At 50.6% G+C, this 70,979-nt stretch overlaps 4 protein-coding genes across 7 annotated transcripts in view; 2 read left to right on the top strand and 2 right to left on the bottom strand.

Annotated features, from left to right (window-relative positions):
• Window positions 1–755: 755 nt before the first annotated feature.
• On the top strand, window positions 756–3,243 carry LOC133362767 (serine-aspartate repeat-containing protein I-like). 2 transcript variants are annotated; one of them, XM_061581707.1, is made up of 2 exons: window positions 756–893; window positions 2,497–3,243. In XM_061581707.1, the coding sequence occupies exons 1-2, from the start codon at window positions 809–811 to the stop codon at window positions 2,886–2,888; spliced, it is 477 nt and encodes a 158-aa protein (XP_061437691.1). In that variant the 5' UTR covers window positions 756–808; the 3' UTR covers window positions 2,889–3,243. The 2 variants fall into 2 exon arrangements, with proteins under 2 accessions (XP_061437691.1, XP_061437689.1); XM_061581705.1 differs by having other exon boundaries at window positions 801–1,029.
• A 10,344-nt stretch (window positions 3,244–13,587) lies between these two features.
• On the bottom strand, window positions 13,588–30,027 carry LOC133362768 (protein Wnt-5a-like). Its single transcript, XM_061581708.1, has 7 exons — window positions 29,903–30,027; window positions 18,349–18,445; window positions 17,731–17,963; window positions 16,646–16,920; window positions 15,737–15,865; window positions 15,310–15,577; window positions 13,588–14,028 (listed from the first exon to the last, which is right to left on the bottom strand). The coding sequence occupies exons 2-7, from the start codon at window positions 18,432–18,434 to the stop codon at window positions 13,931–13,933; spliced, it is 1,089 nt and encodes a 362-aa protein (XP_061437692.1). The 5' UTR covers window positions 18,435–18,445; window positions 29,903–30,027; the 3' UTR covers window positions 13,588–13,930.
• A 19,927-nt stretch (window positions 30,028–49,954) lies between these two features.
• LOC133362765 (uncharacterized) lies at window positions 49,955–69,431 on the bottom strand. Of its 3 annotated transcripts, none has more exons than XM_061581701.1 (8): window positions 69,335–69,361; window positions 66,331–66,502; window positions 62,036–62,095; window positions 61,711–61,808; window positions 60,256–60,344; window positions 59,267–59,416; window positions 58,525–58,638; window positions 49,955–50,786 (listed from the first exon to the last, which is right to left on the bottom strand). In XM_061581701.1, exons 2-8 carry the CDS (start codon window positions 66,465–66,467, stop codon window positions 50,691–50,693), a joined length of 744 nt encoding a protein of 247 aa, XP_061437685.1. In that variant the 5' UTR covers window positions 66,468–66,502; window positions 69,335–69,361; the 3' UTR covers window positions 49,955–50,690. The 3 variants fall into 3 exon arrangements, with proteins under 3 accessions (XP_061437685.1, XP_061437686.1, XP_061437687.1); XM_061581702.1 differs by having other exon boundaries at window positions 49,957–50,786; window positions 66,331–66,479; window positions 69,335–69,431; XM_061581703.1 differs by lacking the exon at window positions 49,955–50,786 and adding an exon at window positions 57,332–57,463 and having other exon boundaries at window positions 69,335–69,360.
• The window catches only part of LOC133362764 (zinc finger protein 664-like), a 9,904-nt gene continuing 6,407 nt past the window's right edge, over window positions 67,483–70,979 (top strand). The window contains exon 1 of the mRNA XM_061581700.1: window positions 67,483–67,532. The gene's annotated coding sequence lies outside the window, so the exon portion shown is untranslated. The remainder of the gene's footprint in view (window positions 67,533–70,979) is intronic.

Genomic DNA, 70,979 nt, shown 5'->3' on the forward strand with positions numbered 1-70,979 from the left:
CCCCCCCCCCTCAAGCCAATGAGCGAGTCACGTGACGTCACTTCATCACCCGTCACCCCCCCCCTCAAGCCAATGAGCGAGCACGTGACGTCACTTCATCACCCGTCACCCCCCCCCCTCAAGCCAATGAGCGAGCCGCGTGACGTCACTTCATCACCCGTCACCCCCCCCCTCAAGCCAATGAGCGAGCACGTGACGTCACTTCATCACCCGTCACCCCCCCCCTCAAGCCAATGAGCGAGTCACGTGACGTCACTTCATCACCCGTCACCCCCCCCCTCAAGCCAATGAGCGAGTCGCGTGACGTCACTTCATCACCCGTCACCCCCCCCTCAAGCCAATGAGCGAGCCGCGTGACGTCACTTCATCACCCGTCACCCCCCCCTCAAGCCAATGAGCGAGCCGCGTGACGTCACTTCATCACCCGTCACCCCCCCCTCAAGCAATGAGCGAGCCGCGTGACGTCACTTCATCACCCGTCACCCCCCCCTCAAGCCAATGAGCGAGTCACGTGACGTCACTTCATCACCCGTCACCCCCCCCTCAAGCCAATGAGCGAGCCGCGTGACGTCACTTCATCACCCGTCACCCCCCCCCTCAAGCCAATGAGCGAGTCACGTGACGTCACTTCATCACCCGTCACCCCCCCCCTCAAGCCAATGAGCGAGCCGCGTGACGTCACTTCATCACCCGTCACCCCCCCCTCAAGCCAATGAGCGAGCCGCGTGACGTCACTTCATCACCCGTCACCCCCCCCTGAAGCCAATGAGCGAGTCACGTGACAGCGATAAAGAGCGAGGCGAGGGCGATGGGCGCACAGCGGGAGGGAGGAGAGTTGGATGGTGAAGAAGAAGATGACGACGATGAAGATGACGACGACGATGCTGATGACGGTGACGTTGATGACGATGATGATGGTGGTGGTGGTGGTGGCGTTGTTTATGTTGTTGCCTGGCGGCCTCTGCTTCCTCGGTCTCGCCGCCTGTGCAGAGAACGGCGCAGCGGGTCCAGCAGCAGCAGCAGCAGGAGGCGAGTGATGTTGGAGTCTAACCACTCGCCCTCACCACTCACCCTCACCACTCGCCCTGGTGGGGAGGGTGGAGGGGCTGGGTTGGGAGGGTGGGGAGGGCTGGGTGGGGAGGGGGGGAGGGGCTGGGTGGGGAGGGTGGGGAGGGGATGGGTGGGGAGGGTGGGGAGGGGCTGGGTGGGGAGGGTGGGGAGGGGCTGGGTGGGGAGGTGGGGAGGGGATGGGTGGGGAGGGTGGGGAGGGTGGGGGGGTGGGGAGGGTGGGGAGGGTGGGGCTGGGTGGGGAGGGTGGGAGGGTGGGGCTGGGTGGGGAGGGTGGGGAGGGTGGGCTGGGTGGGAGGGTGGGGGGGTGGGGCTGGGTGGGGAGGGTGGGGGAGGGTGGGGCTGGGTGGGGCTGGGTGGGGAGGGTGGGGAGGGTGGGGCTGGGTGGGGCTGGGTGGGGAGGGGTGGGGAGGGTGGGCTGGGGGGGGAGGGTGGGGAGGTGGGATGGAGGCTGGGATGGTGGGAGGGTGGGAGGGTGGGGCTGGGTGGCGGCTGGGTGGGGAGGGGCTGGTCACCCGTGGTGCCCTTATAAAACTCAAACGTTTCACCTACTCCATCGCCTGGCTTGTGCCCGCCCTCACAGTCGGGCATATTTGCGGATTACACCACGTAACCGTTGACCCTGCAGGCCATTGACCGAGCAACCCGACGTTTCTACCAGCTCCCTCCGCAGGACAATGTGTTCCCTGGTGGGCAGTGTGGAGCCTGTTGTTCCTACCTGTAATATTCCGATCGACTCGTGTGGGCGGCGGTGGGGGGGTGGGGGGGGGAGATCATTGTAATTGTTACAGGACCAATGATTGTGGAGCGATGTGTCCTGTTGCTTGTTAGTTTGTCTGTGTCGCTACCCCGGGCCGCTTTATTTACCCGACTGCTAGAGAGGAGATGTGGATGGTCAGGGCGGTGCACTACCCTGCCGCTGAATGTATTTGTGCTGTTCGTACTATTATTTCACAGCTAACTGGAAGGTTTTCATGATGATGGAATTTTGCTTGTAATTTCATTCATCTTTCAAGAAGCTTTTTTCACCACTAGTTTATTTACGTCCCTAAACAGAGGGTTTTTGTTGTTGTTTTCACCACGCCTACGGTGGTTTCAATTTTTGTTTTTACATCGTTGGAATTGTAAGGCTCCCGCTTTTGCTTTTTGTTAGGACCCAGCGCGGTCGTGGGAGTCCAATCTTCGTGCTAATTGAAAGTGCACAGTCACTAATTGAAGGCGTCTCCTTAACAAAACAAGTTGAGCCCCCCCCTCCCCACACACACACAACTGCAGCAAGAGTCATTGACTAGCTTGTATTTTTCACCCCCTGGATTATTCTCATCGTTTTCATGTTGCAGTGGTTTCTGACGTTTCTCCCAATTACCACGACTCACGGTGACACCCCCCCTCCGCCCGTCACCTCCACAATCCCAACCCGACCCACAGCCCCCTCCGCACCCCCACAAAACATCGTGTGCGTGGCCCTCAGCTCCAGCAGCCTGCTGGTCAGCTGGGAGCCGCCACCCGCACACGACGGCGGCAGCAGCAGCAGCATCACGGGGTACACGGTCGCATACAGGGAGCTGCCCAGCCAAGGCGCAGACGCAGCAGACGACCAACAAGGGGACACACTAGCTGACGCACCAGCTGACGCACCAGCTGACGCACTATGGGACGTACTAGCTGACGAACCAGCTGACACACTAGCTGACGCACTAGCTGACGAACCAGCTGACGCACTTGCTGATGAACCAGCTGACACACCAGCTGACGCACTAGGGGACGCACTAGCGGACGAACCAGCTGACAAACTAGCTGACGCACTATGGGACGCATAGCTGACGCACTAGCTGACAAACCAGCTGACACACTAGCTGACGCACTCGTGGACACACTAGCTGACGCACTATGGGACGTACTAGCTGACGAACCAGCTGACACACTAGCTGACACACTAGCTGACGAACCAGCTGACGCACCAGCTGACGCACCAGCTGACGCACTATGGGACGTACTAGCTGACGCACTAGCTGACGAACTAGCTGACGAATCAGCTGACGCACCAGCTGACGCACCAGCTGACGCACCAGCTGACGAACCAGCTGACGCACCAGCTGACGCACCAGCTGACGAACCAGCTGACGCACCAGCTGACGCACTATGGGACGTACTGGTGACGCACCAGCTGACGAACCAGCTGACGAACCAGCCGACGAACCAGCCGACGCACCAGCCGACGCACCAGCCGACGCACCAGCCGACGCACCAGCCGACGCACCAGGGGACGAAGCGAACGTCACGGGCGGGCGGCCGAGCGGGGAGGGGGTGGCTGGTGCCGGACGCGCGGCAGCCCGCGGAGTACGTGAGGAGCGTGCGCTGAGCGGGCTGCTGCCCGAGGGGGCCCTGTACGAGGTGCGGTGCGGGCCCACACGGCGGTTGGCCGGGGCTCTCGTCACTGCCGTCCAGGCGGCGCACACCACCACGGTACGTCAAGGGGGGGGGGGCCGCTGTGTTCCACGCCGTGGCCGTGCCGGCCGGACCGACACCCTGACGTGGCTCTTGAGTGTTTCCCCTCCTGGTGGTGGTGCCTCTGCAGCTACTGCTGACGGTTGTGTCTGGCCAGAGTTCCTCATCCTCTCTCGGCTTTCTGCGCTGCGGCTCTCGCGCGCCAGTTCTCCGCGGCGCTGCTCCCGCCGCTGCGCTGAGCCGCTTTGCGGGTTCCGTTTGTGTGTCTGGTCTGTCTGTGTGGTTGTCTGTTGTGTGGTTGTCGTGTGTGTGTGTGTTGTGTGTGTGTCTGTGTGTTGTGTGTGGTGTGTGGTTGTCTGTGTGTGTGTCTGTGTGTCTGTGTGTGTGGTTGTCTGTGGTGTGTGTGGTTGTCTGTGTGTGTGTGTGGTTGTCTGTGTGTGGTTGTCTGTGTGTGTGTGTGTGGTTGTCTGTGTGTGTGTTGGTTGTCTGTGTGTTGTGTGGTTGTCTGTGTGTGTGTGTTTGGTTATTGTCTGTGTGTGGGTGTGTATTTGGTGTGTGTGTGGTTGTCTGTGTGGTGGTTGTCTGTCTTCTCGTGTGTGCTGTGGTTGTCTGTGTGTGTGTAACGGGGAGTGGTGTGTGTCCGCCGGTTTCCCCTGTTGTATCCCCCAATCCCGTAGCTGCCACCCACGCTGCCCCACCGTCTCGTGGTCTCACTCCACACTCGTCCGTGATGTCTACGGGAGACGAGCCGACGTTCCCGCGCCAGCGGCATCAGCGCCTCCTCCTTCGGCTTTCCTGATTGCGTGGTGGTGGTGATTGCGCTGCCTTCCGTTGGTGGGGTGCCCTCGTGTGGGGCCGACAGCAGCGCCTCCAATGCGTCCCGGTTGAGTTTTTTTTTGGCGGGGGATTGCTGGTGCCTACGGCAACGTTGACTCCCTCGCCCGGTCAGCGGGAGGTCAAGGGTTCTATCCCGACCCTTGCGCTGCCCGCTGCTGTTTTGCGTCTCTCTCCCCGTGGATTTCTCTCGGGGCCTGCGGTCCCCCCACCCCCCCCTCCACGTTCGGAATCGACGTCTCCAAGCGTTCAGAGTCATTTGGTTGCTGCTGCTGCTGCTGCTGATGCTGCTGATGCTGCTGATGTTGATGCTGCTGATGCTGTTGCTGCTGATGCTGTTGCTGCTGCTGTTGTTGCTGCTGATGTTGTTGCTGTTGCTGCTGTTGCTGCTGCTGCTGTGTTGTTGCTGCTGCTGCTGTTGTTGTTGCTGCTGATGCTGTTGTTGTTGCTGCTGATGCTGTTGCTGATGCTGTTGCTGCTGATGTTGTTGCTGTTGCTGATGCTGTTGCTGCTGATGCTGTTGCTGCTGCTGTTGTTGTTGTTGCTGATGCTGTTGCTGCTGATGCTGCTGATGCTGTTGCTGCTGCTGTTGTTGTTGCTGCTGATGCTGTTGCTGCTGCTGCTGCTATACATTTGCCACCCGACGACGATGACGACAATAAGCCACCGAGTGGAGCTGTCACTTGTGATAGCCGGTGAAGCTTCTACAAAACAAGTTGTGACACAGCCACTTAGTCAGGCTTAGTGACACGTAGACAGAACGTGCCAACGACTTACTAGTTGATAGTGTGCAGCGTAGTGCATAGTGTAGTGTATATAGTAGTGTAGTGTATACTAGTGTGTTGTGTAGTGTATACTAGTGTAGTGTGTAGTGTAGTGTATACTAGTGTAGTGTGTAGTGTAGTGTATACTAGTGTGTTGTGTAGTGTATACTAGTGTAGTGTGTAGTGTATACTAGTGTAGTGTGTAGTGTATATTGTAGTGTATACTAGTGTAGTGTGTCGTGTAGTGTATACTAGTGTAGTGTGTAGTGTATATTGTAGTGTGTCGTGTAGTGTATACTAGTGTAGTGTGTAGTGTATATTGTAGTGTATACTAGTGTAGTGTGTAGTGTATATAGTAGTGTAGTGTATACTAGTGTAGTGTGTAGTGTATATAGTTAGTGTAGTGTATACTAGTGTAGTGTGTAGTGTATATAGTAGTGTAGTGTATACTAGTGTAGTGTGTAGTGTATATAGTAGTGTAGTGTATACTAGTGTAGTGTGTAGTGTATATAGTAGTGTAGTGTATACTAGTGTAGTGTGTGTATAGTAGGTAGTGTATACTAGGTAGGTGTAGTGTATATAGTAGGTAGTGTATACTAGTGTAGTGTGTAGTGTATATAGTAGTGTAGTGTATACTAGTGTAGTGTGTAGTGTATATAGTAGTGTAGTGTATACTAGTGTAGTGTGTAGTGTATATAGTAGTGTAGTGTATACTAGTGTAGTGTGTAGTGTATATAGTAGTGTAGTGTATACTAGTGTAGTGTGTAGTGTATATAGTTAGTGTAGTGTATACTAGTGTAGTGTGTAGTGTATATAGTAGTGTAGTGTATACTAGTGTAGTGTGTAGTGTATATAGTAGTGTAGTGTATACTAGTGTAGTGTGTAGTGTATATAGTAGTGTAGTGTATACTAGTGTAGTGTGTAGTGTATATAGTAGTGTAGTGTATACTAGTGTAGTGTGTAGTGTATATAGTAGTGTAGTGTATACTAGTGTAGTGTGTAGTGTATATAGTAGTGTAGTGTATACTAGTGTAGTGTGTAGTGTATATAGTAGTGTAGTGTATACTAGTGTAGTGTGTAGTGTATATAGTAGTGTAGTGTATATAGTAGTGTAGTGTATGTAGTGTGTAGTGTGTATACTAGTGTAGTGTAGTGTGTACTAGTGTATACTAGTGTAGTGTGTACTAGTGTATACTAGTGTAGTGTGTAGTGTTGGAGAGTAAACCCACCACAACATTCGTCAATTCGAGTACCTGGTGACACTTCACCGGCAATTACAACGACGACGACAACAACCACAACCGGCATCATCATCAATGCTGCTGCTGCTGGTTGTTGTTGTTGCATTTCGGGAAGCGTCGCAGAGTTCTGTGCGTCTGTGAGGTTTTTCTCGGCGTGGTCTTTCCCCAGCGGACGGGCGAGGAGGGAACGCCCAGAGCGTGGTCCCCAAGAGCGATGCCGAGTGCAGGTAGCCAACACAACTACCACCAACACCAATACCACCGCCACCAATACCAACACCACCACCAACACCGCCACCAACACCAATACCGCCACCGCCACCAATACCGCCACCGCCACCAACACCGCCACCAACACCGCCACCGCCACCAACACCACCAACACCACCTACGCCGCAACCACCACAGCCACCAACACCGCCAACAACGCCGCCGCCACCAACACCGCCACCTCCACCACCACCACCACGGTGGAGCAGAAACAATCAGAATTTTAGGACCTTGCCCCCCCCGGTTGACGGTTGACACCGCCGGATGAAAGCCGCTCCCCAAATCACCGCCGCCACACCACGTGGGGCGTGGCGGCGACGCCATCCGTCTGGCTCCTGCACCATCACTCCGCGGTGGCTCGGAGATGTTGACTACCTCGCCTGGCACGCAGGAGGTCGTGGGTTCGACCCCTGACGATGCCTGCCGCTTGATATTTGGAGTTTGCGGCGCCTTCAGAAGCGGCTCCTGTCGATGCGCTTCGTGCGTTCAGTTTGTCAACCTTCACCCGAACCTCCGAATTAGAAACGGTTTGTCTACGAGCGGTGCGGAATAACGAGTTCAACGTACGCGCACGCTCGTGCACTGGGTGCGTGCGTATCGCACTCGCGCGAGGTACGTGCGTCTCACCATCGCCTACTTTCTCCGCTCCCTCCAATGGCTACGGGCGCGGTGTGCTGGCCGGGGGTCGCCACAGCGGCGGCGTGGAGATGACGAAGCTGCAGCACGTGGTGGTGGTGGTGGTGGAGGAGGAGACGTGAGGGGAGGAGGCGATGGTGGTGTAATAAAAGACGGCGTCATTTACTGCTGGTCTCCGCTCGTCTTTTATTCAGGTTCTTCTCCGCACCCCACTGGTCTCCTCCGCGGACCAGCGTCGTCTCCTCTCGCGCGCCCCGCACATACTCCCTCCTCAACTCCGCCACTCGTCCTCACGCCCGCTGCTCCTGACAAGGGACCAGTGTCTCCTCTCGCGCGCCCCGCACGCGCTCTCCCGTCAGTCGCTCCGCTCCTCCCCGCTCCGCACACCGCTGGCCGACGGTGTGCGGAAGCCCCCTCAGTCACGTGGCTGATGGGGCGGCGGCCACCCCACGTGGTCCCGCTTCTTCACTCCATCGACTGGCCCCGATCTCTCCCGGGCTCCCCTCTATAACCTCTCTCCCACGTGACCCCGACTCCTCCGCTTCCTGATCGTTACATCCGGCCTTGCCATCCTGCCCTGCTGGCTCCACCCCCGTTCACCTCGCTTCCCATTGGAGCTGCCGAGGTGAACGGCGGCCCCTGCCACACGCCCCCCACACCGGGCTCCGCCCCCAACACCCCGGGCCGCGTGATTGGGCCAGAGTCCAGCAGCAACCCCATTTACGCCGCGTTACACATGTAACGTCAACTTTTGAAAGTTCACATTTATCACGAATATCACATTCTTGTTTATCTGTCTGCTTGAGAATGTCTTCAAAGTGTTTCGGTCGGAAATATTCCTCCCAGGCCAAGCCCCAGAGAGGGCGTGGTGTATTCCGCAAATATGCCGACTGTGTGGGCGGGCACAAGCCGGCGTGAGTAGGTTAAACGTTGAGTTTTATAAGGGCACCACGGGGTGACCAGCCCCTCCCCACCCAGCCCCACCCCACCCAGCCCCTCCCCTCCCTGCACGACGGACGGAAACAATAATCCCCTGTGGGCTGGTGTAACCAGTGGGTTCCTACCAGTACAAATACTATGACCCTGGCGCTGCATCTCTCTTCACGCCTCTGCCCAATGGCGGCGCTTTTGCTCAAACTTCCAAAATCCCTTTGGGTGTTGAGCCTTATTCTTCATTTCACCTCCTTCAAGTTGCCAAGTCGTGTCTTCAATTGTTTTTGCCTCGTGTCTTTTCCCCCCAACATCTCGTCCTCGCTAAACCTCACGGCAGCTCATTCATATTCCATCAGCCATTGTCCCCTTGACACGAGTTTGACATCGAACGAGAAGCGGGGCTGTGTGCAGTGAACCCTACACTTGTCTCCGTCTGTACGACGATGTGATCTTTCACCGTGACGACGACCTTTGTAAATGTCATCGCAACAAATGGATTTTATAAGATAACATGTACCCATGTTTATTGTGAAATGAGTCGACACAATAAAAAACATGGAAACACGATGATGATATGTTTGTTTAGGGATTGACTTGAATTGTTTTCTGACTGTATCAAATGTGTTACCTCTTTAATCTCATGATCTGGAGCTTGTATCACTCTCCATTGAGCTGTAGCAGGGATGAAACAAATAATACATCTTCCCTGCCCATCCTCAGCCTGCCGTGTCGATTACAGGAGCACAGCTGTCGGATTGTTTACATTGTTGCGATTTTATTCATAAATAAATAAAAAATTAACCCGTAAAAACAAAGTTTTTCACTATAAATCCTTTATATGCGTGGCATCGGGGCGGCTAGAGTCATCTCGTCCTCTGGCTTGAGATGGCTGCCACCTATGGGTCAGATGATTGTCTGGCAGCATTAAACAATTGGTAATTAAATATGTATTTTCCCCTAAACAGTGTAAAATTTTGCAGTCTCGAAGTCATCTTCTGCACGTGTCACTACTCTCACCTGTCTCCATGCTGCACGCACTTCTTCTGCCTCACGAGCTTCTCATCGTTCAACAGAAAGTGTGACAACGCGTACGATACTGAAGATAAAAACTCACATTGTGGAAGGTCAAATCCAGACGTGACTGAGCCAATGTCTATGGCAGCTGTGTCTCGCGATGAATCACTTCCAGTAGCTGATCGAGCTGCCCTGACTTGTGCACACAAAGGACTGCTCTTGTCAAGGACTCTCATGACTTAATTTGGAGCTTTCGTGACTGCAGGAATTATTCTTTGGTTCTTTCGGTAAAGTGACGTATAAAGATAAAATAATAAAATAAATTAAATACTAGCATACGACGTTTCGATTGCAACACAAGCAATCATCATCAGGTATAAATTAAATAGAAACACAAATCTAGTATACTTAGAAATGTAATGTAATACAACAGAGAGTCGGATAACATAACAGTCAACACCCTACCTGGTTGATTACGTTCTTCCTGAGAATGCTAAATTTGAGAGAGAGATTATGGTTCTGGTTCTGTGTTTGATCTCTCTCAAATTTGGCATTCTCAGGAAGAACGTAATCAACCAGATTGGGTGTTGACTGTTATGTTATCCGCCTCTCTGTTGTATTACATTACATTTCTAAGTATAATAGATTTGTGTTTCTATTTAATGTATACCTGATGATGATTGCTTGTGTTGCATTCGAAACGTCGTATGCTGGTATTTAATTTATTATTTTATCTTCATACGTGACTTTACCGAAAGAACCAAAGAGTACTCTCATGACGTGTAATGCCTGCGAGCTCATAGACATTGTGACAGCAGCAGAAGGTCGCTGTTCCTCTCGTGTCCTTGGGCAGCGATGTCGCAATGCCGGGATACGTTGCTGGCGAGCGTCTATTGCGCACACGGTGACACAGGCACCAGGTACCCAAAGCCAACGTGGACTTCTTCACATTTGAAGTCCCAAACAGCACGGAACACTCATTCATATGAGGCTGAGATGACCTTGAGAAGGAGCATGCCAGATACCAGAAGCCAAGAACGGCATCTGTTTTTTAATCCTTTATATTAAGTTCGCTTGCTTGCTTGCTGGCGTGCTTGCTTGCTTACGACCGTGCAAATCTTTCGGTCATTTTTTAACCCACTTCCCGTGATCCAATCGAGCTGACATTTTGCACACAGACTCGTTGTGCGTGACAATTAATTTTCGTGAAACAAATTTTCCCAAATTTTACACTGTTTAGGGATTTTTTTTAAATATTTAATGATCAATTGCTTAATAGTGGCAGACAATCATCTGACCCATAGGTGGTAGCCATCTCAAGCCAGAGTACGAGAGGACTCTAGCCGCCACGCATATAAAGGATTTATAGTGAAAAACTTTGTTTTCACGGGTTAATTTTTGCAAGGTTTGAATTACAATACTCTGTCCAACACACACTCGTACACCCTTACACTCGCTCACCCACATTAGCATTACACATTTTCAAAAGAACCCCTGTGCGGCCTATGCTGACTGTGCTGACTGTTGGGGCAATGCGATTTGCTGGTAGTCGTGAAGGCTGCAATGGTGGTGGGGTGGCCAGCACCACGTCTGTCTCCCCAACGCTGAAGCTGACGTCACACGCCGGCTACTTACTCACTTAAGGCTCAAAGCCAAGGGAATGCCCAGGAACGGTTCCTATATTTGCAACCGAGTTAGAAGTGGCTGCTGGACATTTGTATTCAGATCACCACGTTTGTAGCGCATTTCACTAACCAGCACGCCACATGTCTGCCCGCCCCACATACACAGAGGCACACTATCAGTATGCAACCGAGGAGGCAAAAGATGAGCCGGGCCAACTTGTATTGGCACACAGCGGGGTTAATCGAAAGAGCATCATCATCACGGTGCCTAGGAGATGTTAACTACCTCGCCTGGTATACAAGAGGTCGTGGGTTCGATCCCGACTAACGCCTGCTGCTGTATATTTGAAATCTGCGTGTCTCTCTCTCATCATCATCACGGTGGCTAGATGTTGACTACCTCGCCTGGTATACAGGAGGTCGTGGGTTCTATCCAGACCCTGATGCCTGCTGCTGTATATTTGGAGTTTGCGTGTCTCTCTCATCATCATCATCATCACGGTGGCTAGGAGATGTTGACTACCTCGCCTGGTATACAGGAGGTCGTGGGTTCGATCCCGATCCTAACGCCTGCTGCTGTATATTTGCAGCCTGCGTGTCTCTCTCCCCGTGGCCACGTGGATTTCTCTCCGGGTTTTCCCTCCACATTTAGAATCACAAGGCCCTCAAGAGTGTGTGCATGCTTTAATTTCACCGGTGGGGTAAAATGTGGGTGGTGGTGGTCAACATTTCCGACTGGATATCTGTGATGAAGAGCTTCACAGCTCATCGGATTCCTCCAAGATACATCATCACCGAGTCTGTGTAGTCCCACCTCTCCTAAAACAAAGTATCGGCCAGCGTGGAAGAGTAGGCCAAGTTACATCCCACGGAGGCTCTCTCTCCAGAGCTCCCTCGAGAAAACCTTCCGTCGCAGCGGTGACGCGAGCACTTGCAGGACTGCACCTTTACCCATCGGCATTAGCTGCTTGAAGTCTGCTCCTGTGACCGGGTTACACGTCCACATCGCTACGAGTGTATTTGGGTGAAGTTATTTTTATAACGGCCGAACGTACACACACGCAATGCGCATGCATCGTGTGCATGCGTGATCAACATACGTTGTGTGTGTCGATATAACCCAGTCAGTAACAGACACACGCTGTCATTCACGACGACATTCACTCTCCACCCCCCTTCTGGTCTGCACAACTGATTGCCGAGTTTGTGTTTCGCAATCAGAAGAGGTGTTTGGTTCGTTACTGGAGAAATCTGCCGAGCCACGCGGCTTATTTGTGTTTATTTACACAGATTTCCGGCAAGTTGCAACAAAGAAAGTGACACAAACAACAGCTTATGCTCTGTGTGTTGAACTTCTTTCGCACCGTACGTAGCCCAGCCGCGCTGATCCACTCGCTGTTCACTACTCACGATGTTTGTCGTTTGGATTTGCTGCCGTTTAGTTATTTGAGCGGCGCCTCAACGCTGAAGGTCACAGGCAGTCTCAGTCCAGGGCCGTTCAAATAAGTGACTTTCATAGTCTTAGTTCTTTCGGTAAAGTCACGTAGAAAGGGAATAATAAAATAATGTAAATATAAAACAATACAATTTCTCACGTTTCGACTGCAACACAAGCAATCATCATCATCATCAGGTGTGAAATCCACAGCAAGAACATTTTAAAAATGTTTTTTCTGTGGATTTCACACCTGATGATGATGATTGCTTGTGTTGCAGTCGAAACGTGAGAAATGTTATTGTTTTAATATTATATTATTTCCCTTCTACGTGACTTTACCGAAAGAACCAAGAATATGAATCCCTGCAGTCACGAAAGCTTTAAATCGAAATTTAAGTGACTTTCATTTGACCGACGTCGCACGTACAAACACACTGGGCTCGCAACGTGACGCCAATCATTGACTCAGAAGGTCAAACAACCCAGAGGTCACCGGTCCGTCACCCGCCGTCGCTACGGCAGCTGAACCAATGGACACGTTTCTCAAACGCGCCCAGCCACCACCCGGTCCAGTCGGTGGGGTAGAGTGTGGGCTACCCCCACTCTGGTGTGTTCTCCCACGGCGTCTGTAGACGTCAGCGTGGAAGAGTAGGCCAAGTAGCCCATCGAGGAGCTCTGTCCAGAGCTCCTCAGAGTGGGAAGGCCGTTCTGCCAACAAGAGCCTGAGTAGGGGAATTGCAGGGACCGCGCCTTTATCTTCTTTTATCAGCGGATGCTTTGAAGTGAATTGTCAGTGGCGGATCTACAATTCCTTACTGGCTGTCGTGTGTGGCGTAGTGTGTGTGGTGTGGTGTGTGTGTGGTGTGGTGTGTGGTGTAGTGTGTGTGGCGTAGTGTGTGTGTGTGGTGTGTGTGTGTGGCGTAGTGTGTGTGGCGTGGTGTGTGTGTGGTGTGTAGCGTGTGTGTAGTGTGTGTGTGGTATGTGTGTGGTGTGTGTGGTATGTGTGTGGTGTGTGTGGGTGGTGTGGTGTGTGTGGGTGGTGTGGTGTGTGTGGGTGGTGTGGTGTGTGTGTGTGGTTTATGTGTGTGGCGTGGGGTGTGTGGGTGGTGTGGTGTGTGTGTGACGTAGCGTGTGTGGGTACGTTAAACGTACACCCTGTGGTTCGTGAGCCAAATCCTTAGCCAGTTTCATCCACACACACACCACACATACACACACCACACACACAGATAAAGAGACAAAAATGACTTTTATAGGCGAGACACTGCATACAAGTGCAGTGCGAAGTCGTGTGAAGTAGTAGATTCAGTGTGACGCGGCTCGCAGGGAAGGGTGCGACGGACCTCGCTGTGAATCCTAACAAGCGCCGAGTGAACGTTGCCTAGATTTGGCAAACGCGGCGTTAACGAGAACAAAGGAATAAATGGAACAACGGCACTTGGTCGCTAAGCGCATTCAAGTGGCGACGTCACAAAACAACGGCGCTTCCACATCGTGAAGATGAAGCGCATGCAGAGTGTGTAGTAGGGTAGTGCATAGTGCAGTGTGTATAGTAGAACGCAGCTCGTAGTGAGGGGTACACGCTGGATGTCGATGCCCTAAACAGCTTTGTGGGGGTCGCGATCTCAGTCGAGGCCCCCCCTCCACTGGGGCTGGAGGCTACTTGCAAGCGAATTGATCGACGGTCCACGGGCAAAGCTTGCACTTGACGTTCTCCTTGAGCTGTTCCTTGCACCCGCACTGCATCTCCACCGTGACTGGGGAGGGAACAGCAGAGGGGAGAGAGCTAATGAGATCATCGCAATTGTGCAACCGCCATTAACGTCGAGGTGAACAAAATCTCCGCGCACTTCTCCTCCCGACGTTGTCAAACGACCAGAGGTCGCAACCGGGTACCCGATACCCGGCTACCCGTACCCGGCCGGGTACGGGTAGCCGTTTGCGATCCTGGTGCGGCCGGGTACGGGTAGACCGTGAGTCACTGGTGAGTCACCGTTTGTCACTCATTTCCCAACGTCTTGTCTCTTCTCACAATTCAAGTTCCTAGAATCAACCCACCCGCGCCTGCAACATGGCTTCGTCCCAGAGGTCGCAAGCGGGTACCCGAAACCCGTACCCTACCCGTACCCGGCCGGGTACGGGTAGGGTACGGGTACGGCCGGGTACCCGCTAGCGACCCTGGTGCGGCCGGATACGGGTACGAGGGGTAAGGAATCAAAACCCGTTTGCGACCTCTGCGAATGACCCGCGGGGAAGCGGCTGTCGCAGAGCCACTGCCGACGATATCCCTTCGAGCAACCTAAGGATCACGGAAAGCAGTTCTACAGAAATGCATTTTCGGTGTGATTGCGTGGTGTACGGTACTGTATAGTAGTGAAGACTAGTGCGTAGTGGCACAGGGTGTGATTGCGTGGTGTACGGTACTGTATAGTAGTGAAGTATAGTGCGTAGTGGCACAGGGTGTGATTGCGTGGTGTACGGTACTGTATAGTAGTGAAGACTAGTGCGTAGTGGTATAGGGACGGTGTGAATAGAGAGAGACGGTGGTGCGTGGCCAGGTGGTCATTACAGTAGTGTAGAGTCGTGGTGTAGAGTAGTGTATAGGATGTGATGTATAGTGTAGTGTGTAGTGTAGTGTATAGTTTGTACGTTGAACTTCTTGACACCGTACATAGCCAACCATGCGCTCAGGTGGTGCGGGCAGGGGAAAGACAAACTAAATACTAAAAGCAGTTCTAAAGAAAACAGTGTTCAATCTAGACTAATATCGCGCTTTATATTATCGGAAGAGCATTCCAGACGGCCGCAGACGCTCATCCGAGAGCGCTGCGCGCAATGATGCAGTGACCAGCGTCTCTGTCCGATGGCAGAGCTAGAAAGCCGCCGCTGCTGCTACCAAGATGACCGGGAGTTTGTGGAACGATTGACGCTCCTGGACGAGATCATGTTTACACGCTTTCATTGAACTCACTCCGTCTGTTGTCGTATCCTCAAATCTTGTAACTCAATTTCAACCGGGGTGGGGGGGGGGGGCCCACCTTGGGAGATGTCGTATCCTCTGTCGCAGCATGTGACGGTGCATTCCTCGGCTGCCTCGGTGTCGTTGCAGCGCTGCCTCCCCACCGCTCCGCTGGTGCTGCCACGGACGCAGTACTCCGGGCTGGCGCTCACGTGGACCAGGTCATACTCCGAGGGCGCCGTCAACCACTCGTTCACCGGCTCCAGACGCCAGCGGGCGGCGCCGCCACTTCCACCGCTCCTGTTGTCCCTCACCAGCCGCATGGCGGAACTTCTGTCGTACTTTCCCTGCAGCCATCATTGACATTATCGTCATCATCATCAGGGGGGGGGAGGATCCGCCATGTTTTCTTTTGAAGTGGTGGTGGTTGAGTGAATGCTGTTAGGGACCCCTCCCCCCGTTTGTAACCCGACTGTGGATTAATCCTCCGGGTGCAGTCTCATCACCGGCAGCCGTGAGCTCACGTTCAGAAAGTCGCCAACGTCGCGAAAGTCTTCGCGCAGCGGCAGGCAGACTCTGTCGCATTCACCGGTTCTGTTGTCGCAACCGCAGTAGTACAACAGTTCTTCCATCACCTGCAGCACCACCACCACGGTCATTGTTACTACCACAATCAGTTACCACCAACACCATCATCATTTGTCACTACCAACCGCCATTCGCCACTAAGTGGATTGTGCCAGGCCGTGTGCACGTTGAGGCCACGTGAAGTGTCCAACGCCCGCTGGCAGGAGGTCACGGGGCAGACCCAGGTGCCACGGGTCGACTGACTGAGATGACTGGCTGATGCACCACCTGTGCCCCCTACTATGCCAACATGCTGTGCTTTAGCCACCCGGCGCTCCGCTCGTTGTTGTGAGCGTCGCTCCTCCACCCTCCGTTGTTGTTGGAGGGCGACTGCCTCCAACTGCCCAGTAGCGTCCTTCACGAGCCTCCTCCACAGAGGCCGATCTTGACACCGCTGGTACCAGTCATCGGCAAGTCCACTCAGCTCCACGTCCTCCTGTACCACATCACTGCATCCCTTCTCCAGCCTGTGCCGCACCCAAGGGTAGTGGCGCAAAGCCAGGCTGCTACTCACAGGAGCAGCAGCGCAACGGCTAATGACGAACCATGAGCGTGCTGACTTGGGGGGTTAGATCGGTAAAGTCACGTAGATAGAAAAATAATAAATCACATTTCAACCTGCAACACAAGCAATCGGGTGGCTACAGCAGTAGAACTGCTGAACAAGACAACCCCTAGACAACGATGCCGATCCAAGTATATAAATGTGCAGCATTTCATAAACTGATACTTTTTTCCATAAAAAAACATTTCATACGACAATACCTACAACCCACCCGCCCACTCACCACGCGACCAACTTCGTAGTTGTGCAAATCCATCTGCACGAGTTTCGCCAAAGACTTGCGTTGTCCCCCTCGCCTCCAGCGGTCGTGGACACTCGCGTCCACAAACACCTTGGCGAAATGGGCTCCGTATTCGATGTTACCTCTGGGGTGCAGCAAGGGGTCATAGGTCCAGGTGCAGCTGTCGCGGATCACCTGCGGGGTGTAGCAGGCGCGCGCCACCGCGTGCACCACTCCCGCGGCGGCGAGGGCGGAGAAGAAGGCGGTCTCGCGAGAGCCTGGCCCCCCCCCCCCCCCCACAAAACAATTTCATCATTTGTCTATAATGGAGGTTGTTGTTTTTCTATCTAGCGTAGGTCGCCGAAATAGAAACGTCACGTCGTTAAAACAGCCGCCGCGTTCGACCGGCAAGGCTTCGGCACGTAGACAGAACGTGGCGAATTCTTGACTAGTGCAATGACAGGGCTCATGGAACCTGCTGGAAGGTTCTAGAAGGGGGCGTGTCTGGGCTAGAGGTAGAAGGTGGGTCAGTGGGGAAGCTCATGGAACCTGCTGGAAGGTTCTAGAAGGGGGCGTGTCTGGGCTAGAGGTAGAAGGTGGGTCAGTGGGGAAGCTCATGGAACCTGCTGGAAGGTTCTAGAAGGGGGCGTGTCTGGGCTAGAGGTAGAAGGTGGGTCAGTGGGGAAGCTCATGGAACCTGCTGGAAGGTTCTAGAAGGGGGCGTGTCTGGGCTAGAGGTAGAAGGTGGGTCAGTGGGGAAGCTCATGGAACCTGCTGGAAGGTTCTAGAAGGGGGCGTGTCTGGGCTAGAGGTAGAAGGTGGGTCAGTGGGGAAGCTCATGGAACCTGCTGGAAGGTTCTAGAAGGGGGCGTGGCCTAGCTACGCTCGCCGTGTTCCGGCCGCATGTCCGATCCTCTGCACGGCTCCCATCGTCGTCATCGCTGCATTAGTCAGCCAGCTGTGCAGTTAGAAGCCGACGATGGGGCCGTGTAGAAAGGTCGTCCGTGTGTAGCTGAACGTCGAGGGGAAACCCGCTTTGCCGGGAGAGGCTCGACACTGGCTCTGACCCGGGGAGACGATCTCCTTACCCGACCGAGGAATAGGGACGAGCCCATTCTCCGTGGTCCAGTTCGACCGCTTGGCCTGGAACTGGTGCCGATACTCGGCAATCGCCAGCTGGACACCCTCGGCCACGAGCTTCATGAAGTGCGGCTGCTTCTGGCATATTTGGCGCTGTGTGGGGGACAGCCCCGGCGACGTGCTGCACAACAGCAGCGGATGCGTGGAGGGGTCGACCCGGGGTGTCCACAATGCCAGCGACCTGCAGAGGGAAGGGGGTGGAGGGGGGTCACGGTGGCCAGGGGATGTTGACTACCTCGCCTGGTATGCAGTAGGTAGTAGGTTTGATCCCAACCCTGACGCCTGCTGCTGCTGTACATTTGGAGTCTGTGTGTCTCTATCATCATCACTGTGGCTAGATATATTTTTTATGACAACATTTATACATTTACGCGATGTAACCCCCCCCAAAAAAACTCCTGTGGATGATATTGGTCACGAGAGCCCTGCCCGCTACTCGGTGTTAAACAAAACACAAACAGCCGTATGGGGGGGGGGGGGGGGGGGGTGTGCAAGATATTAGACACTTGTGCGCCCATCGCAGAAGAAGAGTGAAGAGGAAATCAGCGGCGGCGTCTCGCGGTTACCACCAAGAGTCGCTGGCGACTGCCCCCAGCTGTGCCGTGGCGCAGAGTCCCAGCAGCAACGGGGAGAAGCCCATCGGAGTTCTCATGGCCAGCGACACTGTGCAGAAGAGAAGCAGAGCGGTGGTGACGATGTTCACACCCTCGCATGGTCTGCATATTTTGAGTTTTCATGTCTCACTCATCATCATCATCACGGTGGCTGGGAGATGTTAACTTCCTCGCCTGGTACACGGGATCGAACCCACGACCGCTTGTGTACCGGGCGAGGGAGTCAACATCTCCTAGCCACCGTGGTCGTGATGAACTCCAACTGCTGATGTCTGTATAACCACGACGTGCATTGAATGTGTGGGTGGCATCGTTTGGCGCGATGCGATATTCTTGGCCTGCAGTACCGGTCCCGTGTCAACAGGGGGCGCAAGGGCCGAACGAGATTTACTCGTCTTCCTGGTTCTTTCGGTAAAGTCACGTAGAAGGGAAGTAATAAAATAATAAAAATAAAACATAATAAAATAATTCTCACGACGTTTCGGCCACAACGCAAGCAGCCGTCCTCAGGTGAAGAACAGGTCTGTCGAGAAGACAGAGTCTGAATGACAACCCCAGGCTTGGAGCGTCTTTTTAAGCTGGGTTGGAGGGGGGGGGAAGAGCGCCTTGACAAAAGAATTTGCATTTCAAGAGAAATTTAGCATATTTATGGGAAATGTGTAGGAGGTGGGCTGGGGGTTTTCAAAGTCATATTATACCCATGCATTATGCAGGATTAGCAGCATCAAAGGGAGGGGGTAGGGGGTAGCATTAACAAAGGGAGGGAATGTTAATAGTATGTAGAAGCAGGAGACCCGCAACGGAGCAAATATTGCATTCCCTGTGGAGCACACAAGATAGTCAATGCCAGTGAGTGGACTGCGGTCTGAAAGTCACCGTAAACGTGAACAATCAGTTAAGATCCGAAATGGTTTATTACGTCCTTCCAATGATTGCCGAGCCAGAATCCATCTTCTCGGTTGAAATTGTCTCTGTGTTTGTATATGTGGATCGCCTCATGAACGAATCTCTCATGATAGCCAGATGGCTTGCAGAGAACCTCTGTCTTGGAGAAGTCAATGTCATGTGAGCCCACTGAATTGTAACAGTGATCTGCCACGGCTGAGGAGTTTGTCCTACCGTGTTTCAGGTCTGCTTTATGTTCACGGATGCGGTCCGAGACATGTCGTTTGGTTTCTCCAATGTAACTGCTACCACAGAGGCAACTGTGTTTGTAGACGCCAGGGAACTGTATGTCTGGAACCACATCTTTTACAGACGGGACCAGATCACGAATGTTATGTACTGTGTTGAATCGGACCTGGATCTTATGTTTAATCAGGATTTTGGAGATCTTTTTTGTGACCCCAGCAATGTAGGGTAGGGTGATAGTTTTGATAGGCTCCTCAACAGGATCCTTCTTGATGGTTGGAGTGATGGCCTTGCGGATTGTGTAGTCGGAGTAACCATTAGCCTTAAGAGCTTGGCGTACGTGTTTGAGTTCACCGGCAATGTGTTCCTGGTCGGAGATGCGTTGGGCTCTATGGTATAGAGTCTTAATGAGGGAGTTTTTTTCTGGGATGGATGGTGGTGGGAATCCGGTTTTAGGTAAGCATCCGTGTGGGTGGCTTTCCTGTAGACAGAATGGCTCATTGAACCATCAGGTCTCCTTTTAATTTAACATCCAAAAAGGGTAGCTTGCCTCCTTTTTCGACTTCCATGGTGAATCTGATGGCTGGGTGTATGGAATTGATGTGGTCGAGGAATTGGTCTAGAGCAGGCCGGCCATGTGGCCAGATGACAAAAGTGTCATCTACGTACCTCTTCCACAAGGTCGGGCATAGAGTGGCAGTCTGGATGGCGTCAGTCTCAAATTTCTCCATGAAAACGTTGGCTACAACCGGAGATAGGGGGGAGCCCATTGGGGTACCCTCAGTTTGTTTGTAGAAAGTTCCATTCCAGGTGAAGTATGTATTGATTAAGCAGTGTCTCACCAGGGGGGGGGTACCCCAGCATTCAGTCCTTGATGAATCAAGTCTTCAATGATTGCGATGGTGTCAGGTACAGGAACTTTGGTGAATAAGGAAACCACATCACTGACAAGCAGGTCGTCTGGGGACAGGGCAATCCCCTTGATTGTCGATACCAGGTCAGTAGAGTTTAGTACCCAGAAGGTGGTTTTTCCAGTGAAAGGCCGTAGGATTTCAGACAAAAAACGAGCCCTTCTACGCGACTTTACCGAAAGAACCAAGAAGATGAGTCCCTGCAGTCACGAAAGCTTGAGAGATTTCCTCGATTAAGTAGATAATTCAGTGTGTAACAAAAACATGTTTTATTGTTGTCCCTGTGTAGTAAAGTGTTAATACCTAATAGCTAGTGCCTCAAAAGTAGAGAAAGTGGGCTCTTAATACTCCACACAAACGTTGCTTGTGTGACCCAGGACACAAAAGCGAAGTGAATAATCCACTCCATTAATAACAGTGTGACAACAACATTGTCCCTTAGTAGTAAAGCTTTATTACCTAATAGCTTATGTCTCAAAAGTAGAGAAAGTGGCTATTGTTAATCTCCACAAATTCTAAATTTGAAGCTTTCGTGACTGCAAGGATTCATACTCTGATGTTTTTTTCGGTAAAGTCACGTAGGTAGAAATAAATAAAACGAAAATAAATTAAAAATGAATTAAAATAAAATCTCCTCACAAACGTTGCTTTTGTGACCCAGGACATTGATAAATTTAACTCTTTTAAATTTCGATTTAAAGCTTTCGTGACTGCAGGGATTCATCTTCTTGGTTCTTTCGGTAAAGTCACGTAGAAGGGAAGTAATAAAATAATAAAAATAAAACATAATAAAATAAAATAATTCTCACGACGTTTCTTCACCTGAAGACGGCTGCTTGCGTTGTAGCCGAAACGTCGTGAGATTTTATTTTATTATGTTTTATTTTTATTATTTTATTACTTCCCTTCTACGTGACTTTACCGAAAGAACCAAGAAGATTAACGATTTTAAATAAAAAAAACGTGGCGTGCATGTGTGTCATCCCTTCACGTAAAGTCCTGCTCACAAACGCAAAGTTTGTGTGGAATAATACTATCCATTAAACATACTTTGTAGGCATAACCAATTTAGCAACACACAACACTTTACTACGCAGGGTCAGACCTCGTATTAGGTAGTCACCCGGCAGCGGTGTTCTCGTTGTTGTTGTTGAACCAATAAATATAATCTAGATATGCAAGGAGACCCATGCATTGTATAGGTAAACCCACTAAAAGAAACTCCTTAAAAAATTTTTAAAAATGTTTTTTAATACAAATTTATTTTTTCTTTTAAAAAATTATAACTTTTTTTTAAAGAAGTCGAGCGGACAACGTGGAAGTGAACGACGTGTCGACCACGAGCCTTGAGCGCGCCACACACACAGAGAGAGAGGGACGAATGAAGTTGAATAATAAAACAACAAGTTTGAGTTGCGCAACACGCGCTCAGCGCTCACCACGTGTTGAGAAGCTTCGTGGGCGACGCGATTCCAGAGCTCAGGGGCCACGGCGTTCTCGATTCCCGGCGGGAAAATAGATATTTAATTAACAAGACGTCCACGCTTTTAAAGAGACGCTTAATTGATTGACGCCAATTTTTATTGATTGCTTTATCAATTAGGTGTTTTTTATTTAGAGTGATGCACGCACACGAAGCAGGTGAGCCTGAGGCACGTGGCGCCTGATTGGTGTGCGGGCAATACGTTGTCACAGTGAGCACACAGTCTCGTGGATTGGACAACAGGAAGTAGACTAAACATGTTGTTACAAGATATTGACCACGACAAATAGAGGAATATCACGTGAAGTGAAAGCGTTGAAAAATACAAAGGGGCAGAAATTACTTCATCAAGAAAACTAAATTTTTATTAAAACCCAGTACACATGCAACGTTGAGAAAATTTGGTTAACATAGGTGTTCACACACAGTGTGGTTAACATACAGTGAGGGAAAAAAGTATTTGATCCCCTGCTGATTTTGTACGTTTGCCCACTGACAAAGAAATGATCAGTCTGTAATTTTAAAGGTAGGTTTATTTGAACAGTGAGAGACAGAATAACAACAAAAATCCAGGAAAAAATGTTATAAATTGATTTGCATTTTAATGAGGGAAATAAGTATTTGACCCCCTCTCAATCAGAAAGATTTCTGGCTCCCAGGTGTCTTTTATACAGGTAACGAGCTGAGATTAGGAGCACACTCTTAAATGGAGTGCTCCTAATCTCAGCTTGTTAGCTGTATAAAAGACACCTGTTCACAGAAGCAATCAATCAGATTCCAAACTCTCCACCATGGCCAAGACCAAAGAGCTCTCCAAGGATGTCAGGGACAATATTGTAGACTTGCACAAGGCTGGAATGGGCTACAAGACCATCGCCAAGCAGCTTGGTGAAAAGGTGACAACAGTTGGTGCGATTATTCGCAAATGAAATAAACATAAAAGAACTGTCAATCTCCCTCGGCCTGGGGCTCCATGCAAGTGTAATGTAGTAACTTGGAAAACCTTACCCCTTTAGCCGTCAAAGCATGTAGGGGCCTGGCTATGGTGGCAAAATTTTCGACAAAACGGCGGTAGTAGGAGGCAAACCCTATAAAGCTGCGGACCTCAGTGACTGAGGTTGGCGTTGGCCACGAGCTGACGCAGTGCGTCTTAGCAGGATCTGTAGAGATCCCTGAACGGCCAACGATATGCCCCAAGTACCTCACCGATTCCCGAAGCAGGTGACATTTAGCTGGTTTAAATTTTAATTTTGCGGAACGCATCCTGAGGAACACCCCCCTCAATCGTTGGAGGTGCTCCTCGAAAGTCCGGCTTAAAACGATGATGTCATCGAGGTAAATCAAGCAGGTGTCCCATTGGAGTCCTGACAAAACCAATTCCATGAGCCTCTGGAACGTGGCGGGAGCGGAATGTAGCCCCATGGGCAATCGATTAAATTGAAATAGGCCTCCAGGTGTCCGGAAAGCGGTCTTTGGTTTCGATTCCTCATCGAGGGGCAATTGCCAAAATCCCGAAAGCAGGTCAAGCGTCGAAAAAAACCGTGCCCCCGCCAAGGCATCTAGCGACTCATCCATCCTGGGGAGTGGATACGCGTCGGCCATCGAGATTTTATTTAGGCGGCGGAAGTCCACACAAAACCGCAAGGACCCATCCTGTTTTTTAACAAGGACGATGGGAGCACCCCATGGACTGGAAGAGGGCGAAATGATGTCGGCAGTCAGCATGTCATTAACAGCCGACTGCACATGCTCCTTCTCGGCTGGGCTCAGCCGGAAGGGATTCTGCCGAATTGGGGCCGCATCACCCGTCGCTATGTGGTGGCGCAACAGGTCCGTACAGCCAATATCGTACTTGTGTCTGCTAAACACATCAGCGAATTCGAGTAGCAGGCCCCTCAACGCTTCCAACTGCACACTAGACAGGTTACTAGACCCAGCACACAACGAGTCCAACCATTCTGTATTCTCCTCTGATGGAGGGTGCGGATCGAGGTTAGAATCCACATGTGCAACGAGCTGCTCATCCACGGGTAACGGCGCTGCGTGAGCAAGCACAGTGCCCTGTGTAATAACAGCTGGTCGCGACCCCGTATTCAGAACCATAACGAATGGATCCCTGTCCGCCCGCACCATGGTCTGAGCTACCGCTAAATCGAGGCCCCGAACAGCTCTGTTTGACGGCCCCAACAGAACACCCTGTTCCGCCGCATCCACCCCGAAGGGTTTCCGCAACCGAAGGGGTACCAGCATCTGCGATCCCGGGGGCACTCGCACAGTCTGAGTTGCCAGCGCCTGGACCGTTGCACAAACCGTGCGTATTTTGGTAGGACTTGCCAAAAATGCAATACGCCGACCCGATGGAAGCTCAATACAGGCCTGATCGACGAGAATTTTAATGGGCATTTTAGCCAGAAAGTCCGTACCCAGTAAACAAGGAACTGCCAGGGACGATGAAACCAAAATAGGACCCGCCAATTTAATATCGCCAATACAAATTGTCGCCCGAATCTGTCCGACAATTCCCAAAGAGCCCCCGTTCGCCGCGTAACATGGTACGTCCACCGGGAGTAGGGGTCGACATTGGACGGGGAAGATGTTATAAATAAGGTCCGAAATGATAGTGGCCAACACACCCGTGTCCACCAGCACCCGGACCTCAACCCCGTCAATAAATCCCGTTACCACGGACGACCCGGCCGACGCAGCCACTATCCTGTGGGCCAACTCAGACCATTTGACTGCTCCCAGGCCGTATACGAACCCCCCTCGCCGAACCGAATCCCCGGCCCCAATGCGCGGTCCCTCCACCGCGAAGCGGCGACCCGAGTGTGCCGTGTATGTGGACCGAGCGTGTGTGGTGCCGCGACTTGCCGGGGGTAGCTGGGACGACTTTGGCCCTTGGTCGTCGTCCGGACGTGGTCCCGTGGCGCGCTGACGCGGGGCCCGGCACCCGGCCGCGACGTGACCCCGAAGGCCGCAGTTGTAACACATGACGAGAGACATCGCAGGTTTCGGTTGCTCCAGCTTGGGGGACGATCGCATGGGTGAACGACCTCCCGATCTCCACTCCCCCGGTCTCGCCACGGTGAAGGCCTCCTCCCAAGCCGGAACAGTCTGAGGCTCGGCGACCATCGAGGCAGGTGTCGCGATCCCCGCCGATGCACAGACGACCGTCCGCTTTCGCTTGAGGACCTCGTGTGCATGGATACTTGTAGCAACCCCCAAGGAGCAGATGTCCATTTCGTCAGCCGTATTGATGGGGACCCCCAGGTCGTGGGCCAACGCCAGCAGCTGCTCTGTCACCATGGCGTCCTTCCCCTCCTCGTCCATGCGGGGAAAGGCGGCATCCACCAGGGCGAGCAGCGACGTGCAGTAGGCGAGCGTAGTTTCCCCGTCCACTTTACGCCATTCATAAAACTGGTGGCGACAGGTCGAGGGCGGTCCAAACACCGTGGCCATGAGGTGTAGCGCGGCCTGGAGTGTGGAGCGGGACGATCTTGGGGCGGACCTGAAGGCCGCAAGTGCGTCGTCGTCCAGCGTCGCCGGCAGCGCACGTAAGGCAGTGGCGTCGGACCACCCCGACATTTCTTGATGTGCGAGAAACCTTCGCTGGAAGGCCCCCCAGTCGCCCCCCTCAGCCTTGAACGCCGTCAGCGCGGGAAGTCTTTGTTGGAAGACTTGGTCGTCCTCCTCCGATGGATGATTTTCCCGCGCGCCGCTGTGGTTGACGAGAATGGCGGCTCCCTCGGCAGGTGCATGGTGGAGACTTTTGGCGCGCGCTGATGACGCGGGCTGTGTAGAGTGGAGGTCCCCGACCACGTGGTGTCCACGCTTCCCGCCAATCGATGGTGGATCATCAAAATTGGCGCCAATTTCAAAATTTGAGGCGCGGAGCGCATTCTGGCGGGATCCTTCGGGCCGCGCTCCCTCCTCCAGCCTCGTCGTCGTCCTCCCGCCTCCAGAAGCGGTGATTTCCGCCAGGCGGGAGTGTGCATCCTGGAGGCCGGTGTCGGACCCGAGCGGAGCGTCGGGTATCGCCGCGAGGTGCTGCGACGTCGGCATCTCCTCGTCCTCCCCTCCCGAGGCTTGTAGTTCCGGTACGTCGTAGTCGTCTTCCCGATCTCGCTCGTGGGTACGGGTAGTCTTCCTAGTATCCATCCTTTTGAAGACAGGTTTACTTCTGACGCCAGTTGTAATGTAGTAACTTGGCGGGAAACGACTTAACAAGTAGCACACTTTTATTAACACCAAACTTATTTACACGTATGGCCAACTGTAGCCTAAGCTGCGCGGTTCCCCCGGCTACACACCCACGGGCTCTTCCGCCCCGTAGCTTCTCGGGAACCCACCCCGGCTGGGGTATGAGTCTCGACCCCTGGGTCCCACAGCCTCGCCCCACATGGACGTCAGACCGCGGGTCCCACAGTCTCGCCTCCGAGCCGCACAGGGCCCCGGCCCTTACAAGGACAGCGGGACTAGGGGTCTCAGGGCCCTATCTCTCCAACTCCATCTTCGATCTTCACTGGTTAACAACTCCTCGAGTGCTCCCGCGCGTCCCCCTTTATAGTCCTCCGCTCCCGGGGAGGCGGAGCCCATGAGGACATCACTGAGAGCACCCACCCCAGTTGACCAATCACCACGAGCTGCCCCACGATCCTTTTTCCCATCTTGTGTCAGCGCACACAACCACGCACCACGCGCTGCCACGTGATCCATCACTGTCAGCGCGTGTCACCACTATACCACGCGATATAGCCACACCCGGCGCGCTCACACACGCGCCCCCCTTGTCAGCGCGTACCGCCACTACACAAGATCTCACCTCGTGGAGTTGCAATGATCATGAGAACAGTGAGGAATCAGCCCAGAACTACACGGGAGGATCTTGTCAATGATCTTAAGGCAGCTGGGACCATAGTCACCAAGAAAACAGTTGGTAACACACTACGCCGAGAAGGACTGAAATCCTGCAGCGCCCGCAAGGTCCCCCTGCTCAAGAAAGCACATATACATGCCCGTCTGAAGTTTGCCAATGAACATCTGAATGATTCAGAGGACAACTGGGTGAAAGTGTTGTGGTCAGATGAGACCAAAATGGAGCTCTTTGGCATCAACTCAACTCGCCGTGTTTGGAGGAGGAGGAATGCTGCCTATGACCCCAAGAACACCATCCCCACCGTCAAACATGGAGGTGGAAACATTATGCTTTGGGGGTGTTTTTCTGCTAAGGGGACAGGACAACTCCATCGCATCAAAGGGACGATGGACGGAGCCATGTACCGTCAAATCTTGGGTGAGAACCTCCTTCCCTCAGCCAGGGCATTGAAAATGAGTCGTGGATGGGTATTCCAGCATGACAATGACCCAAAACACACGGCCAAGGAAACAAAGGAGTGGCTCAAGAAGACGAATATTAAGGTCCTGGAGTGGCCTAGCCAGTCTCCAGACCTTAATCCCATAGAAAATCTGTGGAGGGAGCTGAAGGTTCGAGTTGCCAAACGTCAGCCTCGAAACCTTAATGACTTTGAGAAGATCTGCAAAGAGGAGTGGGACAAAATCCCTCCTGAGATGTGTGCAAACCTGGTGGCCAACTACAAGAAACGTCTGACCTCTGTGATTGCCAACAAGGGTTTTGCCACCAAGTACTAAGTCATGTTTTGCAGAGGGGTCAAATACTTATTTCCCTCATTAAAATGCAAATCAATTTATAACATTTTTTCCTGGATTTTTGTTGTTATTCTGTCTCTCACTGTTCAAATAAACCTACCATTAAAATTATAGACTTATAATTTCTTTGTCAGTGGGCAAACGTACAACATCAGCAGGGGTTTAAATACTCGTTTCCGTCACTGTAGGTGAAGGACAAGCCGACTGTTATGGAGTGGGAGGGATGTGACCCCTTGGGCCTCCACACAATCATCCTGACTGACCCTGACGCGCCCAGCCGGGCCAAGCCCAAGTTCAGGTGAACAGCATCAGCAGCATCATCATCAGCAGCAGCAGCATCATCATCATCAGCAGCAGCAGCAGCAGCAGCAGCAGCAGCAGCATCATCATCATCATCAGCAGCAGCAGCATCATCATCAGCAGCAGCAGCAGCAGCATCATCATCATCAGCAGCAGCATCATCATCAGCAGCAACATTATCATCAGCAGCAGCATCATCAGCAGCAGCAACATCATCATCAGCAGCAACATCATCAGCAGCAGCAGCAACATCATCATCATCAGCAACATCATCATCATCAGCAGCATCATCATCAGCAGCAGCAACATCATCATCATCATCAGCAGCAGCAGCATCATCAGCAGCAGCAACATCATCATCAGCAGCCCCCCCCCCCCCAAGATGCCTTCAAAATAAACCGCGAGTATTACATCTGACACCGTGACGTCGAAGCGTGCCCCACGCCCCCCAAAGTGCGGGGCCTGGGGCGGGCGACCCCCCTCCCCCCTAAACATCTTGAAAGTTTTTCCTCACTAAACCAATTACAGTCACTGGTTTGCACCTGTTAGCCACGCCCCGTCACCCCCTCCTCCCCCACACATCTCATCCCCAGCCCCCACCTCACCCCCACACCCCCCAGACCTGTTAGCCCACGCCCTGTCACCCCCTCCCCCCACACATCTCATCCCCAGCCCCACCTCACCCCCACACCCTCCAGACCTGTTAGCCACGCCCCGTCACCCCCTCCCCCCCACACATCTCATCCCCAGCCCCCACCTCACCCCCACACCCCCCAGACCTGTTAGCCCACGCCCTGTCACCCCCTCCCCCCACACATCTCATCCCCAGCCCCCACCTCACCCCCACACCCTCCAGACCTGTTAGCCACGCCCCGTCACCCCCTCCCCCCCACACATCTCATCCCCAGCCCCCACCTCACCCCCCACACCCCCCACACCTGTTAGCCACGCCCCGTCACCCCCTCCCCCCACACATCTCATCCCCAGCCCCCACCTCACCCCCCACACCCCCCACACCTGTTAGCCACGCCCCGTCACCCCCTCCCCCCCACACATCTCATCCCCAGCCCCCACCTCACCCCCCGGGGTATAAATAGCGAGTAATTACGATTTTGTGGGGGAGATGTCGAGGCTTTGAAAGTAAATCTTGTTTTTTTCTCTAATATTACCACCGGTATTTTAGTGGGGCATCTATGAATGGATCGCCACGCACACTCTCTCCGACATGTAGTGATACTCTCTCTCTCTCAATGCTGCCCACAGTGACACTTACAAAACTGCTTTCGTTTCCATGACTCACAAGCCCCCAGGCCATGCTAGTGCTAGGCACTGTAATAGGTACACATACACATTAACTAAAGATTGACCGTAAGCTAACGAAGGCAATGAACTTGAGCAGAAAGTTAAAGGTGCAACCCTGCAATTGCTTGGTCACCGCCAGTGCTGGCAGAAGAGCCTCCACTACAGGGAGCTCGAGAGGAGCCCCTCTGGATAATCTTTGGCCTAATCTTCCGCAACGGTCAGAAGTCTTGTAACAGGTCGGCGTACCCACACTTCATCCCACCACTCGCGACCTGCCGATCGACTAACTGCGGCTGTGCCCATTCACACCGCCGGGTGACGGACGCGGTGGTCGGGGGATCTCAGCAACTTTGACCGTCGCTTCAACAGCTGCGCCAGGGGAGATGGAAGCGACGATGTCTGGGCCGCTAGCCCGGCGTGTGCCGACTATTAGAACCGCGGCAACGTCCCGAATGTGTCACGGAGCACACCGCTAGGGGGGGGAAAGCTGTCATCTAGCAGTGGATAAAGCATGGCTGGTTTTCGAGTTTCACTTCATTTTAATTGAGTGCAGTCAGTGTGAAAGCGGCTGATGACAGCAGCTGTGAAGACAACGACGACGATGATGATGATGACGACGACGACGATGATGATGATTATTTGTGAACCGTGACCCCCCCCCCCCCCCCCCCCCCCCCGTGCGAGAGATTATTGTCGAGCGTCTGAGCCTCACGTCTTTTTGCCGACCGTCTGCTCCGTGCTCTGTTGGTGCAGGCCCCGCTCGGGACCGCAAACTCCAGCTCAGTGAACACACCTGCAAGTGAGTGTCTGCGTGGGGCGCAGAGCAGTTTTTGTGAGCACCATCACCACGACCACCAACAACCACCTTAATTACCTCCTTCACTATCCACCCTCGACCACCACCACCACCAACCACCGAACCGCTATCCATCCGCAGTCGACTCCGAGAGCCAGGGACACGAGCAGGTGCTGGAGCTCGAGAAGGAGTTCCACTTCAACGGCTACCTCACGCGGCGGCGGCGCCACCTGGAGATCGCTCAGTCGCTGGCCCGGAGCGAGCGCCAGGTCAACATCTGGTTCCAGAACCGGAGGATGAAGTAGAAGAAAGACCACAAACTGCCCAACACCAAGATGAGGCCGGGTCCTCCCGGACTTCCCCCCCAGGGTCTGTCTCATCGCCCCGACTGCAGTAGAACATAAATAATTACAGGTGCAATGAAGACCGAGAGAGAGAGTTATAGAGAGATTATTCTGCGTGCGTTGTTCGCGAATGCTTGTTTTATTTTGAGGAGTTAGGCCTAGCCTAGTCCTATAGATCTTTGTCTTTGTGTGAGGGGTGCTCGCTAATAGCACTTGCCCCAACATTCTGTGCAGGCTACACAGGGGATCTTTGTCTTTGTGGGGTGGCCAGCAAGCACGCGCGACCACCTTTGTCTCCCCAGTGACGGTGTTTACACACCGCACCAGGTACTCATTTGAGGCTGAGTCGACCTAGGACCGGTTCAAATCATCGCCACCGTGAGCGGGAATCGAACTCGGGTCGCCGGGTCTCATAGCGCGGCGCGCTAACCGCTGCACCACCGCTCCTCGTGGAGGCCGTCTCTCCCACGCACGCCCACACATCTATTAGCAGCGCTGTCAGCAAGGGAGCCGTGGGGGGCATGCCGGAGTACACTACTCATAGTGGGGGGCATGCCGGAGTACACTACTCATAGTGGGGGGCATGCCGGAGTACACTACTCATAGTGGGGGGGGGGGGGCTGGGGGAGAAAGAGAAGGGGGGGTCGCAGCAGAGGTGGGACAAAGTCATTGTTATGCAAGTCCAAGTCGAGTCTGAAGTCATCAAATTCATGACTCGAGTCTGACTCGAGTCCAAGTCACATGACTCGAGTCCACACCTCTGGGTTGCAGTATGTGAGTCCACACAGCCGGCCACGCAAACCATCATCCCACGCCTCCTCGTCAAGACGGCAAAGATGGGGGGGGGAGGGGGTGGGAAACGACAACTTGTGAGGGCTGGTTTATCAATGTTTACGCCGGATCATTCTGCTTGTTTCGCGAAGTCATCGTGTTATGTTTATGGCTCTTTGCGGAGGCGAATTAAAGTTCGATCTTCTTGTGCAGCGCCCTTCAGTGCGGTGCGGTATTGCTTGACGGATATCGATGTGTCTTTTTAAATCCTTTATATTAAGTTCGCTTGCTTGCGTGCTTGCGTGCTTGCTTACGACCGTGCAAACCTTTCGGTCGTTTTTTAACCCACTTCCCGTGATCCAATCGAGCTGACATTTTGCACACAGACTCGTTGCGCGAGACAATTAATGTTCGTGAAAATTTTTTTCCAAAATTTTACACTGTTTAGGGAAAACAAATTAAATATTTAATTACCAATTGTTTAATACTGCAGACAATCATCTGACCCATAGGTGGCAGCCATCTCAAGCCAGAGGACGAGAGGACTCTAGCCGCCACGCTAGAGTCCTCTCGTGGCGGGGGGAGGGGGCGGGGGGATGGGGGGGCAGTGGGTGTTTGCGAGCTCCTATTAAGGCCGGAGCATCGCACTCCACGGAGGGATGCGAGTCAGTGTCGTGGCACGTGTATAGTCGCACGATTGTGTGACGCACGCATGCACGCACTCACCGTGCTAGAGTAATCATTTTAGGCCGAGTGGACCTAGGGGACGCCCACGTCAGGGCGGCCGGAATGTTGAACGCGTGCTCGTCTCTGGGATGGTGGCGCTCAGGAGCGCGGCGTGCGGCCGTGTGCGAGGCTGTTTGTGTACCCGTCTGTGTGTCGTGACGGGGAGCGGTGGTGCAGCGGTTAGCGCGTTGTGCTACGAACCCGGCGACCCGGGTTCGATTCCCTCTCACGGACAAACACCGGTGACGATTATCTGAAACGGTTCTGGGCCTCCCCTAGGTCGACTCAGACTCAAATGAGTACTTGGTGCGATGTATAAACATCGCCACTGAGGAGACAGGTGGCTTGGCGTGGTGTTGGCCACTCGCCCCCCTCGTGTGCCACAGTGCCGGTAGCCTTCATAGGTGCTACTCGCTAACAGCACTTGCCCCTACAGCCCGTTAAGCCTTTACGGGGCGCTTTGTATGCCCGTGTACCTGCGTTTACGCATGTGCGCTCGTACGTTCGCACGTACGTGTGTACGTATGCGCGGACACAAATGTATGCGTGGATGTACTTGTGTATGTGCCACGTACGTGTGCGTCTATAAATACGCATACGTACACGTACGCGCATTTATGTGCATATCAGAACGCAGGTTTGCGTGCGTATTTACCTCTGTGTGTAGTTTATAGAGACGCACGCGTTTCGAGCCAGCCTCAAACGAGAACCTGGTGCGGTGTGTCAACATCGGTCAGCAGCTTGCAGGCTTAACAGCAACTTGCCCCTACAGCCTGTCGAAGGCTACACGGGGGAACTTTGCCTCTGTGTCCCTATGAGTGAGTGTGTGTGGGGTAACGTGCAACTCGGAACTGTGAAATGTGGCGAGGTGGCTGGTGGGATTCTGGGGTGGTGGGTGGGTGGGTGGGGGGAGGCGGAGGGGACGCGGGATGAAGTGTAGCCCGCGCCCGTTATCCCTCATTCCCGGAGCGCCCGCACGCACACACACGGGTACACACACACAGTGACACACACACACAGGCACACAACAACAACAACCGCCATTCGCCACTAAGTGGCGGTGACGTCACCACGACGCTTGTGCCAGGCCAAGTGCACCTTGAGGCCACGTGAAGTGTCGAACGCCCGCTGGCAGGAGGTCACGGGGCAGACCCAGCAGGTGCCACGGGTTGACTGACTGAGATGACTGGCTGATGCACCACCTGTGCCCCATACTGTGCCAACTTGCTGTGTTTTAGCCACCCGGCGCTCCGCTCGTTGTTGTGAGCGTCGCTCCTCCGCCCTCCGTTGTTGTTGGAGGGCGACTGCCTCCAACTGCCCAGTAGCGTCCTTCACGAGCCTCCTCCACAGAGGCCGATCTTGACACCGCTGGTACCAGTCATCGGCAAGTCCACTCAGCTCCACGTCCTCCTGTACCACATCACTCCATCTCTTCTCTAGCCCGTGCCGAACAAAAGCTGTTTAGGCATGCGGTGGCTGGGCATGCGGGCTACATGACCCAGCCAACGCAGCCTTGCCTGCCGGAGGAGCTCACCAAAGGGACTTTGCCCAGATCTTTCAAGGATTTGTGAGCTCCTCACACAATCCAGCCTGCAGGTTAAACCCAGGATGGATCGTGCACAATACCCATGGCAAACATCACCCTTCACCACCCACCATCTCCTGCATGATATTCTCCCCGTGGAGTTGTCTCCGGGTCCTCCGGTTTTCCCCCTCCACATTTAGAATCAACATCACGCGTTCAGAGTGTTTGGCTGCTTTAAGTGTCCACGTCATCAGCCATTTCAATGTGGCTATCATTCGTGAAAGCCAGGTCGCTTCTGCAAGAGCGCTACATAGCTCAGTGGGCCATGCTTTGTGAACTAAAACAGATGTTTGAGTTTATAGACATTGCAGCAGTCAGAGACGCACACGTTTAGATTGCAGAGTGGATCGTACCAGTTTCTTTTGTTCAGGGGGCTGGGAATGCGTTTGCTTTATAAAAGTGCTCTCACTTTCAATCTGCCCTTGAAAGCAATCGTTAATCGAGTCCAGTCCTGTCGTCGTGTGTTTAATTAGCCACACTGGCGAAAGGTCACTCCTGACATCTTCATAACGAATGCAAGAGGCTTCCTCGCATGCGAGAGAACGCCGACTCGTGCCGCGTGGCACGCTACGTTCTCTTCCTCAAACGAGTCTTTGCATTTGGACGCGTAAAATAGCCGATTTAATTTCCTGCAGCAACTAAAAAGTCAGATCGTATTCGTGGCATTCCCCCCCCCGTGAGTAGCGCCTCGTGGATTTAATAATTAAATTAGGGAAGTTGCGGAGGCGGCTTTACGAGTCGCTCAAGCAACAGGGTTCACTCACCACTCTCGACACGTGACCCATCTCCACGCGTGTGTCCAGTTGAACGCATTGGCTTTCTCCGCGTGCAAAAGTACTCAAGAAGGAATTTGACAAGTAACCGGGCATTACAGGTCACGTGACACTACAGGTGTGCTCACACCTGAGTGCGTGTGTGTACGTGTGTGCGTGTGTGTGAGTGTGCGTGTGTGTGTGGGCTTGTGTGTGCATGTGTGTGCGTGTGCGTGAGTGTGCGTGCGTGCGTGTGCGTGAGTGTGTGTTTGGGCGTGTGTGAGTGTGTGTGCGTGAGTGTGTGTGTGTGGGCGTGTGTGAGTGTGTGTGCGTGCGTGAGTGTGCGTGAGTGTGTGTGCGTGTGCGTGCGTGCGTGAGTGTGCGTGCGACAGTGTAGTGGTTAGCGCTACGCTGCGCTATGAACCCGGCGACACGGGTTCGATTCCCGCTCACGGCCAATACCAGTGACGATTATCTGAACCGGTCCCGGGCTTCCCCTAGGTCGACTCAGCCTCAAATGAGTACCTGGTGCGGTGTGTAAACATCGCCACTGGGGAGACAAAGGCGGCCGGGCGTGGTGCTGGCCACTCACCCCCTCGTGTGCCGTTCCGGCCTTCATAGGTGCTCGCTAACAGCACTTGCCCCTACAGTCTGTTAAGGCTACACGGGGGATCTTTTGTGCGTGCAGCATTACAACAACATCAACAACATCAACAACACATCAGAGATATGCGGCACAACAACAACAACAATGACCCCCCCTCCCCCCGTATGGATGTAACAGGCTGTAGGGGCAAGTGCTGTTAGCGAGCACCTATGAAGGTCGGCACTGTGGCACACGAGGGGGTGGGTGGACAGCACCACGCCCGGCCGCCTTTGTCTCCCCAGCGGCGATGTTCACTGCTACACACCGCACCAACACACGCTGAAGGGGGGGAGGGAGGGGGAGTTTTGAGAAATCTGTTTGATGAACGAAATGGGTTTGATAAGATGTTGAACTTATTGTTGCTTAAGCTTCTTTAAAAAATAACAATCCAACGAACAAGATGAAGAAATAATGCTGTGCATGTAAGTTGGATGATTTCTATAGACAGTTGAACATTCGTGGTTTGAAGCATTAACACGTGAACATGTGAACCCCTAGATCACGGGTTCATTGACGTGTCGCTCTTGACACTGAACACGTTTCTCCTCCTGCGGAGGGAGCTGGTAGGAACGTCGGGTTGCTCGGTCAATGGCCTGCAGGGTCAACGGCGGCGTGGTGTATTCCGCAAATATGCCCGACAGTGAGGGCGGGCACAAGCCGGCGTGAGTAGGTGAAACGTTGAGTTTTATAAGGGCACCACGGGGTGACCAGCCCCTCCCCTCCCAGCCCCACCCCCCACCCAGCCCCACCCTCCCCACCCTCCCCTCCCAGCCCCACCCCCCACCCAGCCCCACCCTCCCCACCCTCCCCTCCCAGCCCTACCCTCCCCACCCAGCCCCTCCCTGCACGACGGACGGACGGACACAATAATCCCCTGTGGGCTGGTGTAACCAGAGGTTCCTACCAGTAACAATCTTGCCAATTGCTTGTTTTTATTTTGTACGTCTCGGCTCTGTCGTGAATAGGTGGATCCTCACGACGATGTTTGTTAACTGAATGTCATTGACAACATGATTAGGTGAAATGTATCCCACCGGCGAGGGTGAATGGTGTCGTGTGCGAAGCTACGCAGTGGCGTGGAGTGGCTGTGGGGGAGAGGCGTGAGAAGTCGCTCACATTTCATGAATGACTTTATCAAGGTCCCAGCAACACACGTGCACGCGGCGTGTGAGTGAGCGCATTTCACAGGGCGATTTGGGCAATTAGAACACACGACGGAGTTGATTACACCTGCTTGCTTCATCAATAAAAGCCCATCGGGAAACAATTAGTCTGAATGTGTTTGTGTGCATTGATTAGAGGCCGTCGATAAATGACGTCACGCACCTGGCGTGACGCTATTTATGGACGTGGGGAGCGGTAGTGCAGCGGTTAGCGCGCTGCGCCAACTCGTGACGATTATCTGAACCGGTCCTGGGCCTCCCCTAGATCGACTCAGCCTCAAATGAGTACCTGGTGCGGTATGTAAACAACAGTCTGTTAAGGCTATACGGGGGATCTTTGTAGGTGAGTGTGTGTGTGTAGGAGAGTGTCTGTCTGTGTGTAGGAGTGTGTGGGTGAGTGTGTGTGAGTGTGTGTCTGTGGCTGTCTCGGCAGCGGGTGGCCTCGTGATGTCGAGACACTGAGACTTGGCGGGGATGATGATTCTGGTGAGCCAGTCTCTACCCGGCTCGCCCGTGTGTTTGTGAAATGTCTGTGTGTGTGTTTGTGAATGTGTGTCATGGGGAGCGGTAGTGTAGCGGTTAGCGCGCTGCACTATGAACCTGGCGACCCGGGTTCGATTCCCGCTCACGGCAAACACCAGTGACGATTATCTGAACCGGTCCTGGGCCTCCCCTAGGTCGACTCAGCCTCAAATGAGTACCTGGTGCGGTGTGTAAACATCGCCGCTAGGGAGACAAAGGCGGTCGGGCGTGGTGCTGGCCACCCACCCCCTCGTGTACCGTTCCGGCCTTCATAGGTGCTCGCTAACAGCACTTGCCCCTACAGTCTGTCAAGGCTATACGGGGAATCTTTATCTTTGTCTGTGTGTGAGTGTCTGTCTGTGTGTGTAGGTGTGTGTAGGTGTGTGTAGGTGAGTGTCTGTCTGTCTGTGTGTAGGTGAGTGTCTGTCTGTCTGTGTGTGAGTGAGTGTCTGTCTGTCTGTGTGAGTGTGTCTGTCTGTGTGTAGGTGAGTGAGTGTCTGTGTAGGTGAGTGAGTGTCTGTGAGTGAGTGTGTGTGTAGGTGAGTGAGTGTCTGTGTGTGTAGGTGAGTGAGTGTCTGTCTGTGTGTGTAGGTGAGTGTCTGTGTCTGTGTGTGTAGGTGAGTGAGTGTCTGTCTGTGTGTGTATGTGTAGGTGAGTGAGTGTCTGTCTGTGTGTGTGTGTGTGTGTAGGTGAGTGTCTGTGTGTGTGTGTGTAGGTGAGTGAGTGTCTGTCTGTGTGTGTGTGTGTATGTGAGTGAGTGTCTGTCTCTGTGTGTGTGTGTAGGTGAGTGAGTGTCTGTCTGTGTGTGTGTGTGTGTAGGTGAGTGAGTGTCTGTCTGTGTGTGTGTGTGAGTGTCTGTCTGTGTGTGTGTGTGAGTGTCTGTCTGTGTGTGTGTGTGAGTGTCTGTCTGTGTGTGTGTGTGAGTGTCTGTCTGTGTGTGTGTGTGAGTGTCTGTCTGTGTGTGTGTGTGAGTGTCTGTCTGTGTGTGTGTGTGAGTGTCTGTCTGTGTGTGTGAGAGTGTCTGTCTGTGTGTGTGTGTGTGAGTGTCTGTGTGTGTGTGTGTGAGTGTCTGTCTGTGTGTGTGTGTGAGTGTGAGTGTCTGTGTGTGTGTGTGTGTGAGTGTCTGTCTGTGTGTGTGTGTGTGAGTGTCTGTGTGTGTGGGTGAGTGTCTGTGTGTGTGTAGGTGAGTGAGTGTCTGTCTGTGTGTGTGTGTGTGTAGGTGAGTGAGTGTCTGTCTGTGTGTGTGTGTGTGTAGGTGAGTGAGTGTCTGTCTGTGTGTGTGTGTAGGTGAGTGTCCCGCAAAACAACCTCCTACCTCCTCGCGGTGCCGGACGGGCAACACTGTCGTGGGCAGTGCTGTGGGGGGAGGGCCAATGCCCATTGGCCTCTCCCCTCATGGCGTCTGTGACCACCACAGTGGCTAAACGGGGGCTCTGGACGGGTGCGAGGGGCTGGTAACCCCTCCACCTTCAATTAACCACCACTAAACTACGAATTAAACATAAACCTGTAACTAATAAGCTTGTGCCGGCCCCGGGGGGTCAGGCTTTTATGACGTCTCCTGGCCAAACCCCATTTGGCGGAGCCAGGAGATTGAATTTTCACCCTCGGGGCTCCTCCAGAAACAACAAAAAACCATTGCGGATGGCCACGTGGAATGTTCGAACGCTCACTGCGGAGGAGAGGCTGCCACTCCTCTGTCGGGAGCTGGACCGGTACTGCCTGGATCTCTGTGGCATTCAGGAGGTCCGGTGGACCGGTTCTGGCTCCTGCCACCATGAGGGGTGGACAGTCCTCTACTCGGGGCAGGAGACTGCCAAACAACAGGGTGTGGCTCTTCTTCTGAACAAAAGAATGAAGGGGGCGTGGGAGCGTGGCGGTGAGGTGTGGGAAGCTGTAAGCCCCAGTATACTTTGGGCTCGCCTTCCCATCAACCAGAGGCGAGGAGTGGTGGTCGTGGTTACTTATGCCCCCACCGAAGACGAACATCCGTGGAGGGATGCAGGCAAAGCCGATGAGTCAGACGCTTTCTATGACCTCCTGTCACAGGTGCTGACTAAAGTGGCCACTCGGGACAGAGTCATCTTGTTGGGTGACTTCAATGCCCGAGTTGGTCATGATGCTGGCACCTGGTCTGGAGTGATTAGAAGGCATGGGCCAGATCAGCTCAATAATAACGGTAGGAGGCTGCTAGATTTTTGTGCAGCCCATGGGCTTGTAATTACCAACACGCTCTTCCGGCATCGGCGCATCCACACAACTTAATGGATACATGCCGGGTCCAAGCAAGAACATCTGCTGGACTACATAGTGACGGACCAGCGGATGCGAGCCCATGTCCTTGACACCAGGACCTACCGTGGAGCTGATCTGCCCTCTGACCATTGACTAGTCATCTGTAAGATGCGCCTGCCTTTCTTCCACTCCGGTGGTGGGTGTACACCCAGGATCCCATTCCAACCAAAAGTGGCCTGGTCTCAGTTAGCTGATGAAAGTTGCAAGCGAGAATTTCATCATCGCTTGCAGCTGGGGTTGGCATCGTCCCCCACTCCACCTGATGTCGAGGGTAAATGGGCGAGGTTTAAGACTGTGACTCATGCAGCTGCAATGGCTGCTTTGGGTACGCGGTCCAGACCTCCCCAGAAACCCTGGCTGACAGAGGAGGTGTTCAGGTTAATTGAGAAAAAGCGACAGGCCCACTCTCATCGCCTACAGCATCCCACGTCAGAGAATGAGGAGGTTTACCGCAGCCTTCGCTCGGAAGTTCGGAGAGCCGTAAGGCGCTGTAAGGATGGGTGGTGGTCGCGGGTTGCTGAGGAGATGGAGTCTGCCTCAGTGGCCCGTGATCACAAATCACTATTTAACTCTTCTTGGTTCTTTCGGTAAAGTCACGTAGAAGGGAAGTAATAAAATAATAAAAATAAAACATAATAAAACAATTCTCACGACGTTTCGGCCACAACGCAAGCAGCCGTCCTCAGGTGAAAACCAGGTCCGTCGAGGCGACGGACCTGCAGCGCCACACCTATTACCATCATTAGAGGAAAAAACGGTGATCCAATCTCCGACCCCCAGGAACAGGTTTGCAAATTTGCTGAGCATTTCTGTGAGGTCCTGGGGGAGGGAAATTCTCTCAGCCAGGAAAACATCATGGCACAAAGTGGTGATAACCCTGCTGAGGCTGCGGTGCCTCACATATTGGAAGAGGTCACCCCCTGTGAGTGGCTGGCTGAGGTGCCAGCTGTTGAGGAAGTACTGAGGGCGATCCGGAGTCTGAGACCAGGGAAGGCACCGGGCAGAGATGATCTCCCAAGCGAAATGCTGAGGGAGGGTGGCGTTGGTGCACAGACTGCCCTATATGACATCATAACAACAGTCTGGACCACTGGACGGGTTCCGCAGGACTGGAAGGATGCCCTGGTGGTCCCCCTCTTTAAGAAGGGGGACCATACCAACTGTAACAACTACAGGGGCATCTCACTCCTCAGTGTGCTGGGTAAGGTCCTGGCAAGGATTATTCAACATCGCCTTGCTAGGCACGCTGAGGAGAGGCTTGCGGAGCCCCAATGCGGTTTCAGGAAAGGGCGGTCCTGCACAGATGCCCTATTTTCTGTCCGTCTGCTACAGCAGAGGTGTAGGGAATTCCAAAAAGACCTACATCTCTGCTTTATTGACCTGGTCAAGGCCTATGATACCATCAGTAGGACTGGGCTCTGGGTTGTTCTTCGTGCTTTCGGAGTCCCTGACCCTCTGCTCACGATCATTAAGGACCTTCATGATGGTGAGCGGGCCCGGGTAAAACTACGTGGCCGGGAGTCGGAGCCTTTCCCTGTACACCTTGGGGTGCGACAGGGATGTCCTCTGGCTCCCACATTATTTAACATCTATTTTGACCGCGTAGTTCGTGAAGCCTTCAATAGCTGTACCGGGGGAATTTCCATTTGGTACAGATATAATGGGAGGCTGATCGATGCCCGGGTGCGATCAAGGGATGGCTCCCTATTGGTCAACCACGTTATGTATGCCGATGATTTGGTAATAGCTGCTCATTCAGAAGAGGAGTTGGAGACGCTGCTGCTGAGACTGGAGCGTGCCACTAAGAGGTGGGGCCTTACCATCAGCCCCACCAAAACTAAGCACCTGCCTGGGTATTTTGTACCATCGGACACTCCACCCCCACAACTCCCAATTGGTGATGGGGCAGTTGTGGAGAGAGTGGAGAGTTTCCCATACCTGGGGAGTGTGCTTATGACCGGCTCCAGTTTATCAGCAGAGGTCTCACTCCGAATCAGTCGAGCGGCAATATCTTTTCATCGGTTGCGTAACGCTGTGTGGAAGCTACCTGGTCTGTCGCTCCGCACGAAGCTTCAGGTCTTCTCGGCCACGGTCATTCCCTCCCTTCTCTACGCTTGCGAGACGTGGACCCCCCTGGTGGAGCATCTTCGCCGGTTGGAAACATTTAGGCTGGCCTGCCTACGATCCATCCTGGGTTTAACCAGGCTGGATTGTGTGAGGAGCTCACAAATCCTTGAAAGATCTGGGCAAAGTCCCATCAGTGAGCTCCTCCGGCAGGCAAAGCTGCGGTGGCTGGGGCATGTAGCCCACATGCCCAGCTACCGCATGCCTAAACAGCTTTTGTTCGGCCGGATCGAGGGGGCTAAACGGGCGCAGCACGGGCTGGAGAAGAGATGGAGTGCTGTGGTACAGGAGGACGTGGAGCTGAGTGGACTTGCCGATGACTGGCACCAGCGGTGTCAAGATCGGCCTCAGTGGAGGAGGCTCGTGAAGGACGCTACTGGGCAGTTGGAGGCAGTCGCCCTCCAACAACAACGGAGGGCGGAGGAGCGACGCTCACAACAACGAGCAGAGCGCCGGGTGGCTAAAGCACAGCAAGTTGGTACAGTATGGGGCACAGGTGGTGCATCAACCAGTCATCTCGGTCAGTCGACCCGTGGCACCTGCTGGGTCTGCCCCGTGACCTCCTGCCAGCGGGCGTTCGACACTTCACGTGGCCTCAAGGTGCACATGGCCTGGCACAAGCGTCGTGGTGACGTCACCGCCACTTAGTGGCGAATGGCGGTTGTTGTTGTGTTAGTGTGTGTGTCTCTCTGTGTGTCTCTCTGTGTCTCTCTGTGTCTGTGTGTGTCTCTCTCTGTGTCTCTGTGTCTGTGTCTCTCTCTGTGTCTCTCTGTGTCTCTCTGCGTTTTTCTGTGTCTCTCTGCGTCTCACCGTGTCTCTCTGTGTCTGTGTGTGTCTCTCCGTGTCTCTCTGCGTCTCTCTGCGTCTTTCTCTGTGTCTCTCTGCGTCTCACCGCGTCTCTCTGTGTGTCTCTCTGTGTCTGTGTGTGTGTCTCTGCGTCTCTCTGCGTCTCTCTCTCTGTGTCTCTCTGTGTCTCTCTGTGGTTCTGTGTGTGTCTCTCTGTCTCTCTGTGGCTCTGTGTGTCTCTCTGTGTCTATATGTGTCTCTATGTGTCTATATGTGTCTCTGTGTGTCTCTCTCTGTCTCTCTCTGTGTTTCTCCGCGTGTCTCTCTCTGTGTCTGTGTGTGTCTCTCTGTGTCTCTCTGTGTGTGTGTGTCTCTGTGTGTCTCTCTCTGTCTCTCTCTGTGGTTCTCCGCGTGTCTCTCTCTCTGTGTGTCTCTCTCTGTGTTTCTCCGCGTGTCTCTCTCTGTGTGTGTGTCTGTCTCTCTGTCTCTCTCTGTGTTTCTCCGCGTGTCTATGATACATCACCCACATGGTAAAACCATCACCACCATCACCACCACCGCCACCGCCATCATCAACATCACCAAAAACATCAACATTGCCATCAATATCATCAACATCACGATCAACGTTACCATCGCCATCATTACCAACATCACCATCAGCAGAGTGGAGACCCTGATGATGATGATCATAGGTGATGGTGGTGATGGTGGTGGTGTGGTGATGGTGGTGGGTGCAGCTACTCGTTACCAGCACTTGCCCCAACTGTCTGTCAAATGCTTTATGGGAATGTTTTTCATTGTGATGGTGATGATGATGATGTTTGCGGCTATTTGCCAACATCACTTGTCCCGACTGTCAAATTATATGTTGGAATATTTTTTATGGTGGTGATGATGGTGGTGATGATGGTGGTGATGATGGTGGTGATGATGGTGATGGTGGTGATGGTGGTGATGATGATGGTGGTGATGGTGGTGATGATGGTGATGGTGATGATGGTGGTGATGATGGTGGTGATGGTGGTAGGCCTCGGCAAGGTAAGGTAAAAGTTAAAAGGTAAAAACATCGAGCCTACCTTTACCCTACCTTTTACCATACCACAATACAATCACTCTACCCTACCTTTTACCCTTTAGCAGGTAAGGTAAAAGGTAAAAAGCAACGAGCCTACCTTTACCCTACCTTTTACCCTTACCCCATGCAAATGACCCGATTACAGGGTAATTACTAGGGAACTACACACATCAACAGGGTTTATAACGGTAAATGCTATAAGGTAGAGCGCTTTATTCATATAGAATACTCTCGATTATTCCAATTTTACACGCTTGTCGTTGTTGTCGTTGTTGTTGTTGTCGTCGTCGTCGTTGTCATTGTTGTTGTTGTTGTCGTCGTCGTTGTCGTATCCTCAAATCTTGTAACTAAATTGTAACCCACTCCCCAATGTGGTATCGACTGCAAACTTGGTATATTTGTGTCATACTGATGACAACACGATATTCTATCATAAAATCCTTTTGTAGATGTTATGTTTCGGCTTGGGTCTAATTGTTGACCTAGCCGAGGCCAACTTGAAGCCGGTACGGTTATAGCACCAATTGATTAACAGATCACTTGCCTTGACGGGTTAGCGGATCAATTTTGACTTTAAACTTTCGTGACTGCAGGAATTCATATTCTTGGTTCTTTTGGTAAAAATAAAAAAATAGTAAATAAAAATGGAAAATAATAAAAGCAAAACCGCCCATTTTTTCAATATTTTATTATTATTTTCTATTTACGTGACTTTACCGAAAGAACCAATGATATATATAGAGGGTTAGCCGATTTGATTCGTTAATCGATTTGTTGTCTGCTTCAATAGTGCAGTAGCTCAACAGGGAGCGGGTTCAGCAAGTTGTGCAGGAGCCTCTTTCGACGGTGCAGCGACGTCTCTCCTTCAGCAGCAGCAACTCCCAGCAGGTGCAGTAGCAGCATCATCAGCAGCATCAACTCCCAGCAGGTGCAGCAGCAGCAGCAGCTCCAGCACACGTGCACCATTCATTCCAAGGTGGGCTGCCAGTAACAGCGTATGTGTTTTGCAATGTTGGTTGGGTGGTGTTTGTGTTTTCTCGTTGCAGGACGGACTTCTGTGCCGTTCCCTTCGTTGGGATTTCCTTTTGGCGATTCTGGTGGTTTGGTGGTGGCGGTGAGTTTGAACACAGGCACACAATGTAGAATTGGTGTTGTTAGATTGTTGAATGTGCGTCAAGTGTGTTTTGGTGTTAGCTCAAGATATTAATAATGAATGGTCATTCAGTGCATTTTTATTTAATCCACTTAGAATGCCGTTAGAATGCAGCAGTTACGTTGCATTACGGATGTGTTGGTTGTGATGGGGAAAGTGACTGAATGATACAGTAGACTCGATCACATTTGTGGATTAACCGCAAACCTCAGATTGTGACGTAAATCAATAACTCGTGGATTTTCGCTTCAGCTAAAATGAGTCGTCTAACAGCAGTCAAACAACAACAACAACAACATTGGTGTTCTCGGAAACGTTTCATTACAAGTCGCGCAAAATCCACACGGTCGCCCCTACAGTCGAGCAGTTGCATTTGTCTTACTGATTGTCCGTGTCGGGTGGTGGTGGTGGAGGGTTGCGACACATTTATAATAACGCGATCTCACCCAGCAACATGAATGCATAATACTGGTCGTGTTCAACTAGTTTGTTTACAACGGGGGGCAGAGTTCGATGCTGATGGGCGTGGCTCTGCTCTGTGACCTGAAATTCTTCATCGGAGATGACCAAATCCCAACAGTGTCTGAGCAGCCGGTAAAAAGCCTTGGAAGGTGGTATGATGCAAGCCTGAAGGACAAAGACCAGGTGTAACAGCTGCGCAAAGACATTAGTAGTAGCCTACAGTCCATCGACAACACCCAGCTACCTGGAAAGTTAAAGGCCTGGTGTCTGCAGTTTGGTCTCCTACCCCGGGTGTTGTGGCCCCTAGCAGTGTATGAGGTTCCAATCTCAACAGTGGAGAAGATGGAAAGAGGAGTCACAGGCTACTTAAAGAAGTGGCTCGGAGTTCCACGATGCCTTACCACCATAGGCCTCTATGGAGATGGTGTCCTGAAGCTGCCCCTCACCAGTCTAACCGAGGAATTCAAGTGTGCAAAAACCAGGCTCCAGATGACACTGAGTGAATCTCGAGACCCAGTGGTGAGCAACAACGCGCCGACCTTGGCAACTGGGCGCAAATGGAGGCCAGGAAAAGCAGTCCAGGAGGCAACAGCAGCCCTCAGACATGCTGACATTGTGGGTCATGTTCAGCAAGGGAGAGGAGGCCTTGGGCTAACTAGCCGTGCTGCTTGGAGTAAGGCCACTGCACCAGAGCGGCGGAAGATGGTAGTGCAGGAAGTACGCCATCAGGAGGAGGCTGCAAGGTGGGCCAAGGCAGTCTCTCTTGCCAAACAGGGACAGTGGACTCGATGGGACAGTGTGGAGAAGAGGAAGATCAGCTGGAAGGAGCTGTGGGCCATGGAAGCGAGGCGGTTGAGCTTTTCCATCAGAGCAACATATGACATCCTTCCAACACCAGTTAATCTTCACCAATGGTATGGTGAAGATCCGGACTGTGTCCTCTGTTCCATGCCAGCCAACCTCAGGCACATTCTCACAGGGTGTAAAACAAGCCTCACCCAAGGACGCTACACTTGGCGTCACAACCAAGTCCTTAAAAACCTTGCGTCCGCTGTGGAGGACAAGCGAGCTGCCACCAACTCCCTACCACCCCCAGCAGCATCACACCCCTTACGGACGACCTAAACCACCGAAGAGCGGCTCTACACCATTAGAGCGAGACCAGCTGCGCTTGGCCCGCGACTGGAAAATGCTAGCTGACATTGGCCGGCAACTTGTGTTTCCTCCGGAGATCGCAACCACCACCCTAAGTCCTGACATGGTGCTCTGGTCCCGTTCACTCAAGAAGGTCTTCATCATTGAGCTCACAGTACCCTAGGAGGACTCAGTAGATGAGGCTTATGAGCGAAAACATCTGCGCTATGCCGATCTAGCTGCCGAAGCACGGCATCATGGCTGGAACACAGAAGTCCGACCAGTGGAGGTGGGCTGCAGAGGTTTTGTGGCAACATCTACAACCAGACTGCTTAGAGACCTGGGAATTAAGGGCCAGAGCCAGCGTTCGGCAATCAGAGCTGTATCGGAGGCGGCAGAAGGCAGCAGTCAGTGGCTCTGGATGAAGAGGAAAGACCCCAGCTGGGCCCCGAAATGAGAGGGCCAGGAGGTATGCAGTCAACAATGCTTGACTCAGGGAGGAGGACGCCCCTGCCATGCATAGTCCCATGGGATGTTGGCTATCAACAACAAGGCAACTCCTATGACTAATTGGGAATGGGACGCAAGCGCAGGATTGATCACCCTGTCGCTGGCCGCCTTTGGGGAGGGTGTATAGTATGAAAGGCCGAAACACCCTAGGAACCAAAGGTTCACTACTGACGATGCGCTCCCCAAATTTCACCAGGCTCACTGTTCATGAACTCTTGGAAGTGCTTGCACAAAGGATAGTAACATCTCATCCTGTGTTCTTGGAATCTGGGCCAAGTCTTCTGCGCGTTCAGCAGGAATTGTCATCACTGATTGCTCGTTAGTGCCACACATTTTAGTTTTCGTTTGCAAACTCAATCGAACTCTGCAGGGACCCGAGTTGGATTCCTGCTCACGGCCAAAAACAGTTGATGATTATCTGAACCGGTCGTGGGCCTCCCCGAGGTCAACTCGGCCTAAAAGTTGTCCCTTGTGCGATGTGTAAACATCACCACTAGGGAGACAAAGGGGGCCGGGCCTGGTTCTGGTCACCCACCCCCCCCCCCCCGTGTGCCACAGTGCCGGCCTTGATAAGTGCTGCTACTCGCTAACAGCACTTGCCCCCGACAGTCTGTTAGAGGCTATATGGAGGATCTTTGTCTTTGGCAGTGGCGGTGCAGAAGGTGCGTGCAGGAGGTGCGTGCAGGAGGTGCGTGCAGGAGGCCGAACGGCGCCCGGAAGAGACGCGTCCCACGAAGAGCTTCCATGAAGAAGTGCGGGAGCGAGGCGAGAGGGGGCCAAGGGATGGGCCGCGGGAGGTCTGAGGGAGGGCAGCGAAGGGGGGGGGGCAGATGAACGTCAGCGAGGGACAGGAGCTCGGCCTGAGGGGCACAGAACTGGGGCGGAGTCGGGAAGCGGGAGGGGAAGAGGGGAGAGAGAGACGGCGCAGCAAGAGTCGAGGGCCAGAGACGCGGCGAGCGAGAGACGCGGAGACGAGGCGGCGAGGGGAGCACGGCAAGAGAGAGAGAGAGACAACCATCAGAGGAATTTCATTCAACGGTTCTTGAGGCAGAGGCTAGGGGGGTCCGGTTCGGACGGAGCGAGAGAGACGGGGCGAGATGAGGGGAGGGGCAGAGACGTCGCGAGAGATCGGCAAAGAGAAGGGGAGGCAAGGGGAAGACAGGAAGAGAGAGAGAGACATCAGAGGGCGCCGAGCCTTCGTCGATTTATAAGCGAGAGGTTAGGGGGATTCAGTTGGGAAGGAGGGAGAGAGACGGGGAGGCAGGGAGGGAGAGAGACGGGGGCCCAGGGAGGGAGGGAGATGGGGGGGCAGAGAGAGAGAGAGATGGGGGGACAGAGAGGGGGAGAGATGGGGGGGCAGAGAGGGAGAGGGGGGCAGGAGGGAGAGAGACGGGGGGGCAGAGAGGGGGACGAGAGAGGGGGACAGGGAGGGAGAGAGACGGGGGGCAGAGAGGGGGAGGAGATGGGGGGGCAGAGAGGGGGAGAGATGGGGGGGCAGAGAGGGAGAGGGGGGCAGGGAGGGAGAGAGGACGGGGGGGCAGAGAGGGGGAGAGACGGGGGGGCAGAGAGGGGGGCCAGAGAGGGGGAGAGAGAGGGGGGCAGGGAGGGAGAGGGGGGCAGGGAGGGAGAGAGACGGGGGGGCAGGAAAGGGGGAGAGACAAAAGGGCAGGGAGGGAGAGAGCTGTAGATGCCACTGGTTCTTCACATTCTGTAGATGTAGATGCCACTGGTTCTTCACGTTCTGCAGATGTAGATGCCACTGGTTCTTCACGTTCTGCAGATGTAAATGCCACTGGTTCTTCACGTTCTACAGATGTAGATGCAACTGGTTCTTCACGTTCTGCAGATGTAAATGCCACTGTTCTTCACGTTCTGCAGATGTAGATGCCACTGGTTCTTCACGTTCTGCAGAGGTATATGCCACTTTCCGTTCTGCAGATGCCACTGGTTCTTCACGTTCTGCAGATGTCAGAAGGCCACTGGTTCTTCACGTTTCTTGCAGATGTAGATGCCACTGGTTCTTCACGTTCTGCAGATGTAGATGCCACTGGTTCTTCACGTTCTGCAGATGTAGAAGCCACTGGTTCTTCACGTTCTGCAGATGTAGATGCCACTGGTTCTTCACGTTCTGCAGATGTAGAAGCCACTGGTTCTTCACGTTCTGCAGATGTAGATGCCACTGGTTCTTCACGTTCTGCAGATGTAGAAGCCACTGGTTCTTCCGTTCTGCAGGTAGATGCCACGGTTCTTCACGTTCTGCAGATTGTAGAAGCCATGGTTCTTCACGTTCTGCAGATGTAGATGCCATGGTTCTTCACGTTCTGCAGATGTAAATGCCACTGGTTCTTCACGTTCTACAGATGTAGAGCCACTGGTTCTTCACGTTTTGCTAGATGTAGATGCACTGGTTCTCACGTCTGCAGATGTAGATGCCACTGATCTTCACGTTCTGCAGATGTAGATGCTAATTCCCTTTGGCACGTGTTTCCTCTCTATTCTCTTGAAATACCTACTAAGAGATGTCTGCCACAGTTGTTCTCTTCATCTCTGCACAAATCAACTTGTGATGGGCAATCGCATCGTTGAACTGCGGTAACGGGGACATACGGACAGGTTTGTACGTATCTCTGAAGAGTTTCCCAAGTCGAATGTTTGTAAGTAGAGGTAGTCCCTGTACTACATCGGGCACAATCTGGGGGCAGGGGTGGGGGGTCAAGGGAATTGGGTGATGCAACAGATGTTCATTAGGGATAGAGGGGTTGGTTGTCCCTGTGGAGGCGGCATTGCCGAGGGGACAGGACAGGAAGGGTGGGTCACCCTTGACACGTGAAGGACACGGCTTCGAATCCCGTCTAGTGAGCAAAACGAACAAAGACGCAAAGGTCACCGTGAACCGATGTCACGACTCCCCCGCGCTGACGTCATATCGAGTTTCATTTAAGTGACGCCACTATATTTTCAAAACGAGTGTGATTTTTACAGTATTTTTGTTTTAAGACGCGAGGTTGCCACCCGTCCTTGCTTTGATGTAATATCCCTGCATTGATGCATTTCATTTCATTAAATTGATATCACTAGATTGCCACGGTTATCATTTGTAATTCTTTACGACGCGAGTTTGCCACCAAGATCATCCTCTTATGGAGGTCAGCTCCCGTGGGATATCTCCAAGTCTTCGCAGAAACGTGACTTGGCAAGTCCTGGTTTGTTGCCAGTCGCGTGAAAGTTTGCCACTCATTAGCGTGCATGCACACGCACAGTCATCCTCCCCCGTCTCTCTTATGCTGTTGTGAATACAGGGGGGGGGGAGTGCTTCAAAAACAAGTGAACACTTCTGAGACTTTGCAACAGCAGCAGCACAGGAGAACGTGCTGCCTCCGGCCTCTGGAGACCTGCACCTGTAGAAGATTGCGGGCGCACGTTGACAATGTTGGCAAAGACTCTTCGGCTTTTTAAATTCTTTATATTAAGTTCACTTGCTTGCGCGCTTACGACCGTGCAAACCTTTCGGTCGTTTTTTAACCCACTTCCCGTGATCCAATCGAGCTGACATTTTGCACACAGACTCGTTGTGCGTGACAATTAATGTTCGTGAACATTTTTTTCCAAAATTTTACACTTTTTAGGGAAAACAAATTAAATATTTAATTACCAATTGTTTAATACTGGCAGACAATCATCTGACCCATAGGTGGCAGCCATCTCAAGCCAGAGGACGAGAGGACTCTAGCCGCCACGCACATAAAGGATTTATAGTGAAAAACTTTGTTTTTACGGGTTATACTTGTTGAAGCTATTAGGACGGAACCACGATTGACCTCCGACAGTGGCGATGATGTTCACAATGGGTGAAGGGGCTGAGTTGGTACCCGCGACGGGTTTCGCAAACTCACAACCTTTCCGAGTGTATTTCCTTACGTTGAATACAAAAAAAGCACGGAATTGCTTGCGATTTTAAGCGCTTTAATTTTGAGCGAACACGCAACGAACAGAAACAATGAACGTTCACTTTACAATCAAAATGCAATCAAAATGTTTTTGAGATATCAAAGATTGCATTTTCAATAAAAACTGCAGAAGAAAAATATTAAATAAATGTGGATATCTACATAAAATGATATTATAAACACACTATCCTAAAAATACAGCACCATATTTTAACACTAAAGCAGTCACTGACTCGCAACAACTTGCAATCATAAGTGACAAAGTTAATTTCGGGTAAAATCAATGAAAATGGGGTATGCCGATAGCATAAAAAATTAACCCGTAAAAACAAAGTTTTTCACTATAAATCCTTTATATGCGTGGCATCGGGGCGGCTAGAGTCCTCTCGTCCTCTTGCTTGAGATGGCTGCCACCTATGGGTCAGATGATTGTCTGCCACCATTAAACAATTGGTAATTAAATATTTAAAATTTTCCCTAAACAGTGTAAAATTTTGGAAATTTTTTTTCAGGAAAATGCATTGTCACGCACAACGAGTCTGTGTGCAAAATGTCAGCTCGATTGGATAACGGGAAGTGGGTTAAAAAACGACCGAAAGATTTGCACGGTCCTAAGCAAGCAAGCGAACTTAATATAAAGGATTTAAAATGAGATGTGATTGAGCAAATCTGAGATCAGATTTGGAATCGGCACCCTGAAATTAGTCTAGAACAGCTGCAAAAGTCCAGGCCAGAAAAACATGTTGTGTTGTTGTTGTTGACCAGTGTTAACGGCGAAAGTGTCCACCCCCCCACCTCCTCTCTGAAAATTGATGAAAAGCAGCGACTTAAAACTGAACACCCAAAACATTTGAACTGCGGTGGCTAGAAGTCTCCACCCTGGCTACCATTTCGCCAAGAACAATGGAATGTAGAACAACGTCGCTCAAAACAAACTCCGATTCTCTTTTAATCCTCCGATTCAGAAGTGGTGTCGACATCTGGACCCTCAAACCACTCAAAGGGTGAGTGTCGCCGTTTTGCAGGAAGCTTGATGGAAGGTGATACAGAGACCATCTTCCCTTCTTCTTGTTTCTTTCGGTAAAGTCACGTAGAAGGGAAGTAATAAAATAATAAAAATAAAACATAATAAAACAATTCTCACGACGTTTCGGCTACAACGCAAGCAGCCGTCTTCAGGTGAAGAATGAGACACTACCAAACTAGGAGCTTATATATAAGCTGCATTGGGGGTTGAAGAGCGCCTTAACAAAAAGAATGTGCATGTGAAGAGGGATTTAGCATATTCATGGAAAATGCGTAGGCGTTGGGCGGGGGGGTGTCAAAGTCATATTATGCCCATGCATTATGCAGGATCAGCAGCAACCAAGGGGGGTGCAGGGATTAGCAGTAACAAAGGAAAGGAATGTTAATGATATGTAGCTGCAGTTACTCAACAACCACGTAGAAAACTAAAGTATAAACTACATAAAAAAAAAAACTAAAGTATAAACTGCATCGCACCATCAGTATACTTACTATACTCTATAATAAGCTGAGTTACTAACAGCAAGTAATACATTACAATTTTACCTCGTAAAAATTCTATAATATGCTTCCATCTAAACCTTATTCTCTTACATCACACGAGCATATACCGTACTATATACTGCCATAGATAAACCCAACATTAAATTATATACTGTATTGCTGTAAACCAACCTATATCTTATACATTTAATATCACACTATGTATTATTCTACACACCCTAATGTGTATCGAAATGGTTTATTACGTCCTTCCAATGATTGCTGAGCCAGAATCCATCTTCTCGGTTAAAGTTGTCTCTGTGTTTGTATATGTGGATCGCCTCATGAACGAATCTCTCATGATAGCCAGATGGCTTGCAGAGAACCTCTGTCTTGGAGAAGTCAATATCATGTGAGCCCACTGAGTTGTAACAGTGATCTGCCACGGCTGAGGTGTTAGTCCTACCGTGTTTCAGGTCAGCTTTATGTTCACGGATGCGGTCCGAGACATGTCGTTTGGTTTCCCCAATGTAACTGCTACCACAGAGGAAACTTAGTTTGTAGACGCCAGGGTACTGTATGTCTGGAACCACATCTTTTACAGACGGTACCAGATCACGGATTTTATGTACTGTGTTGAATCGGACCTGGATCTTGTGTTTAATCAGGATTTTGGAGATCTTTTTTGTGACCCCAGCAATGTAGGGTAAGGTGATGGTCTTGAAAGGCTCCTCAACAGGATCCTTCTTGATGGTTGGAGTGATGGCTTTGCTGATTGTATAGTCGGAGTAACCATTTGCCTTAAGAGCTTGGCGTACGTGTTTGAGTTCACTGGAAATGTGTTCATGGTCGGAGATGCATTGGGCTCTATGATATAGAGTCTTGATGAGGGAATTCTTCTGAGATGGATGGTGGTGGGAATCCGGTTTTAGATAAGCATCCGTGTGGGTGGCTTTCCTGTAGACAGAGTGGCTCATTGAACCATCAGGTCTCCTTTTGATTAGGACATCCAAAAAGGGTAGCTTGCCATCATTTTCGACTTCCATGGTGAATCTGATGGCTGGGTGTATGGAATTGATGTGGTCGAGAAATTGGTCTAGAGCAGGCCGGCCATGTGGCCAGATGACAAAAGTGTCGTCTACGTACCTCTTCCATAAGGTCGGGCGTAGAGTGGCAGTCTGGATGGCGTCCGTCTCAAATTTCTCCATGAAGATGTTGGCTACAACCGGAGATAGGGGGGAGCCCATTGGGGTGCCCTCAATTTGCTTGTAGAAGGTTCCATTCCAGGTGAAGTATGTATTGGTTAAGCAGTGTCTCACCAGGGGGGGTACCTCAGCATTCAGTCCTTGATGAACCAAGTCTTCAATGATTGCGATGGTGTCAGGCACAGGTACCTTGGTGAACAAGGAAACCACATCAAAACTGACAAGCAGGTCGTCTGGGGACAGGGCAATCCCCTTGATTGTCGATACCAGGTCAGTAGAGTTTAGTACTGCAGAGGTGGTTTTTCCAGTGAAAGGCCGTAGGATTTCGGACAAAAAACGAGCCAGTTTGTAAGTGGGGGAGTTGATAGTAGAGACAATGGGACGAAGAGGTGTATCTTCTTTATGTATCTTTGGCAAGCCGTACAATCTTGGTGGTCTGGCTGCAGAAGGTTTCAAAGAGAACTGTTTGGTCTGATCAATTAATGCGGTTGAAGCAGAAATGATGTTGTTGGTTTTGGAGACGAGGCTGTTGGTGGGGTCTCTTTTTATTTGTGTATAGCTGCCATCGTTTAGTAGTTCTTGAATTTTGTTGTTGTATTCTGTTTTGTCCATGATGACAGTGGCATTGCCTTTGTCGGCTGAGAGGATGACAATGTCATCCCTCTTTTTTAATTGAGCTAATTCAAAACGCTCCTCTTTGCTGATGTTGCTAGCTGGCATCTTAGCGTTTTTGAGGGTTACAGAGATTTCGGATCTTGCTACGTCTGCAGCGATGTGACTCAAGCCCTTGAGAGCTACATCTACTCGAGCAATTATATCATTAACTGGTATGTGTCTAGGTGTGACTGCAAAGTTTAGTCCTTTAGCTAAAACGGATTTCAAACCTTCAGAAATAGGACTGTTACTGCGATTAATTACGACTTTGTTAATATCTAGCTTTTCAATGTGTGGGTCCGGTTTCTTGTTTGAGAGGCGATTGAATTTGGAAATCAAGTTGTCCTTACATTTAGTCGACATAGCGGCAGCTGAAGAGGCAGTCATTTTTTCCACATGTTCCCAATCCGATGTGGACATTGTTACACTCAAAGATAAGTGTGATTTGTAGAGTGTCTTGTCTAACTGATCTAGTTCGGTGCGCGTAAGTCTGATTTTCTCTGAGATAAGAGCTAAGCTAGTTCTAGACAGAATTCGTTTCGCATTAGAAGAAGTTACAGCAGCAGATGTTAGTGTAAATGCGTTTGGTATTACCTTAGAGTCGCGGCATCTCTTCAGAAAGGTGAGAGACTCGATTAGCTGAGCCTTCTTATCCCGGAGCTTGTTGAAGGATCTCAGAGTTATGTGGAAACCCTCCCCGTAGAGGCGGTTAAATTTCGATTTAAAGCTTTCGTGACTGCAGGGATTCATCTTCTTGTTTCTTTCGGTAAAGTCACGTAGAAGGGAAGTAATAAAATAATAAAAATAAAACATAATAAAACAATTCTCACGACGTTTCGGCTCCGTCTTCACCTGAAGACGGCTGCTTGCGTTGTAGCCGAAACGTCGTGAGAATTGTTTTATTATGTTTTATTTTTATTATTTTATTACTTCCCTTCTACGTGACTTTACCGAAAGAAACAAGAAGATGAATCCCTGCAGTCACGAAAGCTTTAAATCGAAATTTAACCGCCTCTACGGGGAGGGTTTCCACATAACTCTGAGATCCTTCAACAAGCTCCGGGATAAGAAGGCTCAGCTAATCGAGTCTCTCACCTTTCTGAAGAGATGCCGCGACTCTAAGGTAATACCAAACGCATTTACACTAACATCTGCTGCTGTAACTTCTTCTAATGCGAAACGAATTCTGTCTAGAACTAGCTTAGCTCTTATCTCAGAGAAAATCAGACTTACGCGCACCGAACTAGATCAGTTAGACAAGACACTCTACAAATCACACTTATCTTTGAGTGTAACAATGTCCACATCGGATTGGGAACATGTGGAAAAAATGACTGCCTCTTCAGCTGCCGCTATGTCGACTAAATGTAAGGACAACTTGATTTCCAAATTCAATCGCCTCTCAAACAAGAAACCGGACCCACACATTGAAAAGCTAGATATTAACAAAGTCGTAATTAATCGCAGTAACAGTCCTATTTCTGAAGGTTTGAAATCCGTTTTAGCTAAAGGACTAAACTTTGCAGTCACACCTAGACACATACCAGTTAATGATATAATTGCTCGAGTAGATGTAGCTCTCAAGGGCTTGAGTCACATCGCTGCAGACGTAGCAAGATCCGAAATCTCTGTAACCCTCAAAAACGCTAAGATGCCAGCTAGCAACATCAGCAAAGAGGAGCGTTTTGAATTAGCTCAATTAAAAAAGAGGGATGACATTGTCATCCTCTCAGCCGACAAAGGCAATGCCACTGTCATCATGGACAAAACAGAATACAACAACAAAATTCAAGAACTACTAAACGATGGCAGCTATACACAAATAAAAAGAGACCCCACCAACAGCCTCGTCTCCAAAACCAACAACATCATTTCTGCTTCAACCGCATTAATTGATCAGACCAAACAGTTCTCTTTGAAACCTTCTGCAGCCAGACCACCAAGATTGTACGGCTTGCCAAAGATACATAAAGAAGATACACCTCTTCGTCCCATTGTCTCTACTATCAACTCCCCCACTTACAAACTGGCTCGTTTTTTGTCCGAAATCCTACGGCCTTTCACTGGAAAAACCACCTCTGCAGTACTAAACTCTACTGACCTGGTATCGACAATCAAGGGGATTGCCCTGTCCCCAGACGACCTGCTTGTCAGTTTTGATGTGGTTTCCTTGTTCACCAAGGTACCTGTGCCTGACACCATCGCAATCATTGAAGACTTGGTTCATCAAGGACTGAATGCTGAGGTACCCCCCCTGGTGAGACACTGCTTAACCAATACATACTTCACCTGGAATGGAACCTTCTACAAGCAAATTGAGGGCACCCCAATGGGCTCCCCCCTATCTCCGGTTGTAGCCAACATCTTCATGGAGAAATTTGAGACGGACGCCATCCAGACTGCCACTCTACGCCCGACCTTATGGAAGAGGTACGTAGACGACACTTTTGTCATCTGGCCACATGGCCGGCCTGCTCTAGACCAATTTCTCGACCACATCAATTCCATACACCCAGCCATCAGATTCACCATGGAAGTCGAAAATGATGGCAAGCTACCCTTTTTGGATGTCCTAATCAAAAGGAGACCTGATGGTTCAATGAGCCACTCTGTCTACAGGAAAGCCACCCACACGGATGCTTATCTAAAACCGGATTCCCACCACCATCCATCTCAGAAGAATTCCCTCATCAAGACTCTATATCATAGAGCCCAATGCATCTCCGACCATGAACACATTTCCAGTGAACTCAAACACGTACGCCAAGCTCTTAAGGCAAATGGTTACTCCGACTATACAATCAGCAAAGCCATCACTCCAACCATCAAGAAGGATCCTGTTGAGGAGCCTTTCAAGACCATCACCTTACCCTACATTGCTGGGGTCACAAAAAAGATCTCCAAAATCCTGATTAAACACAAGATCCAGGTCCGATTCAACACAGTACATAAAATCCGTGATCTGGTACCGTCTGTAAAAGATGTGGTTCCAGACATACAGTACCCTGGCGTCTACAAACTAAGTTGCCTCTGTGGTAGCAGTTACATTGGGGAAACCAAACGACATGTCTCGGACCGCATCCGTGAACATAAAGCTGACCTGAAACACGGTAGGACTAACACCTCAGCCGTGGCAGATCACTGTTACAACTCAGTGGGCTCACATGATATTGACTTCTCCAAGACAGAGGTTCTCTGCAAGCCATCTGGCTATCATGAGAGATTCGTTCATGAGGCGATCCACATATACAAACACAGAGACAACTTTAACCGAGAAGATGGATTCTGGCTCAGCAATCATTGGAAGGACGTAATAAACCATTTCGATACACATTAGGGTGTGTAGAATAATACATAGTGTGATATTAAATGTATAAGATATAGGTTGGTTTACAGCAATACAGTATATAATTTAATGTTGGGTTTATCTATGGCAGTATATAGTACGGTATATGCTCGTGTGATGTAAGAGAATAAGGTTTAGATGGAAGCATATTATAGAATTTTTACGAGGTAAAATTGTAATGTATTACTTGCTGTTAGTAACTCAGCTTATTACAGAGTATAGTAAGTATACTGATGGTGCGATGCAGTTTATACTTTAGTTTTTTTATGTAGTTTATACTTTAGTTTTCTACGTGGTTGTTGAGTAACTGCAGCTACATATCATTAACATTCCTTTCCTTTGTTACTGCTAATCCCTGCACCCCCCTTGGTTGCTGCTGATCCTGCATAATGCATGGGCATAATATGACTTTGACACCCCCCCGCCCAACGCCTACGCATTTTCCATGAATATGCTAAATCCCTCTTCACATGCACATTCTTTTTGTTAAGGCGCTCTTCAACCCCCAATGCAGCTTATATATAAGCTCCTAGTTTGGTAGTGTCTCATTCTTCACCTGAAGACGGCTGCTTGCGTTGTAGCCGAAACGTCGTGAGAATTGTTTTATTATGTTTTATTTTTATTATTTTATTACTTCCCTTCTACGTGACTTTACCGAAAGAAACAAGAAGATGAATCCCTGCAGTCACGAAAGCTTTAAATCGAAACCATCTTCCCTTGTTTGATCTTTGCTGTCAACGTGGTTTTTCTTGAGATCTCAATCGCCTGTAACAAATGAACACATCGAAGACAATTGGGCATCGTCAAGAGTCTAAAGTGGTCCTCCTGCTCAAGTGAGCGTGGCTTGGTGTTCGTCTCTCGTGACGAGGTGCACGGCTCCTGCGGTGGATCGTGAGAGATGGCGATTGCGCGGGGAGGTCTTCGTCCGGAAGTGGAATGATTGTGGCCGATTAAGTCTCAACGCCACAAAAACAAGAATGTCAACGTGAAAACGAGGGCTCAAAAAATCTGACACGAACACAATATTATTGTAAACATTAAACAGCATTTACATAAGAGGGGGGGGGGAGCACTCAAAAGCTCCACACTGATAGAGTCAAGAATCCATGGCTACACTGCCATCTCCTGACCACCTCGTAGCCAAGCCTGGCAGTCCCCGGCAGTCTCCCACCGACTCAACCCTGCGTCGTGTCTGAGATCTACGTTTATCAGTGGGCTCATTGAAGATTGGTCAAAACAGTCGCCTTGAACGGGCGGGGTGACCAATCAGGTGACTGGCATTGATGCCGCTACACGCGGACTGGGAATGAGAGCAACCGCCAGAAGAAATGCAGCGAGACGCGTGGGAAAGAGAAGAAGTCACGTCACTGCAGGCAGAAGGAGCTCTGGTGGGAGTTCTACAGAGGGTGACCGCTGTACACGGCGTCTTGGAGGATGGTGGGAATACACCCGCAACTTGACCCCAGCACACACAAGCAGGCGAGCAATGAAACGGTGCGCCCATTTATAGAGAATGAGAAGATGTATTGATACTGGAGGAATGCGATGAGATATGAAGCTGTTTTTCACAGATGTCCAGTACTATTAACTTTTTATTTTTATCTTACCAGGCAAGGCCCACTAAACCATCAACTTCTCTCACAGAAGCGTCCCGGCCACAAGCGCGAGCAGCTCTACGAAGCGGCTCACCACGTGAAAGATTGTTGAAGAGCAACAATGATATTTTGGAGTAAGAGAAAAAAGTGTGTGACATCATCATCATCATCAGCATTGTTTAACCTGCCGCGCCGGGAGATCAAACGGCACTGCGAGTCTGGTGCACTCACCGTCTTGACACTCGTGACAACGACGGCAGATCTCATCTTGCCTGCTGCCCTGGCCTGTTCAGTTCGCTTGGACGGCATCACGCCCGACACACTTGCTAGCAGCTCTTCGTCGACCTAACGTATAAACGTGAATATCAATGAACACAAAATCACGCAAAGATCCTGCAATTTAAAACATTTATTCGGCCTTGCTGGAATACGAGTGCATTGTACGAGCAAATCTACATTTGCATTTTTTTTATTTTGGGAATTCAGAAACCCGTCCCTTGGTCACGGGCATGCTTTGTGAGCACTCTCCGTCTCTGGCACATTCATCCTACGTTCATTGAACAAATGCTCCAAGCTCGTCAAGATGTCTATTCCACCTTCCCACATCCAGTGGCCCTTTGATTCTGATTGATGGTGATGGAGACTCGCATTAAACTGCAGAAGTGATTTTAGTTTTTAAATTGTACATTTTTTGTTTAATGTTATTGTCAAATGAATGGCTTAGATTACAATGACATAGTTTATTAGATTACAGCAATTATTTAATTATCTGGGAAAAACTCTCCCTCCAGTTGGTCGAGCTCTGAGTTTCACAGCGCACCGCACATTAGGAGAATGCTTCTATCCAGCGTGAACATCCACACATGACCCAATCATCCCTAGCGCTCAAGCGAGCCGCTTTGTCCCTACGAGAGTGGATCGAGTCCCATTGCATCGTCCAAAGAATTTCAATCAAAGCAGTCACATTACTCACCATGAAATCCATGCTGTCCGAGCCCTCGGAGTCCGACAGATGCAAAACTTTTCGCTTTTTCTTCACGACCTCCCCCGTGGCAAGGGGCTTGAGGATGCCTCCCTTGGAAGGCGACTTGGCCACTGTCACCGGTGCGAGCAAAGGTGGAGTCTTGCAGATCGCACGGACACACAAACAGAGATCCCCCAGTTAGGCCTGCAGGCTTGCGGGAGTGCCGTGCTGATCGCAAACAACTGACGTCAGCGCTTAGCCCAGCGGGGTTTATTGAACAAGACTGACTGATGACTAAGACCCGGCAGGTAAAAACTGGTCCAGATCTTGGTAGCTTGGATGAATACTATATTCTTAGGTTTTTTCGGTAAAGTCACGTAGGTAAAAAAATTAAATTAATAAAAGTAAAATAAAGCAAAATAAAATAAAAAATCACGACGTTTCGGAAGCAACACAAGCCTCCGTCTTCAGGTGGAACCGTCACAGCCACAACAGCTGTATCAAGTAAATGAGAGATCACAAGAAATACCACAAAGACACACAGAGAGAGATGTCTGTCTGCTTGTGTGTCTGTCTATAGTTTTCTAGTTAGATTTTTGTTGCTATTTCTTTTATGCCTGATGACGATTGCTTGTGTTGCAATCGAAACGTCGTAATATGCTATTATTTAATTGGCTATTTTATCTTTAGACGTGACTTAACCGAAAGAACCAAAGAATAATTCCTGCAGTCACGAAAGCTCCAAAATTAAGATTGAATCATGTTTACATTAACCACAATACTTGCAGTCAAATGCAAAAAAAAACAATACTCTGATCATTTATGTGTTGTCCTTGAAACTGATTGGTCCACACCAGAGACAGCTTTCTTTAGAGCCCAGTCTCATATGGTGTTCATCAGTTTTGTTGCCAGAGAAAAGGGGGAAAACCCTCTCGACAAGCGAGCTCTGCGGCACCGCACTGCTCCTGACGCCGCCGTCACAAACAACGCCAACTCACCGCTTTTCCCTGCACATCTCCAATCACCGGTTGTTCCATCTCGATTCGATTCTCTAGCCGCTGACGCTGCTTCAGGACCAGCTCGTTCACTGCGAAAAGACGCGTGTGGGGAAAAAGCTGTTAAATATTAAACAACGCGAGCATCACTCTTAGGTTATTTAGGTAAAGTCAGGTAGGTAAAAAATTAACCCGTAAAAACAAAGTTTTTCACTATAAATCCTTTATATGCGTGGCGGCTAGAGTCCTCTCGTCCTCTGGCTTGAGATGGCTGCCACCTATGGGTCAGATGATTGCCTGCCACCATTAAGCAATTGGTAATTCAATATAATTAATTTTTTCCTAAAAAGTGTAAAGTTATGGAAAAAAATTTTCACTAAAAAAAATTGTCACGCACAACGAGTCTGTGTGCAAAATGTCAGCTCGATTGGATCACGGGAAGTGGGTTAAAAAACGACCGAAAGATTTGCACGGTCGTAAGCGCGCAAGCAAGCAAGCAAACTTAATATAAAGGATTTAAATAAAAAACGACCGAAAGATTTGCACGGTCGTAAGCGCGCAAGCAAGCAAGCAAGCGAACTTAATATAAAGGATTTAAAAAGGAGAGTACTGTTAAACGCTGGGGATGTCAACGCTCGGTAAAGTAGAATAGTACCTGTTAAATAAGATGGTCCAAATATGTGTCGTTAAATCTTTTTTGCATGGTTAATAACATCTTTCCCATTATTACTCAGTTTGTACCCATCATCACAGTTGAAGTTATTCTAGATTTGAAGCTTTCGTGACTGCAAGGATTCATATTCTTAGGTTTTTTTCGGTAACGTCACGTAGGTAAAAAATTAAAATTAATAAAAGTGAAATAAAAATAAAAGATTTTTATTTTATTTTTATTTTACTTTTATTAGTTGAAGTTACGTCTGTGTTTGTATATCTGGATGGCTTCGTGTAAAATTCCGTCACAGTTCCTATGATTGCTTTTTCATTGCTTTCATGGCTTTATTTTGGTGATTTCGAAAAGTGTATTGGTTTAGCCATGTTTGTGTTGTTGTAGTACAGAGTTAGACTGATGGCCTTAATCTAAGCTGTCTTGTGGTTGTTGTTGTTGTTGTTTGACTTGCATCCCACTGGGATTTTTGCACACAGCGTTGGTGTACGGTGTTTTTTCTGCAATATTTTGCTGTCTTTTCTTGGATTTTCTGTTTGTACTCAGTCACATATTCACTTTAAGATGTTTTCTTGTTCATGTTTTTGTTTTTTGTTTGTTGCAGTTGCACCCGATTCAAGAGCCGAATGGCTCACATGGCTACACCTAATACATGAAACTTGAACTTGAACAAACCTTTGATGGTAGCCAGGAGGTTTGCAGAGCATCAATCGTTGAAGGCCTGTGTTGCATTGCCGTGAAACAAAATTTGCGAAAAATGCAGGTGGATGGAAAATAAGTAAAAAACAACTCACAGAGGAAGTTTGGATATATCTGCTTTGAATTCTTAATGGCGGAACTGCACTTTGGGCAGCTATTGTTCTCCTCCAGACTCCGACGGATGCATTTGCAACTGAAACGCAGACAAAATGCAACGGCGAGTAAATTGGCAATCGCCGTTATCAGCATCATTGGAAAATTTACCAATCACCGAATATTGTCGCGCATTCGCCGGACGGTGGAAAGAAATGGAATGCAACAACAAAGTACAGTAAAACCTTGGATTGCGAGGAACTTGGTCTGCGAGTGTTTTGCAAGATGGAACAGAAGCACTTCTCCTCCGAGCAGACACGCACATACCAGAAGCTGTGGCCACACTTGGTCATGTACGGCTCTTCTATCGTGTCCAAACAGATGGGGCTGAACATGCAACAGCACAAGGGAGACGAGCAGACATTGGCAACGAAGGAAGAGTTTCCAACACAGCCCTTGTGTCGTGACATAAGAGGGAAGGGCTGCCGGGGGCTCTGGGACCCTAGGCAGATAAGCCCCTTGGCGCCAGGCACTAGGATCCCAGGCACCCCAGACACTTAAGCCCCTTGGCACCAGGCGCTAGGATCCCAGGCACCCCAGACACTTAAGCCCCTTGGCGCCAGACGCTAGGATCCCAGGCACCCCAGACACTTAAGCCCCTTGGCGCCAGGCACTAGGATCCCAGGCACCCCAGACAGTTAAGCCCCTTGGCACCAGGCACTAGGATCCCAGGCACCCCAGACACTTAAGCCCCTTGGCGCCAGACGCTAGGATCCCAGGCACCCCAGACACTTAAGCCCCTTGGCGCCAGGCACTAGGATCCCAGGCACCCCAGACAGTTAAGCCCCTTGGCACCAGGCACTAGGATCCCAGGCACCCCAGACGCTTAAGCCCCTTGGCGCCAGACGCTAGGATCCCAGGCACCCCAGACACTTAAGCCCCTTGGCGCCAGGCACTAGGATCCCAGGCACCCCAGACAGTTAAGCCCCTTGGCGCCAGGCGCTAGGATCCCAGGCACCCCAGACACTTAAGCCCCTTGGCGCCAGGCACTAGGATCCCAGGCACCCCAGACGCTTAAGCCCCTTGGTGCCAGACGCTAGGATCCCAGGCACCCCAGACACTTAAGCCCCTTGGCGCCAGGCACTAGGATCCCAGGCACCCCAGACACTTAAGCCCCTTGGCGCCAGACGCTAGGATCCCAGGCACCCCAGACACTTAAGCCCCTTGGCGCCAGGCACTAGGATCCCAGGCACCCCAGACAGTTAAGCCCCTTGGCACCAGGCACTAGGATCCCAGGCACCCCAGACGCTTAAGCCCCTTGGCGCCAGACGCTAGGATCCCAGGCACCCCAGACACTTAAGCCCCTTGGCGCCAGGCACTAGGATCCCAGGCACCCCAGACAGTTAAGCCCCTTGGCGCCAGGCGCTAGGATCCCAGGCACCCCAGACACTTAAGCCCCTTGGCGCCAGGCACTAGGATCCCAGGCACCCCAGACGCTTAAGCCCCTTGGCGCCACCAACAGGGGGGCTGTGTGCTCTGTGGGATACCTGGGGGCGCACACAACCCCACCCCTCGTTGGGGACGAGGCACAAAAGGGCAGCTCCCTGGACGATTGGGGCCAGTTGTAGCTCAAGACCCGCCAGCCAGCTTAGGACCCTGGGACGCTGTGAGGGCCAGTGGTGGGACTCTGGAACTGTGAGGGCGAGTTCCAGAACGTAGCCAGAGTAGTGTATCTAGGCTGTGTACCTAGGCTGTGTATCTAGGCTGTGTACCTAGGCTGTGTACCTAGGCTGTAACAAGAGTATCAGGACTGTTGGAGTATTGGATTGTAATAAAGAAGTTACCTCTACAAGTGTCTCCGGAACCCATTACATTTGCATCACAATGTCATGGTAATTTCAGCTCCCAATGCTGATGTACATTTGTTGATATAACTGACGCCACGTTTGCCAACATCAATCATTACATGTAGTCGCTGCCAATCATTTAAAGTAATTCCCTGCCTTCACCCATAACGCTTTAAGAAAAGATATGTTTGGATTAGTATGAAACATAATGGAACCACATCTCAATATCAATGCACTACTCTTCTCATTCAGGTGATCCAATCCATAGAAATCTTACAGCCCAACCAGTCTTCATAGATGTTCCCAAACAGCACTTTCCCCAACAAACTAAAGAGGGCTATGGTGGGAGACGTATCTTGTTTTGTGTGTGTGCACATACACAAAGACAAATATCCCCCGTATAGCCAGTACAGACTGTTGGGGCAAGTGCTGTTTGCGAGCACCTATGAAGGCCGGCACGGCACACGAGGGGGTGGGTGGCCAACACCAGTGGCGATGTTTACACACTGCACCAGGTGCTCATTTAAGGCCGAGTCGACCTAGGGGAGGCCCAGGATTGGTTCAAATAATCGTCACTGGTGTTGACCGCAAGCGGGGAATTGAACTCGGGTCGCCAGGTTCGTAGCGCAGCGTAGCGCTAACAGCTGCGCCACCGCTCCCCACCCACTACACTATACACTACTATACACTACTATACACTACACTATACACTACACTATACACTAGTGCTGTACTAGTATACTATACTATACACTACACTATACACTACTATACACTACACTATACACTACACTATACACTACACTATACACTAGTGCTGTACTAGCATACTATACTATACACTACACACTACACTATACACTACACTACTATACACTACACTATACACTAGTGCTGTACTAGTATACTACACTATACACTACACTATACACTACTATACACTACACTACACTATACACTACACTATACACTAGTGCTGTACTAGTATACTACACTATACACTACACTATACACTACACTATACACTACACTATACACTACACTATTTCAAACACATGTGCACATACAAATTGTATGGACATGTATTTGTGTGTGGGTGTGCGTGTCTAATTTAGTCTGCGAGTACGTATTTTGTATCTTGTTTTTACGCATCCGTGTAATCTCTGCGTGTCTGCACGTAATCTGCATGGTGTGTGTGTGGTCTTTGTGGCTGTGCGTGGCCGCGTTTAGTCTGCATGTGTGCGTCTCTCGTCTGTGTCCGGACGCATTAGTAAGTCACATACGCGAGTCACCTCTGGCAATCACTTGCCTGCTCACTGCAGTGTGTGTGTGCGTGTGGGCCAACAGCGATTGTAGGGAGGGGGGAGGAGGTTAGGCCTAACTTCACAGGCTATTTCGTGTTTATCACAATGGGAATTTAAAAAAATTAACCCGTAAAAACTAAGTTTTTCACTATAAATCCTTTATATGCGTGTTCAATGCGCCACAACCCAGCCCACATTGGTCTTTGAAACGGGCGGCTAGCGTCCTCTCGTCCTCTGGCTTGAGATGGCTGCCACCTATGGGTCAGATGATTGCCTGCCACCATTAAGCAATTGGTAATTTAATATTTAAAAAAATTACCTAAAAAGTGTAAAATTTTGCAAAAATTTTTTCACGAAAATAAATTGTCACGCACAACGAGTCTGTGTGCAAAATGTCAGCTCGATTAGATCACGGGAAGTGGGTTAAAAAACGACCGAAAGATTTGCACGGTCGTAAGCGCGCAAGCAAGTGAACTTAATATAAAGGATTTTAAAAAACCTTAGCTTTTTTTTCAGGTACTCTCATTTCCTGGCACACGCAAAATCATTATTAAAACGGATTTGGTAAATTTAACACAAACGAAACAGCATTTCCCCACACAAATCCGGCTTGTCGCCTGATGAAGCCAGTTGCAACTACTGGAGAAACGTCGTACTCCGATTGTAAATGTTGTGGCTTGGCTCTCCAACACACCGGTTAGTGCTGAACTAGTACACTATACACTACACTACTATACACGACACTACACTATACACTACACTATACACTAGTGCTGTACTAGTATACTACACTATACACTATACTACTATACACTATACTATACACTACACTATACACTAGTGCTGTACAAGTATACTACACTATACACTACACTACTATACACTATACTATACACTACACTATACACTACACTACTATACACTATACTATACACTACACTACACACTATACACTACACTATACACTAGTGCTGTACTATTATACTACACTACACTATACACTACTACACACTACACTACTATATACTACACTATACACTACACTATACACTACTATACACTACACTATACACTACTATATACACTACACACTACACTATACACTACTCTATACACTAGCACTATACTATTATACTACACTACACACTACACTACTATACACTACACTACTATACACTACACTATACACTACACTATACACTACACTACACACTACTACACACTACACTATACATTACACTACTATACACTACACTATACACTACTACACACTGCACTACACACTACACTATACACTACACTACACACTACTATACACTACACTATACACTACTACACACTGCACTACACACTACACTTAAATCAGTGAAACCTGAACCAGCCCCCCCCCCGACTAAGTGGTCCCCAACACGCGGCGGCGGCGGCGAGCGGCGTGGTCACGTGGGGACCAACAGCCGCGCACTGAACCCACCACGCCCAGTCGCTCTCCTCGACGAGCCCGCGGCGGGAGGGCGCCTGCGGCCTACTGCGCTGGCCGCCTCGAGGCGCGCCTCTCCCGGCAGCCCCGCTAGGCGAGCCCGAGGCTTCGGCCCAAGAGCAGGCCGACATCGCCGGGGGAGTCTGTGAGAGAGGCACGCGAGACGCTGGTGATGACGACGACAACAGTGACACGTTGTTTGTTGTTGTCATTCAAACGTCGTGAAGGAGGAAATAGAGAAACGTCGACACCACGGGGCCCTGGCCCGGATCTCCCCCACACACACACAGTGCGCTAACCACTGCACCACCACTCACTCACACACGGTGCGCTAACCACTGCACCACCACTCATTCACACACAGTGCGCTAACCACTGGACCACCACTCCCCACTCACACCACGCGACAGCCGAAGTCACGTGCAGAGAAAATCGATTCAAGGTCAAATAATAAACTCGGATCGATTCCTATTGGGATAACAAGTGAATCGATTGTGGTCAAAAATGGAGCCGATGGAATCGATCCCTAGTGGGACTGCATTGGAATTGACAGTGGTGGTGAGTGCAAGATGGAATCGAATACATTTTCGATTACGTGGGAATCGATTATGGTGATTTGTTCTAATGAAATGGATTCACATTAGGATAACGTAGGAATCGATGTAGCTAGTGATTAGAGCGGATAGAATCGATTCCTATTGGGATACCATGCGAATCGATTGTGATAGAAACGGTGAGCGGTTTGAATCGATTCCTATTGAGATAACATTGTAGTCTATGGGTCTCTGTGTTGTGAGTCTGTCTATGGATCAACCTTCATCATCACCACCCAATATCACCCCCCCACTACCCCCCCCCCACGCACCCATTTTTATTATTTTATTATTTACCTTCTACGTGACTTTACCGAAAGAACCAAGAAGAAGAAAATAAATCTATATATATAAAATCGCAAATCTGTCTGTCTGTGTGTGTGTCTGTGTGTGTCTGTGTGTGTCTGTGTGTGTGTCTGTGTGTGTGTCGCCGGACCATACGCAGTTTCATTGGCCGAAATGTGAGGGATTTGCGAGACGCGATTGGTCCGTTTGGTTTTCCACGACGGTTGCCCCTGGCAACGGGTAGCGACGCATTCGCCGCGGGGTGGACGCCATTTTTAATTCCCGTTAAAAATATGCGCATTAACACGCGACTCTGAGGTAAATTCATCAAAGTTTCACGTCCTCTTCACTCCCCCCTCACCCCAATGTGTGCAATTACTATTATAGGGTCGGTAGATAATAAAATTATAGCGATTAGACAGTATTATTGTAGCGCGGGGGGGGGTAGCAGCCCATCTGTGTATATATGTAAGGTTATTAAGAAATATATTTTTCACCCGGGCAACGCCGGGTACTTATGCTAGTAAAATATAATAAAATACAAAAAAATAAATTAACAAATAAATAAATAATACCCCCGTTGACAGGAAGAGGGAAAAAAATCCCCTCCCCCACAATTTGGCGCCCTTTGCACGACGCGACCCGGTGAGCAGCTCAGTTCTAACGGCGTGAACACGCGGGGCGCATCGTGGGTGATCACCACCAACAACAACATCAACAACAACATCATCAACAACATTAACTACATCATCAACAACATCATCATCAACAACATTATCATCATCAACATTATCATCATCAACAACATCATCATCAACATCATCATCATCAACAACATCATCACCATCAACATCATCAACATCACCATCACCACCATCATCACCACCATCATCACCACCATCATCACCACCAACAACAACATCATCAACATCATCAACAACATCAACAACATTAACGACATCATCAACAACATCATCAACAACACCACCATCACCACCACCATCATCATCACCATCATCACCATCATCACCACCACCACCACCACCATCATCACCATCATCACCACCATCACCACCATCATCACCATCATCACCACCATCACCACCATCATCACCACCATCACCACCATCATCACCATCATCACCACCATCACCACCACCATCACCACCACCATCACCACCACCACCATCACCACCATCACCACCACCACCATCACCACCATCACCACCATCACCACCATCACCACCACCATCACCACCATCATCACCACCATCACCACCATCACCACCACCATCACCACCATCACCACCATCATCACCACCATCACCACCATCACCACCATCATCACCACCATCACCACCATCATCACCACCATCACCACCATCACCACCACCATCACCACCATCACCACCATCACCACCACCATCACCACCATCACCACCATCACCACCATCACCACCACCATCATCACCATCATCACCACCATCACCACCATCATCACCACCATCACCACCATCATCACCATCATCACCACCATCACCACCATCATCACCACCATCACCACCATCATCACCATCATCACCACCATCACCACCACCATCACCACCACCATCACCACCACCACCATCACCACCATCACCACCACCACCATCACCACCATCACCACCATCACCACCATCACCACCACCATCACCACCATCATCACCACCATCACCACCATCACCACCACCATCACCACCATCACCACCATCATCACCACCATCACCACCATCACCACCATCATCACCACCATCACCACCATCATCACCACCATCACCACCATCACCACCACCATCACCACCATCACCACCATCACCACCACCATCACCACCATCACCACCATCACCACCATCACCACCACCATCATCACCATCATCACCACCATCACCACCATCATCACCACCATCACCACCATCATCACCATCATCACCACCACCATCACCATCATCATCACCATCATCACCACCATCACCACCATCACCACCACCATCACCACCACCATCACCACCATCACCACCACCATCACCACCACCATCACCACCATCACCACCACCATCACCACCACCATCACCACCACTCGCCTTCTCTCTGTGTCTCTCTCGCTCCGCACCTCAATCCGCTCCCTCCACTCGCCCTCACACCAACAAACTCCCCCCCCCCCCCACACGTAGCCACGTGACTGCCCCTCCCCCCATCACGTGACTGCCCCTCCCCCATCACGTGACTGGCCCTCCCCCCCATCACCTGACCCCCCCATCTACCCCCCCCCATCCCTCCACTACCCCCCTCCCCCCCCACAGGCTGAGAGTGACGCGTTACAGGAATAGCGAGTCTGTAGATTGATAACGTTTCGTTTTAAAATAAACTGTGTAACAGAATGAGCATGAAAAGTACAAATATCGCCAAACGGACGATACGATTCGCTTGGGCCCCGTTCCGTACGACATTGTGACATCATCGCGGCGATCATCATCATCATCTGGGACGACTTTGCATCAAAGTAAGAACCCGCATCTTAGAGACGGGCTCGATATAAACATTTTTGTTGTTCAATAAGCGAGCGCTCTACCATCCGAGCTGATTACTGCAGGAATTAAAGAGTTTAATAATTATTTTTTATAATCAAATCTATTTTCTTCCCACGTGATTTTACCGAAATCTCGCTCCCTCCTCGTGTCTGGGGCAGCAGCTGAGATGGGGGCGCTGCTCGTTCAGCGCGCGGGAGCTCGCGGGTTCGATCCCCGCATCCTCCACGCAAACAATAGTTTTCAAAAAGGAAACTCCGTTTTTACATTCACGAGCAGAGACCCCGTTGTTGCGCTGAAGGTGATGAACGTGTTTCACTGCGACAACAACAAGCCGCCAAGACGCTTCCTCGGGGTGCAGCTCTCAGCTGGCGCCTCTCGCGTTCTCACGAGCGCCGCCTGCCGCCCAGAGGCGGGAGTCTTCAGCGCAGCGAGCAACTCGCGCCGCACTTTTACATCAACTAAGATGCGGGTTTATTAAACTGCAAATCCTAATCAAAAATCGAGGGCGACGAGACGTCAAGCTGGTTCACCAATGTGAACATGTCACCAACAATAACGCTGGCGCGTTACATTTAAAATTTGATTTAAAAAAAAGATTCCTCGTGGAGGATGCGGGAATCGAACTTAACATCGAAGAGTTCAGTGCGTTTAGTGGCGTGCTCACGCTATCAACGACACTAAACTCTTGGTAGCATCTCGAGGGTCCTAGTGTAGTTACTAGTGTGCCAGTTGTGTGTGTTAGCGAGCTCTGTGTTCATTGTATTACGTTTTATTTTTATTATTAAACGTAATAAAAAATAAAAATGTATAAAAAATTAATTAATTATAAATTTATTAATTATTTTTTAAAAATAATAATTTTATTATGTTTTATTTTGATTTATTTTGTTTTATTTTTGTATTATTTCCATTCTACGTAATAAAAATAAAACATAATAAAATAATTATTTTATTATGTTTTAATGTTATTATAAAACATAATAAAAGAATTAATTTATTACGTATAATACAATAATTATTATAATAAAATAATGTTTTTATTATATTTTATTTTTATTATAATAAAAATAGTAAATTAATTATTTTGTTATGTTTTCTTTTGATTATTTTATTATTTCCATTCTACGTAATAAAAATAAAACATAATAAAATAATTATTTTAGTACGTATAATAAAAAAAATACTTTATTATGCTTTA

The sequence above is a fragment of the Lethenteron reissneri genome, unplaced genomic scaffold (genome assembly GCF_015708825.2).
Source record: "Lethenteron reissneri isolate LAM-NWPU_2019-01 unplaced genomic scaffold, ASM1570882v1 scaffold_1608, whole genome shotgun sequence".
NCBI classification, from domain to species: Eukaryota; Metazoa; Chordata; class Hyperoartia; order Petromyzontiformes; family Petromyzontidae; genus Lethenteron; species Lethenteron reissneri.

Bases quoted from the DNA above. Each gene is read 5' to 3' on its own strand.
- LOC133362765 (XM_061581701.1), bottom strand. From the start codon at position 66,467: ATGTCGGCCTGCTCTTGGGCCGAAGCCTCGGGCTCGCCTAGCGGGGCT. The intron at 62,096-66,330 runs GTGGGTTCAGTG...TTGCATGTTCAG, and splicing joins GAGGAGAGCGACTGGGCGTG to CCCCATCTGTTTGGACACGA. The intron at 58,639-59,266 runs GTGAGTAATGTG...TTTATACGTTAG, and splicing joins CGGACAGCATGGATTTCATG to GTCGACGAAGAGCTGCTAGC.
- LOC133362767 (XM_061581705.1), top strand. From the start codon at position 840: ATGGTGAAGAAGAAGATGACGACGATGAAGATGACGACGACGATGCTG. The intron at 1,030-2,496 runs GCGAGTGATGTT...CCCGACCCACAG, and splicing joins AGCAGCAGCAGCAGCAGGAG to CCCCCTCCGCACCCCCACAA.
- LOC133362768 (XM_061581708.1), bottom strand. From the start codon at position 18,434: ATGAGAACTCCGATGGGCTTCTCCCCGTTGCTGCTGGGACTCTGCGCC. The intron at 16,921-17,730 runs GTAAGGAGATCG...GGGGGGGGCCAG, and splicing joins CGTCCCTATTCCTCGGTCGG to GCTCTCGCGAGACCGCCTTC. The intron at 15,866-16,645 runs GTGAGTGGGCGG...GTGGTGCTGCAG, and splicing joins ACTACGAAGTTGGTCGCGTG to GTGATGGAAGAACTGTTGTA.